Source organism: Gossypium raimondii, chromosome 1 (genome assembly GCF_025698545.1).
Source record: "Gossypium raimondii isolate GPD5lz chromosome 1, ASM2569854v1, whole genome shotgun sequence".
Lineage (NCBI taxonomy): Eukaryota > Viridiplantae > Streptophyta > Magnoliopsida > Malvales > Malvaceae > Gossypium > Gossypium raimondii.
In genome coordinates this window covers 10009974-10080801 of record NC_068565.1, presented here as the reverse complement: position 1 = coordinate 10080801, position 70828 = coordinate 10009974, and the positions used below count along the sequence as shown (strand labels likewise).

Sequence of the window (70828 nt, the reverse complement as noted above, 5' to 3'; positions counted from 1 at the left end):
AAGAAACAAATTGTTGAAAAGGAAAAAGAAGGGTTTTATAAAATTTCTTGCCCAAATGATGCGTTTTAGCGAAATAAATGATATCCTAGCACCCTTCAATATTGAAACGACACATGGTTAAACAAGACATTCTAGGCTAAGCATCATTATTAGTACTGTTTCCTAAGCATCACTGTCAAGTCCCGAATTATATGCTTATGAATATACTTTCTATCCTCCCAAGAAGCTTATGCAACACATTTCAAATTTTCTAACGATCCACATGCCAAAAGTTTATTCTTCTAAAAACATATGAAAACAACTAGACGTTTGGGCGTGAACCATCCGCTCTAGTAGTAATTAAGATTACTCAATACTATATCATGCTACCAACAAAAATTATGAAATAAAAGCTAAAAGAAGAGACACAAAAGAGAAGAAAATCATATGTATTTCATTAAAGTTTGAATAATGTACAAAAGAGAAATTACAAACAACTATACAAAGAAAAATTTTATAAAAGCTTATTCAACAATGAGACCCTTTCTCTTATTATGAGAGGTATTTAAATCTGAATGATATTTTTCTTTATTGCGAGAAATATTGGGATCGAGGTTATCATCACTAGAAAAACTAAAGACATTATTGCTTGCAACATTATTCGTAGTTGTTTTTTCGGATGGTCTTGCTTGAGTTTCAACGTCTTCAGATAAAGAAAGAATTATAATTAAAACACCCCATAATAAACTAACCTCTTGAAATGATTTTGGAACTTCTCCCATTCAAGCCCGTAGGGGTAGTAAACGTCAAAATCAAAGTGATAATCCTCCCAGAGCATGTTAAAAAAGAGTTGAAAGTTTATCCTAATAAGATTCAACAGCCTAAAAGCTACTTGCATAGCAACAAGTACCTCTTGCACAACAATAATAGGAACAACCCCTTCCACCATATCCGCGACTTTCTTAGTCTCCATCTATTTCTCTATCTCCTACCTTTAGCAAGTCCTTTCCTCTCTAAAAGATTAAGTTCGCCTATTTAGCCTCCCAACGACATTACTGAGGCTGGATTCCAAGTAACAAATCATTCTACCTCGCTCATGGATTTATGCAATGAACTTTTCTCTTTCTACCATTACTCCCTCTCGTTTTAAGACACAGCCTCTGTGAATGTGTGACTTGAGAAAGCACGTGTATGACCTTCTAGTTGGACGATAATAGATCTTGAAGTTTGAACCAAAGCTCACACTAAACATCTAACAAGTAAAACCTTAGGCAAAGATGGACGCCAAAAGGAAATGTTGAAACCTGTAGACCTTGTGAAAGCTCTCCTCTCAAATAGTGCTTTATTTAGTTTCTTCTTTTCGGAACCCTTAGTACTTTCCCTAAGCTTTTTTGAGCTTGATAAAAGGATGTTACCTGCACAACACAACTAATAAAAAGGTTAGTTATGAAAAAAGTTATCTGAAAGTTCATTACCAAAACTATAATTGTCAGAAGAAAGAGGTTCTAAAGCTTCCAAATGTCTAAAGCTTCCAAATGACAATTATCTCAAAGTCGATGAATGGTTTTGCCAGTACTCGAAAGTACCGTCTAGTTGCGATCGTGTAGATGACTGAATTTGGTAATTTAGCAAATGAGTTCCAAAGTCACTCATAGCAAGCATTTAGCAATCCCAGATTTGGCATAGAAAGGGAAAGCATGTGACACTAAGGGAATTTCCCTATTACTTCGAAAGTAATTCGTTATATCTTTGGAGGTGAACCCGAGAACACCCTATTCTCCAAGACAATACTTGAAGAAACTTCTGAAAGTAATTTCAAGGATAACCAACAATATCCCTTTTTGATTCATCATTTTTACTTACAAGAACCCATGCGTACATCTTGTAAACGTAGACGATAATAACATTTTTCAATAGGAACATTCACTCGATGGGAAAATCAAATCTTCTTTAGAAGTTCATCTCTACAAGGATATATTTGTTATAGTTAACACACATGGTCACCTCATCATTGTAGAACATATCTCCATTTGGGGAGTCATTGTCCGAGGTCAAACTCAAATAACCTAGGAAATTTCTCCTCATTCAACTCCAGCATGAAGTGCATATACCAGAATATCCGCTCATAAGGATATATGCCCTTCTTACGATACATGATAAATAACCCAACAAGTAGCCACAAAGAAAGACCTATTAGTTGCATTGATATCACGTTAAAATACTACAAAACATCCTAGATGAAAGCCAAGAAGGGTAAAGTAAAGCCTACCTCTAGAAGAAACAGTGGACGGTAGAACCCAAGCCTCCCACTAGTTGAATCTGGGTCAAACACATCACTTAGATGATATGACTATCCCAGGATGCTAAATTCATATTTATGATGCTTTGCAAGCAACCTGCGACACATTAATAGGTTCTCCATCTCCTAATAGGTTTTAGAGAAATGATAGCTAAGACTAAACAACAAACTCATCATTCCTCCTTTTAACCTTGGTTGCAGTAGTTCTGTCAGACTTGGCTATGGTTGTGTTTTGATTCTTCGTCGCCTTTTTCGGTAGGGTATGACATGTACGACCACCACCTCTATTTTTATTCTTACTAGATTGTTTATCTTTCTTATCCATTTTTTCTAGCAAAAATATAAAAAATAACTTCGAGAATAGCAAAGAAGAAGAACCACAAGACAAACTGAAACAAACAAACTTTTAAAATGAAGAAATTATTGTAAAAAATCATTAAAAGTAAGAAAACTGTCAACAATAGTTGCAAAAATTTCCAAAGAAAAAATAGGCAAAGTAACTTTAACAAAGAAAACTCGAAGAATACATAGACCTGTTTCCCAAAACACATCATTTTGAAGGACAAACGACATCCAATAGCAACTCACCACCTGTTCCAAAAAGTTGTTCATCATTATCATGACTCCTTAAAAATGCAGTCCGCAAAGTACATTTATGATAGAATGTTAAAGGTTTTCATACAACAATTCACCATTAAACAATGCCACTATCCAAAACAAGCTGTTGAAGAGAAAAGACTAAGCAGATCAAGATGCCTCGAGGAAGACCACTTTGTAACTCTCCTCTCAACTCAAATGGGGGGAATATTGTTATACCTTCACCCACATGAGGACACATAACAAGCCAAAAGGACACCCAAATAGTAAGCTAGTTACCAATAAATCGAAAGGTCGTCATTAAGCTTCTCACTTGAAATGGCCATCCAGATAATCGTGAATCATCCGACATCCGAGTACTTAAGCTTTCATTGGGAACATGAAGTTGTTGGTCACTAAACACCACGTGGGCTCAACTACCCCATACCATCAAGTTAGAACGAATGACCAGATATGTCTCATCATAAGCATCCTCGTCCCATCAAAGACACCCACCCCATGTGTTCCTTAACAATTGCTAGATGGCAAGTCTAACATTTTTAACATCACTTCACACGAGACCCTCGCCTATAAATACCTTTAGAACGATGAAGAAAGGATTGACTTTTAAAGACACCAATCCTATATTCTACTAACTTACCTTTAGCTCTCGGACTTCATACTCTATTCTTCACTTTTTATAACCTTCAGGCTCTTTGCATCGACTAGGTAAACCGACCTTCACAGCTACTGCCACTCTCTCATTTGTACCTCTTTCTTGTTGTATCAATGTATCAATAGGGGCAAATCTCAAAAGTATACATGAATTTTGTTTTAATGTGTAACTTGATGCATTAACTTTGATTTGTTACAATTATACACATGAAACTTTGATTTTGACCTAAATTTCTACGTGAAACATTAATTTAAATTCAATTACACATTTTCGAAGAAATAAATTCGTTAATTTCTTTTTATATTGGATAAAAATAATTATTTATGTATGTGATATATAAACATAAAATTACACTATATCGATGATTGTGTTAATAGTTTGTGAGAATAAAATCAAATCAAAATTTTATGTATAAAATTACACAAAATCAAAGTTTTATATAAAATTACACATCAACCAAGATCAATGTGTAGTTTTGAAATTTATCCCAAAATAATCCATAACTAAACAATCAAAATGTGATATTTAGCATAAAATTAAAATATTTTAGTTCATTTATAATTTTCAAATGACATGATCTAATTTTAATAATCTTTAGCAATTGTGACTTGGTATGTTTGTTAAAAAGTTTGTTGATATATCTTTATTATGACATATTCGATATCTTGCACATTAGCTAATTTATTATTTATGTATGATATGTTTTTGGGTAATCGATTTTAGGGATTGAATCAAAACTAATTTATAATCATCAAATTCATGCCTTGAAGGAGTCAATTATTAGGTGGAATGAGACCATTTTCAAAATTTATTTAAAACATATATAAAAGAAAAGTAAACAATTAAATAAATAAATCTAAGTAATAATAGAAGCCTCTATTTTGGGGAAAGAATAATAGGAATGATAGATAAGCAACAAAAAATCAGTGTTCCTCTATGTTTTAATACCTAAAAGTTAGGAATCATCAGTAATTTCATTTCACCAAACACATAAAAGATGAAATGCTTTAGCATAATTTTTATGAATTTTGGTTTCATGATGTGAGTTCAATGAAATTTTTATGAAATTTTGATACAATTGAGTTATAGTCATAAAACTTTTAATTTATACTAGTATAGTTTGTTTATGCTTCACGTCGTGTTGATTATTTGTTTATATCAAATTATAGAGTGAACTTTTGAAAATTAAAATGTACTTCAAGCAAGGTTTTTGAAACTGGACCGGTGATCTAACCAGTCAGGCCACTAGTTCGTATGGTTCAATTCAATAAACCATTAAAAAACTATTTAAAAAAAACCAATTCAATCGGTTTTTTAGCTTGGTTCAATTGGTCCATATTGGTTTGCAGGTCAATTGCTTTGATGTCTCTCTCTGAATTGATACCCCAACCGATTCAAAAAATCATGACTCTAAGTCTCTACACTTTGTACATTTGGAAATTAGTCATTCTACTTTTATTTTCAAGAATTTAATCCCTCTACTTTTTGGATTTATGAATCTGCTTTCAAATTCTATATAATCACGTAACATTTTAATTGAAAAGTTAACGATATTTACTATTTTAACTAATTAATTACATTATAAAAATACTAAACTAATTATAACATTATACAAATATGAAAACCAACTTATGTTTGAAATTAAAGTATAATGATTAGATATCAAGTTTAAGCATATTAGAAAGACCAAAATTGAAAAGTAATCACTTTTATGTGTTAAAATTAAAGTATAAAGATTAAATCTCAAATTTAAGCACATTAGAATGATCAAAATTGAAAATTAACTACTTCTATAAAATATAAAAGAAAAATGTATTGTGGGTGTGTGCCATATGTTAGCATAGGAAAATCTCTTGGACCTTACTTTAATATATAGGTATAGATTACTTTACTATATAAGTATAGATAAGTTGTAATGTTTTGTTTGTTAAATGAATAAATATAAGTAAGATCAAATCACGGGAACCCAAAGAAGGTTAGAGCTTTGGCATTTTTAGTTAAATGAAGAAAATTACTTTTGGGGTCTCTATGAAACTAATATTTTAATTTCAACCATCCCTTATCAAATGAAAAAAATCATTTTTATTCCTCTTAGGATTAATAATTTTAAAATTTTAACTCTTTAGTTAATTTGAAAATCTGTCTTTTAATCTCTCTAAAAATTAATAATTCAACTTAAATGTTTTTAATACAAAATTCTTGATTTCATTTGTCAAATTGTTTTAACCTCCTTAAAACTAAATGAAATCAATGGTAAAATAATATACAAGAATTTAGGAGAATTCTTATTTTAAGAGTAAATATACCCCCAGTAAGGGAAGAAGAGAGATAAAAGCAGTATCTTTTTTTATTTTTTATTTTCTAGAAAAAACCATATTCATTAATAAATCAAAAGCTAGAAAAATCAAACAAGGATAAAATAAATGGAGCACCTAAATACAAGCCATAACACTTACCTAATACACCAAGTCCTGACTTACCTAATACACCCAAATCCTAACTCCCCACGTTATCATCCAAAATAATCAATTTCTTAGCATTAACAATATTAGCAATAACAAACAGACAAACAATACAATTAATGTAGTTCGCTTTCAATAAATCTTCCTTTACCAAGACATGAGCAACCTTATTAGCGTATCTACGAATCCAGTGCAATAAATAAGATTCAAAATCCAAGGCAATAGAAATACAATCCTTTAATAACAAACCTAAATCCAAGACATCCACTCCATTAAGATGAAAAGCTTGCCAAAGCTTTCGATTGTTAGTCTCCATTACAATATTGTCTAAATGCAAAGGCTTGAGCTAGGAAAGGGCCTCCCGTACCACAAGAATTTCTGACCGAAAAGGATCAAGAGTGCTTTTCATGAAACTAGAAATACACCACACCAAATCACCTGAATCATTTTGCACAACTACCGCCGATCCCATACTCTCACTATCGGCAAGGATGGAACCGTCAACATTACATTTAATCTTTCACATACCCGGTCTTCGCCAACGAATGTTTCCCATCTCTATCAAAGTAAGCATGGTAGCCTAAAAGTTTTGAACCAACCTCGCTCCCAACCAATATTGCATAAATTCATCCACAGGCTGGACAAGTTGGTATTTTGTCATAATATTTTGTTTCCAAACCACCATATTCCTGATATGCCAAATATCCTATAACATTCCTAAAACACGTCTCCTTCGATTATCTTGTTGATAAAAAAAAGTCCTATGAATAAGCCCATCAATTAACAAAACACTTGGTACTAAACTAAGTTAATGCCACACAACAAATGCAAAAAGATTGTATAAAGAGATGGTCTAAATCCTCATTAGCTTGACGGCATCATTGGCAAAGAGGGTCAATATTCACCCCATGAGTCAAAGTTGACTAATAGAATGCACAAAACCACGTAATAATCTCCATAAAAATTCTTTAATCTTTGACGGAAGAACCTCATTCCAAAGGGATTGCCAAGGACCATTCACATGAAAATCTATAATGTTGGTAAACAAACAAAGAGCCACTTGATAACCCGACTAAACAAAATAATGGCCATTAGAATTAAAGTGCCACATAAAAACATCCTCCGTTGGGAACCAACTCAAAGGAATATGTAGAATCCGCTCAGCGTCATATTGCATAAACAACTATTCCACCATCTCCTCATCCCATGATCCCTCAATAGGTAGAAAGAAATCACAAACTTACATATTATCACATTTCTCAAGAGGAGCAGTGTCAACAAAAAAATTTAAATTCATCATTAAGCTAAGGATCGTGAAAGACACTAATAACATTACCGTTTCCAATTCACCTTCTAGTACCTTTGAGAATCACTACCTTAGCCTTATGAAAACTCTTCCAAATAAAAGAGAGAGATGTGCCCTCCATTGAATCAAGAAACCTACCTGTTGAGAAATATTTAGCTTTGAAAATCCTGCACGTAAGAGACTCAAGCATAGTTAGGAATCTTCATCATTGCTTAGCAAGCTACGCCAGATTAAAACAATATAGATTACAGAATCCTATCCCCCAAATTTCTTCAAAACACATAGCTTGTCTTATGACGCCTAATGAACTCTCCTCTGCCATTCACCAGACCCCCACCAAAACGAGTTCATCATTTTCTACAGACTGTCGCTGTAACAACTTGATTTTCAGTGGTGTCAAAGAGAGTGGTTCGAGGCCACTAAATTCATTAAGTAAGTTAGTACATATTATTATTTAATATTTACGAGTCAAATATGGTTTTAAAAAGCATTTTGAATGGGTAATTTATGTTTTATAATGTATTATTAGGTTCGAGTGGTAAAATCCTAGGTCAAGTGGTTTTAGAAAGTGAGGTATCAGGACCTCGTTTCTATAAACCTTACTGTAAATATTTTTATAAATATTTATGGAGTGGCATTAAGGTGGATTAAAGTTTTGTTGAAAAATTTTAACGTTTCGATAGTTAATTAATTAAAACGACTAAATTGTAAAAGATGTAAAATTTAATCACTATTTGACTAAATGGGTAATTAATAAAGGAAAAGGGACTTAAATGGTAATTAAACCATAGTCAAAGTTTCCAAGCGGTGGTGTCATGATTGATTCCACTAGCTTTTAGATTAATTGTTCTTTTAGTCCTAATAAGTTTGGGATTAAATTGTAAATAAGTTTATTTAGTTAGAATTTAATTAAATTGAAGGACCAATTGTGAAATTAAACCTTCCTTTGATGGTATTTATGCCATATATTTATGTGATGGAAAAATATGGGCATAGATTTGGTGTTTTAAATTAATTATTAACTAAGGGTAATATGGTAATTTGATGAATTAAATTAAAATAAGTAAAATAAAAAGGAAGAAATATATTTTGGTACTTATCATCTTCTCCAAACCACCAAAACACCATGGCAAGAAGAAATAAGGTTCGTCCATGCTTTAATTCATGCATAGTAAGCCATCTTTCACCCATTTCTTTTAATTTTTTATCTTTTTGAGATCAATGCAACTAGGTCCAACTTACCTATACCTTCAATTTTGAAACTGTTAAAGATTTGGGATGTTGCCATTGAAGAATATATATGATTTTTTATGCTAAATGATGAATTTGAGATATTAGTTGTTATTTAAAAGTATTTTGTAAAGTGATTTTGATGAATTTTTCGATTAGGGACTAAATTATTAAAATAATATAAATACAAGGTTTTGTTGTGAAATTATTACAAAAATGGGCTGTATCGATTGCCATGAATATTTCGATTGCTTGGATTTGTATTAAAAACGGTTAATTTGCATGTTTTTTGCTCAGGTACTAAATTGAATAAAAGTAAAACTTTAGGGGCAATTTTGTAAAAATGTAAAAAATGATAAAATTGCATGAAATGAATTGTTTTATTGTATAAATTAATATATTGAATGAAATTATTAATTTAGATCAGGATCAGGTGGAAAATCGAGAAAAATAGAAAATTACCAAAATGCCCCTGAATCTTAATTTTTCAGCAATTTAGCCAGGTAAGTTCGTGTAACTAATTTGTATATTTATATGATTGATTTTGAATATTATATGTGTGAATTGTATAAATTGTCATATATGAAAATCAATCACATATTCGATAATGATTGACAAGTATAAAGTCCTTGTTGAACAAATGAAATTTTGATGGATACAAGGTTCTTGAATTGGTTGTGATCCTGCATGTGTTGCGGACACATCACAGCTTGAAAGAGTGTCCCGTTATTAGCTCTCATGAGCTTCCATTACATGGTTCTTGCGAGCTTCCCGTTACATGGCTCACATGAGCTTCCCGTTATATGGCTCGGAAGAGCTTCCCGTTAATGTGCTTGTACGAGCATTCCTGTATATGAATTGACAAAAAATATATGAATTGACAGATTAGAATTTTGTACACTTCATGTGTATTACCCGTGTATCCATCAATATTTTAATTGGTTCAACGGGCAAAATTTTGATATGAAACGATATGAGTACGAAATGAATTATTACCCGTATATGCCTGAAATACATGAAACTAATATTACATGACATGTTTAAATATGAGGTAGAAGATACATGTGTATAAAACTTGTCGATGACTAAGTACATTAGTAATTATGAACTATTACCGGATATATATACTGAAATACATGGAAATGATAGTACATGGTATATTGATATAAAGAAATGAATATGTTTATGAAGAAACAGTAAGAAAATGATATGCATCATGGTATGTACATATGTGTATATCTTTTAGATGTTGATACAAGGAAATTCTGTAAATTGAGACGAGTAATAAACTCAAGTGTGACATGTTGTGAAAATAAGTTTATCAATGTTGAAGTTATATGGAATATGTGTAAGTACGCTAACAAGTGTTGTTGTTGATGCTTAGGAAAGTGTCAAGCTATTAGTTGAATGGTAATATGTTTATTTACATGATGCGTTGAAATGGTAAGTACTCAAGAGAAAATATGCAAGTGCTCATAAAAGAGTGGTAAGGTTTAAATTGTGCAATTTCTTATGAAACGACTTATCATGGGATTAATTCGAGAAAGACTATGTTTAAATGCACTATCTTGTAGCTATGATTGAATATTATACTTATGACTTGTGTGTTATACACATGGAATGAGTGTGAAAAGTAAAGAAATGCAAAAGGAGATAAAGAAATTTAGAAGAGTTTAAAGTTGTTTAAAATCCTACTATGCTAGGATAACATGTAAAAGTGATATTGTGGATTTATTCATCTTGTGAGTCAATGAATATAGCTTTATGGGTATTACGGTATCATTATTGGATTATTCACAATATGAATAAATTTCATATTTTAAATGAAGTGATGTGATTAAAGTTTATACAAACTTACTAAGCATTTATTGATTACGAATTTGTTTTTCTTTACTTTTCAGATTATCGGAAGCTCTGTTGGGTTCGAAGCTTGTCGGAGCAATATATCACACTATCCACTGGCTCTGTCGGTACTTTTGAATATTTTGATTATGATTATAATGGCATGTATAGGTTATTTTGGCTAATCTTGGCTTATATATATGTTTTGTTGATATTAGCCACTCATTTGACTTGTGTTTTGGCACATTTTGGTTTGTGCATATTTGCATTATGTGGTTGATGTGTAATTTGGTTTATGGATGTTTAGTGAAAGGTAAAGTGTTAGCTAAATGTGTATTTATATATACGTCTTTTGGTATACAATGAACTGGTCATGAATCAGTACATTGATATGTAAGGTATACATAACTAAATATGTTAGTATTTGAAATACATTTTGGTATCAAATGGTAAGTTTTGTTAGTTAAGTAACTTGGTCTGAAGTAATGTAAACTAGCTTGGTAAACCTTGGGTACAAATTATGCATATAAGTTAGTTATATATATGAATATATTGAATACATGAACATACATGTTATAATATGTCATTTGAGGTGCTTAAACGAATGTTAGATCTATGTAAAGATATTATATATTTAAGGCATGATTCTAGCTTATTTCGAATGGCTTGTTGTTGTGTAAAAATGTTGGATTAGGTTGAAGACAAGCTGGGTGAGAAATGTGGCTTGGAAATGGCCTATTTTCATCCACACGGGCAGAGATATGGGCATGTGTCTCAGCCGTGTGTGACACATGGTCATGTGACATGGCCGTGTGTCCCCTGTATTTTTAAAATAGAGCAAAACAGAATGCTCACACGACTTAGCCCACAGGCGTGTGGCTTGGACGTGTAACCCCTGCACCTTAATAATACAAGTCAATATGCTAACACGGCCTAGCTCACGAGCGTGTGGCATGGCCGTGTGACCTAGGATAGGGAGCTCACATGTTTGGACACGGGTTGGGACAAGATCGTGTGTCCCTATTTCGAATGTCCACACGGCCTTAGAGACGGGCATGTCTCTTGACCGTGTGAGACACATGGCCCGGCCACACGGGCGTGTATCCCCTGCACCTTTGAAAAATTTAAGTGTTTACCGAAAAAATTTTTGAATGCCCGATTAAGTCCCGACTTGTTTCTAGTGTATATTTTGGGCCTTGAGAGCTCGTATAAGAGACTTTAAGCTTGATTTTGATTTATTTCTGATATGAATGCTAAATGAAATGAAATGTCTGTTAATTGATCTGTAAATTCTGGTAATACTCCGTAACCTTGTTCTGACGCCAAATACAAGTTAGAGGTGTTACGGTCGCAAGTTTTGAAAGGAAGCAAAAAAACACTTATAGTATACACCGGATGTAACATCCCATATTCGACCCAATTTTCGAGTCTGAGCTACATTCTGCCATATTCGTTGCCAGTGCAACTACAATTAATTTAGATATGTATACATATCACTTTTTAAATAACTTACTTAAGAGCATATAATAACACCATTAGTTAAATTCAATTAAATACTATTTTGATACTCAAGTTCATACAAACAAAAAGATATACTAACAGTGACTTAACTAGATAGGTAACTAGATAGGTACATGCCAAACTATTCAAAAACATAAGTACACCAACGTTGCTGAGCCCGAGATTTTATCTGGATGCTGAAACCGAAATTCAGAATCTTGAATATATCCTAACTGGAAGCTCGCTTCACACGTCATCAACTCTCGCCTTCCTTTTCCCTTTTGATGATCCATGCAAGGATGAGAGATAATCAAATGTTACAAGCTCCAAAAATGGCTTCCCTTGTTCTTTTCTTTAGTAATTTCGGTGGAGAAAGTAGAAATAAGATGATGAAAGCTTTTTGTTTTATTAATAATAACATATAATAATTATAATATACTTTTATGCCATCAAAAGCCACTAGCCGCCTACCATCATAGCAAATGGCCAAATTACCATTTTAAGCCTTGCTTAATATTATTTAAGCCTTTTAGTCAATTGAATTAATAAAAAATAACTTTGCGGTTTTTACGATTTAGTCTTTATACCCTAATTAACCATCCAATCACTAAAATTTTCGGATCAGTATTCAATTCACCTATATAACAACTCTGTAAATATTTTTATTAAATATTTAGGGTTTAGAGTTTAGGGTTTAGCGAGGTCCCAATACCTCATTTTCCAAAACTACTAACTTTAAGGTCGAACCACTTGTATTTTACCTAATTGTCCAATTAGTAAAGTTATCATATCAAAATTCAATATAACACTAATATTGAATATTAATATTTAATATTTACGGGCTGAAACGTAGGAATTGAGGTCCCAAAACCACTATTTTCGGCACCACTGAAAACTAGGTTGTTACAATTCACCCTCCTTAAGAAATTTCGTCCTCGAAATTTACCAGGAAAGAGGTGGGGTGCATGGATTTCATTTTCGAATTGAATTAGTTCATTTCCTATATTTCCTTATCGTCCCTCAAACTTGTTTAATTTTATCGTATGGCATTTCACATTGCATCGATATTGATATATCACAATTTATGTTCGGATCATCAAGTCATGATATTGATCCAATTCAAATTTCAATTTCATTATAAGTTCAATTTACATTATATTAATCTCAATTCTTCATCAATTTACTATTTCAATACAATACTAAACATATTTCAACTCAATTTAACACTGAGTACTACATATCAATTAAATCGTACTACCTTCTATTTATCACATAGGTAATTATCCTACCATTCAAATCACAAGCAATATTTCATCAATTAGTATACATTTCACATACATATATGTTGAACTCCATGCCAACATTTTAAATAATTCTGAGTCTATAACCTCCCTCGTATTCAAGTAGCCCCTAGGGCTCGTTCTCAGCCCAAATCGCAAGATGTCATATTTCAAATTTCCATTAGTTTCATTTCATCACCATTTGGCCATTTTATGTATATATATTTTAATCATATTAACCAAACTCAAACTCGGTATAGGTACATGGATCCGTCACCCCGAGTTGGCCGATAATGATGACTTTACTTAATATTTACCATCCCAGGTTACCCGGTAACGATGACCTGTCACCATGGGTTGCCTGACAACGATGGCTTTACTTAGTATTCAGATCTCATAATATTTCATATATATATAATTACCATCTATCACAATATGTTTCAAGTCAATTCATACTAACTATCTAATGCCAATCAAATTTAAAATTTCTACTTTATTCAATTCAATCTGATTCTCAATGTTCAGTACTCATAATCACAATTCAATTTATACGTTAATTATAAATCATCTTGATCCAAAACCATGCGAACAACATAAATTCATAAACAAGTGATTTTGTCTTAAATCATAAAAAAATATGTACTGAATTCCCATGCTAATGATTCACCAATAATGATTCCTCAACCTCTAGTTGCAGGGAGAGGTCTCTGAATAGTAGTAGGAACATTCTTATTATCTTTCGGGCAAACTCGAGCTAAATGCTTTAGGAATCCGTACCAGTGATACGCTCATATTTTCTTCCAGCATTCACTTCTTACAAACAGTTATTACTACTAATTTCTGCTCCACAACATAACCCAACTCATAAGATATTTTCAAATATAAGACAAAATAATTAACAATCAGCATCCAATCTCGACTTAGACTCGAATCAACTTTGGCATATACCTCTAAGCTAAATTTCTAAGCTTGATTTAGTCTGAGAATCGGCTAAACTTATAACTATGATACTACTTGATGTAACACCCCATACCCGAGCTGATCATCGAGTCCGAGATTGTAGCCTCATGCCAAACTATTCAAAAATGTAAATAAACCAACATTGTTGAGTCTGAGATTTTCTCTGGATGCTGAAACCAAAATTCAGGATCTTGAATATATCCTAACCAAAAGCTCATTTCATCCATCGTTGACTCTCGTATTCCCCTTTCCCTTTTGACGATCCATGAAAGGACGAGAGATGGCCAAATGTTACAAGCTTCAAAAGTGGCTTCCCTTGTTCTTTTCTTTGGTAATTTCAGTGGAGAAGGTAGAAATAAGATGATGGAAGCTTTTTGTTTTATTAATAATAACATATAATAATTATAATAAAATTTTATGCCATAAAAAGCCACTAGCTACCCACCATCATAGAAAATGGCCAAATTGCCATTTTAAGCTTTGCTTAAATATTATTTAGGCCTTTGAGTCAATTGAATTAATAAAATTTTTTTTTACAATTTAGTCTTTATACCCTAATTAACCATCCAATTACTAAAATTTTCAAATTAGTATTCAATTTACCTATATAAAAACTCCGTAAATATTATGAAAATGAGGTCCCGATATCTCATTTTCTAAAACCACTAACTTTAGGGTCGAACCACTTGTACTTTAACTAACTGTCCAATTAGTAAAGTTATCAGATCAAAATTTAATATAACACTAATATTGACTCGTAAATATTATATTTAATATTTACGGACTCACATGTCAGAATTGAGGTCCCGAAACCACTATTTTTGACACCACTGAAAACCAAGTCGTTACATTGGAATAGCTTGAGCTACAATTTTAATCACCATGTCCTTTCCAGCTCTAGAAAGCAACATGTTCGTCCAACTCTAAATATGCTTAGTCAAGCATTCCTTAATAAAAGCAAAAACCTACTTTTTCTTTGGACCAATTACAGATGGAAGACCCAAATACCTTTTGTGATTAAGTAGTGTAGCAACTCCAAGAGCAGTGGAAATGGTATGTTGTACTTGTTGTTTAGTGTTAGCAAAAAATTATACTAGATTTAGTGAAATCAATGGCTTGCCCAGAAACTTCTTCATATTGAATTAAGAGCTAGTTTAACATTGCTTCTAAGAAGCACTTTTGGGGTAAAAAGCACTTTTGTGATAAAAGTATGGCTAAACAAGATGTTTTTGGGATTTTTAAAAGTGTTTTTAGGATAAAAAATGCTTTGCAAAAGCACTTTTTTAGCCAAAAGCTTTTTGGCCCATAAGTACTTTTGAGAAGTAATGTTAAACTAAGCCTAAGACATTTTTCACCACTTTAGTAGAACTCACTATCCCGAAAGAAAAGAAAACCAACATCAACCAAATGCAAATGGAAGATCGTCAGGCTACCCCAACAGACAGAAAATCCATGCAAAGCCCCACTCAACTCAACCTTACGTAACAAATAACTAAGGCCTTTAGTACATAAGATAAACAAATACGAGAAAAGCGAATCCTCTTGACGAAAACCTTTATGAGGAATGACAGGCCCAAGCTCACTGCCATTAAAAGAAACAACATAATTGACTAAAGAAATATAGAGCATAATCCAATTCACCTAACGAGGATGAAAGTCCATTCTCTCCATAATAAATCTAAAAAAAAGACTAGTCCACCCTGTCATAAGATTTACTTTTATCAATTTTCAATGCTACTTCTCTCATAGAGCCTCGACTTTTATTCTTCATATGATGAATAAGCTCAAACACAACCATCACATTATCCGTTATAAGCCCTCGGTACAAAAGCAGATTGTGACTGAAAATAAGATTGGGTAAGATAAGCTTCATTCGATTTGCCAACACTTTTGCCACTAACTTATACACCACATTACATAAAACAATTGGTCTGAGGTACTTTATAGAAGAAGGCTTCTGCGTCTTAGGAATCAAAATAATAGTCGCATCATTAGCATTAACTAAAAATTGTTATTAATGACCCTTATTAACATGAAATTTCCTAAATCTTTTATTATTATTAAAACTAAATATCATTATTTGGAAACTTAAAATGGTAAAAGATCAAAAGGAAAATTTAATATGGTAGGGCAATTTCTTTTCTTTTCATTTAAAAAATTGAATCCCAACGACTTAAAAAGGTATAATATATTTAATAATACTCAACTATCCTTTTGAAAGAAAATGTAAATCTAAATAAGCAAAATATTAGGGTTTTCGATAACATGTCCTACTAAACCCTATAACCAAACACCCCCTTTTTCTTTTGCCTTTTTTTGTCATTAATGAGCCAAAAAAGAGTAAACTACACCTAAAGTTATTAAGTTATTAGTAAGTTTATGTTTTTTAGTCATTCAACTTCAAAAAGTTATAAAATTGTCACTAAACTATTCTAAAATTTTCATTTAAGTCGCTGAACTATTTGAAAGTTTTTATTTAAGTCAATGGATTGTTAAGTTTTTTTTTAAATCCAGCTAGCGAGCTCCAAGCTACGATTCAATGATCGATACAGTGGATTAGTACCCATCGACAAGTAGACAAACATACCTTAGATCCAAGTCAATTTGATAATCAACGTTTGAGATTAGTGAAAAAAGTTGTTTGAATTTTGGTTTACAGGATCATGACGTTCAAAGTTATTTCATGAAAAAAAACTAAACTATAGAAGAGAAGAGAAGGGAATGGGAGCTTTCGATTGGTACAGGCGGGGTGAACAGAGAAGGTCATACAGCAACATTTTAATAGTCCAATGACTTAAATAAAAAACTTTCGAATAGTTCAAGGACATTTTGTAACTTTTTAAAGTCAAATGAACAAAACGTAAATTTACTAATAGTTTAGTCACCTTAAATATAATTTACCTAAAAAGAAAAAAAAGTCTCCTAGGGATAGAAATGGAGCTTTCTCTCTCTCTCTCTTTTTCTTCTCGCTTTTTTAAGGGGATAGAGATAATATGACAACAATTTGAGTATAATTTTCCTATATTAAAAATTTTCACTTTTTTTTAATTAATTACATTTATATATTTATTGATATATTCCCATTAGCACAGAGTACAAAACGTTCTATAAAATAACACCCCCTTTATTAGCCCATTAGCATAAGCAATATTTAGGTTGTTGAAGAACCTTTTTGGTGGTGGGGTGGTGAGGTCTTATGAAAACCAATATCATGAAAATCTATTAACTATATTTTATACCCAAAGGCTCAAACATTTTGTTTTGTTGTTTGATCCTTTTTCAAGGTATCAAAGAAAACTCAAAATATTGTCAATCTTTGAGACTTTTCACTTGGGGATGCCTTGAACATTAGTCATTGCTTTAATATGCCACCAATTTAATATAGATTTTCTTTACTGGATTGTCAGCAAATCTTGACTCTTCTTGAAACTATATTACAAGATAACTTAAAAAAGACTTGGTTTAATTTGACAATTGCTACCCCCACCCCCTTTTGGCCCTTTCAATTACTGTTACATGACTTATTTTTTCTTGCTGTAGTTCAATTAAGCCCTTGTCTTTGACTTTTATAACCTTGTGCCTTGTCAAACACACATGCACCCCATACTTTTCCAATTAAATATAGGGCAAAAAGAAAAGTACAAATTAGACAAAATTTAGAACATTTTGGATGCTTTTTCTGCATATTATATATAATCCTTTGTCACAGACAATAAACTATTGTTGGACAATGAAATGTTTTGAGCTTTCAACATATGCACTCGACTACTTAGGGTAGGTTTGGATGGATGATTGGGTGCGGTGCGGTGCGGTGCGTTTAGTTTACTTTTTGGCTCACGCTACAGTATCGCTACAGTATTTAATCTCACCGCCACCGCTGTTTTTACACTAACCGCAGGTAAATGCACCGCCCATCCAAACTCACCCTTAACCATATTATCATTCAGTTTGACAATTCTAGGTTTCAGGTCTTGTGCCAATTTCAGTTTTATTTTTTAATTAATGACTAGAGAAGTTTAAGTGCCTAAGCAAACACACACTCAAGCCAGATCTATTTTGATAAGAGAAGATGATAAAAAGGAGAAGCTCATCCTATTTGTAGCGAGAAAGCCACATCACCTATAGAAACTTTTTTCCAAACATTACATGATCATTGTGTTTATCCTTCATCAACATATCTCTCAAGTCGCATTGGACTCACATAGAGCACCACAACTGACATTAGTCTATATAAACTCTCTCTACTAATTTTTGATCACTCCAAGACACCATTATAATCCAACATTCTGTCAACTAATCAAAGAATCTTCGAGTCAATATTTTTATGTGAACTGAGTTCAACCCTACCTACAAATTAACTGATCCTTGATAAGAGAGTGAAATGTGGTTTCTTCTCAATTTGGGTGAAAATATTTTGTTCATAATTGCTTTGGGACCTAAAAGATATGGAAGCTGAAAATAGGAATTAACTTGTACCTTACAACAAAGAAGAAATTAAAGGGGAGACCAGGGAAAAAAACCAACCATCACCCTATGGATAAACTGAAGCAAGTTTAGGTAAACTTTTAATAAATTTGTAAACTACAACAAACTTGAATGTGAAATTTCATTTGTCCCACAACTAAAATCATTTCAATCAGTTTCCCACTGACACTAAAAGTTTGATATATGAAATACCATCAAACTGTTGAAGCCAGTGCAAGTGGAAGGTGAGCTTTTGGGCAATATCTAAAAGGCTGCTATGCTATGCAAGCAATATGACCTGACAACAAGCTTAATTCATTTATAAAATAAAACCCTTTGCAGGAAACTCTTATATTCATTGAGATTGAGAAAAGTGACCATTTGGGTATATGATTGGAATTAACATTTGAGAGACATGAAACATTGTTGTGGGTTGTGACCAATCCTGTGTGATTTGCTAGTTTCTTTGTTGAATGGTATAATTTTAAATTATTTGTTAATGAACATTTTCCGCTTTTAACACTCCCCAAAGTTAAAAATCTAATTCAAGTCATTTTAATTTTCACATTCACAAGTTTTAAAATTTATCTTGATACCCATCGTACAAGAGAAAGTCCATAAATGCTCTTCCAAGTAACAAAAGGTCCCCATAGGTCTCAAAACATTTATGACACCCTAAAACTTTTGGTTTTTTTACTTTGAAAGATGATGGCATTGAATTGGAGAGATTCCAAGAGAAGAGAAGTCAGATTCATAGGGCCCTGCCCTGACTGTAGAATTATGATATTGAGTAGAGCTTTTATATTGGTTTGTTGACTGGTAGCTGTCAGACAACAGAGGGTAATGTTGAATGGTGAATGGTGATGGATACTTTCTAACATTTTGGATTGGGAATCCTATGTTTGAATGTGGGGTGCTTCAAATGGGCTTCTAATTTATAATTGTGAGCACAGCTTTCATGGACTAGGCTCCTGACCCAACTAAAAGTTCAAGTTCAATTTAGTGAAAGATTTTGATTTTCATTGCTAAACATGATTTCTATTTGGGATGACAGACTTGATTTTACACTAATCCTTATTTATCTATCTATATAATTATATTTATTATAACCATAAATAAAGAGGACTAAAATTTGTAGTTGAGTTTTATGCCATTTCTGATAATAAAATTATCCAAATGAAGATTGTTTAGCATATTATTAAGTATATTGTTGTTCAATTGAGAGATAAGAGAAAAGTATTTTTTATTAAAATATGTTAATTGTTATGGTTTAAGGGAAAAAAAGACAAAATTAATAAGGAAAGATAAAATTGTTATGAAAATAATATTTTATATAGAATGTAATAAAGATCGATTGAGCTTTAGTTTAGTTGACCTATTATTATTGTAGCAATTAAAACGATGAAGATTTTAGTAATACGCTTTCTTTCATTTTAAGGATTGGGAAAGGTTTTATAGATAGAAATAGGACTTTTTAAAAAAATTTAACATAATAGACAAAATGCTAATCTTCTAAACTTATGAAATATTTATCCTGGAAATTTTAATTATTATTTTTTTGAAATTTTGTGTCAAATAAGTATCTCACATGAGTTTTAACTCATACAAATCAATATATTATTTTTTATACAATGTCTACGATTACTTATAATCTTTTCTCAATTTTTAAATAGGAGGATAAATATGTCTTAGTGCGATTGAACTCACACCCTTTTATACTAACAACAATACCGATACTAATCGAGTTAAGTTTAGATGAACAATATTATTTTGATTATGATACTGAAATTACTTTTATATGGTCAAACCTTAGTACTATGGTTAATATCATAAGGCAAATTTTTTAGTCCAAACATTATAAATGTGAGTATAAAATATAAGATTAGTACTAGTAAGTAATCTTAAATTTGGTGAACTAAAATACACTAATTTTTTTATTTATACTAATAAATAATTACGGTTAAAAATTATTTTTTTTAAAAAATATTTCATTTTTCTTTCTTTTTTTGTTCTCAATGGCGTCGAGTTCTAATTTGATTTATGCCCTGAATTTACTCATTGCCTGTAAAGTTTCATAAATTCAAGGATTCTAGGAGGTAAACGACGTCGTATGCAGATAAGCAAAACTAAGTATCCGGGGATAGCTGCAAGCACGGATTCAAAGTGAAAAAAGAAATCCTTCATTTTGCAGGAAAAAAAATGGCTGATTTGGATTCTTCAAGCTCTTCCTCTGAAGATATTGAAACAAACTCTGATCCTAATTCTTCAAAAGCTATAATCCCCAATCCTCTCAATTCCAATTCTAATTCACCTGCCGTATGCCTCCTCCAATTCGCAGGAGACTCCACCGCCGGTGCCTTCATGGGCTCCATCTTCGGCTACGGTATTATTTTCTATCTTTCATAAATTTCCCTCTCTCTCTTTTTGTGGGTTTTTCTTGTGTTAATTTCGGTAAAGAAGAAAACTTTTGGAAGTTTTTATTTGAATTTCTTGGTTTTAATTGTTAGTCTGGTGTTACCGGGATTCTTTGCTATATTATAATATGAGTTGAAACTTGAAAATTCGTAGAACAATGTGCATTATGGAATAATAGCAATAGTTGAGTGGATGATGGTATTGATGACTTGGAATTCTTTAAGCTTGAATGTTACCTTTAAGAGATGGGGCTTTTGATATTAGGGAATTAGGATCCCATGCTCTCTATCAGATTCTAGGTTGCATAAAGTGTATGCTCAATGCCCTGATTTTTATTCTTTCTATGGTACTTCAAGGTTAGGCCTTAACCTTTTGGGTTCTTAAATAACATTCTCGTGTTTCTCATTTGTCTCTCTGCATTTGTTTCAGGTTCGGGATTGATTAAAAAGAAAGGTTTTAAAGGATCCTTTGTGGAGGCTGGATCTTATGCCAAGGTTATGAGAATTAAGTGATTAACTTGTAGCTTTTCCCCATTTGACTGAACAAATCTCTAACTTCTCTTATATAATTTTCCTTTTATAGACATTTGCAGTTTTGTCAGGCGTACATAGTTTGGTCGTTTGCTTCTTGAAGAGGTTGCGGGGAAAAGATGATGGTATACCTTGCGAAAATAAGTGTAAATACTGCCTGTTTTTTGTGCTTGATGAGTTGATATACGGTAATGTTATCTTTCTCTGCAGTTATTAATGCTGGGGTAGCTGGATGTTGCACTGGGCTTGCTCTAAGTTTCCCAGGTATAAGAATCTTAAGGTTCAACTAGTTGCTGTAAAATACAGGTCTCAGTTTGAGCCTTATTTTAACTTGAAATGATTATGCAGGTGCACCCCAGGCACTTATACAGAGCTGTCTCACATTTGGGGCATTCTCATTTATCGTTGAAGGGCTTAACAAGCAGCAGCCAGCATTGGCACATTCATTTTCTGTGAGAAACAAGAGCGGGCACTACGAGGGGCCTCATCCTATAGCGCTCCCTCTTTCGCTCCCTATTCCAGATGAGCTGAAAGGAGCTTTTTCTTCTTTCTGCAAGTCCTTAAGTAAACCAAATGAAGGCAAGTTTTCTACTGGTAACTGATCGGAAGGGGCCATTCATCATTGTTAATTGTCTGTTATATGTAGATTGTTGATTGTTGCGACTGTTGGAGTTACAATATAAGAATGTAGAATCAAAATTATCTGAGAGCTAGGAAATGGGAAATTGTTTTTTGTCCTATGTTGCATATCCATTTCTAATGCCTGATTTTGGATCAAAATAAAGAATATTTGATTGAAGATCAATGTCTCTCCAAACTCCTGAAAAACTTGGATGACTTATCTTTTAGGTTCCAGTGAAGGGTTGATCCACTTGCTTAAGTAGATTATAGATCAAGCTTTGTGTTTGTAGCAGGTTCTTTCCTACTTCAAAGAAAATTTTTGATATAACACATAATTTTATAAGCTTAACATTGTAAAATAAATGTTGAATAACCCCTATACACACATATATACACGATGAAAAAGTAGCACTTGACAATATATGCATATGTATATTTTCTTATAATAATTCTATTATCTAATTATACAAAACTATACTGTGATTCTCTTAGGTCTAAAAATTTTATTCACCGTTTGATGTTTGAGAAACTATACCCAAAATTATTAAGCAACCATTTTTATTGGTCTGATACCCTTTGGGATCCGTTCGCAATTCGCTTAAATTTAAAGTTGAGCTTGTTCGGACTTCTAAATGGGAAATAAAATTCTCTGGGCATTGTTTTTGTCCATTCACAATATTTGAACTTGAGATCTTACTTCGATTCATTGTTTGTAAGTATTAAACAGCTGTTGAATAGTTGAAGAAACATCGAACTGCTTGCATACCTCGATTCATCGAATAATGTTGTTAAATAATTTTTTTTTGAAATAATGTTGGTAAATATTAGACAGCCATTGAATAGTTGAAGAGACATCCAAGAGAACTAATTGAACTTTCAATTAAACATATGCAATCAAAGGCAGATTCTGATCAAAATATGTAATATAGGAAAACCCCGAAAATCAAGTTGTAAAAAACTTTCCAAATCCTCCTTCATTTCTAAGTTCTCCATCCATTTTTATTAATATCATCAAATAAAAGGTAAAAGAAACAAACAAAAACAAAAATTCTTACCCCTCCAAACAATTAAATTTTAGCAAACTCATTTGACATAAAAACTTATCTGCCTTTTTCCGTCTTCTATTCTATCAATGGCTGAACAACCAATCGGCATGGTAATCATCATTTACTTCTTCATTGAATTTCTTTTTCCTGTTAAACATTTTTATTAACAAGGGCTCACAGTTTCGTCGTAGACTTGTATTTTGCAATTGGATACTGATATTCCAGGATGGCACTTGGCAATGATAAAACTTTTCAAGTCTATTCAAGGTTCTCTGTCTCTTTTTTCTTCTTTCTGTAATAATTAATTAAGATTTGATTTTTATTATTTTGGGGTGTAATTATTTTTATCAGATGTATCGTACTCCATTGATACACAAACAAAGTTTGCATATGTTTCTGGGGAAATTGACAAAGAGCTTCTGCTAAAGTTGCTAGCAAAAGCCAAAACGCATGCTTTTACTCATCAAATCAACTATGGGATCAATCTTCCAAAACACACATCAGAACCCACAATGGTAACTAAACTATAAATTTCTTAATAATTTCCTTTTCTTGATTCACTGAAAGTATATTCCTGCAGACGTGTGTTTTGCTAGTGGATACTGATATTCCTGTTTGGCACAAAACAATGTGTCTTTTATTCAAGCCAATGCAAGGTGTGTGTTTCATTTAATTTCTTATTTTCCTTTTTATGCTGAATTAATTTTGGGGTATTTGTAATTTTTATCAGGTGTAACATTCACCATCAACGCATTTACAAGGCAGGTTTATATTTCTGGAAAAATAAGCCCTGTGTTACAGTTGAAGTTGCTAGCAAAAGCTGAAGCAAACGGAGCTCGACTTTGCTGGTTATATTATGGATGTGAACATGATCCATGTAAACAATCTGTGGCTAAGGATGAGACCAGCGGCAATCTAGCTCTTAGCTCCAAACCCAAAAATTCTTTTTGCTGTTTGATGTAATATAATCTTTGGTTTGTTCTTTAAGTAGTTAGTATTGAAGTTTTTCTCCCATTTTTAATGGAGGAAAACATAGTATTTTCTTTTTTATGGTTTTGTTTTGTTCTAAGGCTGCTTACATAATTTTCTGTTTGGAAGCAGCTAAAACAATTATCAGTTATCTAATGTTTTTCAAATGTCTTTTTTCCCCATTGATCTTATGAATAAATAAATCATTCAGAAAATTAGTTTAGTTTTCTTTGTGTTAATGATTATTTGCTATGCAAATTGAGTTACTATATGTATATATATATATATATATATATATATAAAACAAGCAAAATCTTGAATTTCAATGCTTATTCAAAACTTGCGGAAAAAAAAAGAAAGACTTTAACAAGGCTGTGGCTATCGCTACGACGAAAAAAAAAAATTATAGGCTTAAAAACTTATTTCGCTCTAATTTTACCAAAAATAAAAACATTTACTCTCATCTATTTACTTTGATTAAGTACACATGGACTGCCACGATATCAGGTCAGCAAAATTAAATAGCAAGCTATCCAATTATTTGTTGCACTGATTCCGAGATTTTAGATGTCAAAAAACATAATTGTATTATGTCGTGGGATTATTAAGAAGTAACTGGTCTGATTTCTAAAATATTGATGTAAAATCTTTTTTATCAAATAATAGAGTAAATTTCTCCAAAATCCCTCCTACATTTAATTATGCTACTTAATTTTCTTAACATTATTAATCCACATTTTAAATTTATCCAAAATACACCCACAAAATCATTTATATGTTAAATGGTAAGGTATCCAATTACTTATCCAAAAAAAAAAACCCACAAAATCACGTGTATGTTAAATGGTAAAATATCCAATGATTCCGAAATTTTAGATGCTAAAAAATATATTTGTATTAAGTCATGGGATTAAATACTAATCGGTTTGATTTTTAAAATATTGATGTAAAATTTTGTTCATGAAATAAAGGAGTAAATTTCTCCAAAATTCCAACTTGATATCCTTTGCTAAATTTAATTAGGCTACTTAATTTTGTTCACATTATTAAATTTATCCAAAAAACACCCACAAAATCAATTATTTATGTCAATGATTCCGATGCGAAAAACATAATTATATTATATAATGGGATTAAGCAATAGCCGGTTTGATTTGATGTAAAATCTTGTTTATCAAATAATGGAGTAAGTTTCTCCAAAATCCCTCCTTGATATCTTTTGCTACATTTAATTAGGCTACTTAATTTTCTTAACATTATTAATTCACATTCTTAAATTTATCCAAATTAAATCTGGTTCTCCTTTTGGCTCATTTCATTTATCTTTGTTTTCCATTGCCTGTCAAGAACTCTGTCATTAGCTTTTTTAGCCAAACGAAGAACATTCTCAGTTATGGATTACCCAACTGAAGACATGGTTTGCTCCAAAACTTTGTGATCATAATTTCTCTCAATAGATTTGCACATTTCTCTTCAAATACTCACAAATGTTTGTGTTTTGTGGGTTCTGTTTTTTCTGATCAGAACTGTGTTCTAAGATTCGATACCCGGTTCCTTGGATGGCGTGTGATGCTTGTCAGAGTCTTGGACAGCATTGATGGTGCTTCATTTTCTATTTCTCTGCTACATCGTTAATTTCTTGAGGAACAAGTCACTTTATCATGCTTACTTTCTGTTCTGGTTTGTTTTCTTTAGGTATCACTTATAAAATAGATGGAGAAAAGGGAATTGTCCAAATAACAGGAAGAATAAACCCTAGACAATTGATGAAGACGCTCGCGGAAGTAGGGTTACACGCAGATTTCTCTCGGGTGAGATCCCAATTTGGAGAGACGAATATTCCTTCGAGACATTGTTATGATTACCGGTACTATGGTGGCTATGGATATAATCCCTATGTAAAACCAGAGTATTATTATGGCTATCCTCCTCTTCAGCAAAGAAACTGGCACCCCATATATGAAAACTACCCACGTTACTTGCATTATAATCAGAATCAACCTGTCTATGAGCCACAGGCTGAATACTTCCCGCAGCCGCCACCGCAACCAGACGGCTTTCGTAATGGTGACCCCGAGTGGTGCGCCATAATGTGAAAGACATTAGTTATTTGACCTAATGTTCTTTTGTTGGAAACCTTAATGATTTTAGTAAACAATAACTTGTCCAAGTTTTTTTATGCAATGGACATTCATATGTAGCTGTTAGGTTATTTAGACATTTGATCTTTGTCTGTTTTTTTCCCTTTTAACATTTGATGCTTTGTTTATTAGCTTGATAAATATTTTACATAATGATCATATCATGAGATCATCTTGATTGGAAATGGAACCATGTATGCATAAAATCAGCCAACTACAAGCTTAGCCTCTTATTTTTCCATTCATTCTCATAATTCATTGTAGAATTCTGAAAAACATGGACAGCTTCACAAATCAATGTAAGATTAGTTCATACATATCTAAGGAATTCATATCTTGCTTACTCGTGAAACTCGTTCAAGTTAGTATTCTATTTGTTCCAGATTCTGAAAACTTCAATTTTCTGAATCTCACAATGAATGGCAGCACACAATACCTATATCAATCCGCTTCAAAACATCTTAAGGGACTTGTTTACGTGCGCTTCTCGCTTCTGTTCCATGCTTTTGTTCATCCAAAAATGGCAGATCATAAAACTCTGCCAAGTACGCTAAAGCATCAGAATTAGTGTTACAGATCTTCCACAAAGACGAAACCTCTCCCTTAGAGACGGTACCCCAATCCTCACAATCATCAAGAAAATCTAAGAGCTTTGCATAGAATGAGTCATAGTTCATTACAATGAAGGGAACCGGAAGCTCTGATCCAATCCTTTCAAGCTGAATCAATGCCAGTATCTCAAACATCTCATCAAGAGTACCAACACCACCTGGGAGAGCAACTACTGCTGTCTTATCAGAGCTCGAACTCCTGACCGCAGCATCAACCAACCCATGCTTTCTAGCAGAGAAAAACCTGCAGTTATTTCGATGATTGTTCAGATGCATAGATTTAGAATGGTGTCTGTAAGCCTTTAGAAACACTAATTTTCACCTGCAAGTAAGATATGTTTCTGAGGGCAGGTACGGATGAAATTTTGAGGTCGTCCATTCTCCAGCTTCCTTACCTATCTTAAACCCACCGACCGCCTTTCCTGCTTCCTGAGCACCCTTAATAGCAGCATCCATGAGGCCAGGACCAGCCCCAGTCCATGTGGTACAGTCCAAAAGGTTAGCTATCTGCCATGCAGTAAAAACTAGTCTCATGAAAAGAATCAAAACAAGCCACTAGGGGAAATCGGTCCAAAGTGTACAGACTTTTGCTAAATGCATTTAAAGAGAGAAAAGCTCTATAAATTAACTTGCCTCCCTAGCCAGTTCCAGTGTTTGTGCGTAATGTGGATGGCCAGGTCCCATCCTTGAAGAACCCAAGTACACAACTCCTCTCCCAAGTCTGTGTATGAGTTCATAGCATTGCTCTATCTCTTTCCTAACCTTTCAAACGAGAAAAGAACATAGCAAATAAGCTTCTCACTTTACACAAAACCTAACAAAATAATATCCCTAAATTATATTGTACCAGAACAAGGAGATGGCATCCATAAACTAAATTGAAATTAAACATCCATGAAAAAATGGCAGCAATTCAACTTTGTATCTCCAAGACAATTCCCATTACTTTGGTGCATTGCACACTCAAATTATCAGCAGAGCATGTTCAAAGAAGCCAAAAATATAACCAACATAGATATTTGCTCAGAGATTTTACTTTAATAACATAAAATCAAGTCTAATTCTATAAAGCAACACTTAGGATCAAAATCCATGGCTATCCAATATAATCAGCATTCTCCAGGCTATAACATGAGTCATAAATCAACACAAAAATTAAGTTTTTAGTAAGAATAAAAGTGAATCCCAAAGGAGATTGAAAAGTTTGAGCAGAGGTGGAGATTAGGATTACCTCATTGGGGCTTGTTCTTTCTTCAAAGTCCACAAATTCACTCTTGCAAAGTGAAACTCTTCCAAATTTTTTATAAGCCCTGAAATTTTTAGCCAAGTTGAAGCCAACAACAAACCTCTCTTTCAAAGTGAAAGACTGAAACCTGACATTCCAGTGATGAGAATCTCTCACAGAAACAAAAGAACCCAATGAACCCAACAGCGCAAACCCCATCAAAATACCCTCCAAATGTATCCAAGACTAAGTTTTTGCATACACTGATGGATTCAAGGAAGTGGGTTATGAGTTATAACAACAGAAAAGGGAATGGAAGGAATCAAATTGTTATCTTAAAATTTGCAAGTTGTAAGGGAGCTTTGGAGAGAGAAGGAATAATTTATCCCAAATTGCTTCGGTTGTTGCTTCCATTGTTGAGCAAAGTTGGGAGCTCTAGTTGTTTTGTTTCCAATCCGATAGAAACAAAATGTTTATACAACTTTAAGGTTAAATTACACGCAAGTCACTCTAAAATACGATTTATCCTATTTTAGTCACTTTCATTTTATTTTTAATTTAATTAGCTCATTTGAAAGACTGACACGTGATTTTTTTTTGTTAGACTTTTCCTAACTCTAACAAGCCTTCCCTCTTAATTCTGATGTGTTTGTGAGGCAGTCCGCTATGAGCTAAACTAGACCAGGTGGCCCGACCCGAAAGCCCGTTCAAAATATGAGAGGTTTTATTAAAAATATAGGCTCGAAAAATAGGATTGGACAAAAAATAAGATCTGTTTAAAAAATAGGCCGGGCCTCAGGTAAGGTATTTTTGGCTTAAGCCCAGCCCGGCCCAAATTCACTAAATGAAAAAAAAATTTGCTTTTTTTTTTGTTTTTGAATGTTATTTTCTTATTGTTTCCTCTCTATTTTGCTACCATTTTACTATTATGTTGCTACTATTTTATTGTTATTATTTAGATATTGAATAAAACTTATTTTATTGTTAATTTTGTTATTATTTTAAAGGCATTTGTTAATTTTGTTATTATTTTAGAGGAATTTACTTGTTAAGTTGCATTTATATTAGTGTTATTTAAGTCTACATATTTTTTTAAATTTATTTTCAATTTGTTGGGAAATATTTATTTTGATGTTTTTAGTATTTTTGATGTAATATATATATATTTAAAAATTATATAAAAATAATATAAAAATTTAATATGGGTAGACCAGGTCGGGCCCGAGTTTTAGTATTTTTATCCAGGTCGAGTTTGAATAAAATTTTAGGCCCATTTTTTGAGCCGAGCCTAATAAATGGGCTTGAATTTTTAGTTGAGCCCGGCCCAAACCCCGACCCAGCCCATGAGTACCTCTAACATAAACAAACACCCACTATTTTTGGGTTTCATTCCTTCATTAATTTTATTAAATCTCCATTTTCTTTGTGGATATGTTACAGGTTTTACTTTCAATGCGCCTTCTCGGGATCAGATCTGAAGTATTACTTCTATCTGGTAAGCAAATTGTTGCTTTTGATCATGGCTTTTATCACTACATTGATTACAGGTGATTATGGGGCTGGTGACATCTGGATGCGCGGCGGTGGGATATATCGGTAGATATGGAGAAGAATCAGTGTAACCATGTGGGGACGTTTTGCAATCAAATGATGATATCCATGGTGTTATCTTACTTGGCCTTCTTGTTCCTACTTTGCTCTTTGTGTTGCGTCTGGCAACAAAGTCATGTACCAGTATGAATCACCATGTAAGGAAGGCAAGTCACCAGTGGTTGGTTGGTTGCGCCCTTCAAGATTAGAAATTACAGTGTTCCTAGGGATATTATATGTTTTATATATAGTTGTAACAGTATAGGCAGAGATGACCAACCTTACATGTTTTACTGCTTATTTCAGATTAGGTGTTGATGGCGGGAGTTGGATTGAAGTCCCATTTTTTAAAAATTGTTTTAAGTTTAGGCTCGTTTTTGGATAATTCAACCCTTTAAAATTTCAATTATTATTCAAAATTAATAACATATTGAAAATATACTTTTTATTATTTAAATTGAATTCAAGTTTGATTGAGCCAATATGAGAATTGAGTCGACAGTTTTAACTTATTCTTATAACTGATGGAACAAATTTTAAACAATATGCTGGTTAATAGTTTTAAAGTAAGTTTGGATATGAGGTGCATTTAGTTGTGATTAGAGTAAAAACAGCGATAACGGTGAGATTAGATACTATAGCATGAGATAAAAAGTAAGCTAAATACATTACGCTGCACCCCACTATCCATCCAATCTCATTCTTAATTTACATAAGTTTTAAGGTTTGACCTATTTATATATCCTTTCTTTGATAGCCTATAAATATAAATTGAGAAAGAAAAATAGAAGAATAGAGAAGGATTGTTGGAGTTTGGAAAAAAAAATCGTCATGTTGTAATTATTATTTAATGGGTTAATGTGTTACATTAGCAATCTGTTAATAAATAATATATAATTTAATGGGAGTGACTAGTTTAAACAATCATTTTATTTAGGGTGACTAAATTTTAAAAATAAATTAAAATTATTAAAATAGAATAAACCCTATTTTAAAGTCAAGATTTATTTTACCCAAATTTCAAATATAACATCCAATAATGGTTGGGCTTTCTAAGGGATAAAATCATGAATGCAAACATTTTATTGGGCCAAGAAAGCATTAATCTAATTTACCCATGATTACTTTTTACCCTAACAATAACCCAACCTAAAATAGGACATTATGGTAATTAAACAAAAACTAGGGTTTTTGTGTATATGCGGGCTCTAACTTCCGCCTGTCACTGCTTCTGAATCCTAGCTTCTTTTTTCTTCACAGATTTGCTTCAACCCCCTCCCGCTCTTCCCCCTGCTAAAAGGCTTGAGCTTTCAGCCAAAATGGGTATTTCTCAAATTCATATGATTTTTGTTCATTAATATCTTCTAAATGATCTAGTTTTCTGCTTGATTTTCTTGCTTAATGGTGTTCAATTTAAAATTTTCTGATAGGTATTTCTCGTGATTCGATGCACAAGAGGCGTGCCACTGGTGGCAAAAAGAAGGCTTGGAGGAAGAAGAGAAAGTAATCTGCAAAACCCTTCTTTTTCCTGTTTCTTATTAATCCTTTGATAACCTTTTCTTTATCATTTTTTGATCTGGTTGGTTGCTTAGAAAGTTGATTTAGGATTATTGAAAAAAATCAGTTTTTGTTCTTGAAATTTACTTGAACTGATATTCCATTTTAGGCCTTTCGTTTTAGATTTAGCTTCATTTTATTGTCAGATGAGGATTTTGGAGAAATTTTATTGAGCTTTATCGGGGTTTATTTTCTTTGGGTAAATTATTTAAGTTGCTCACCATTTCATTATCGTAAACTATGCTATTGGAGGCTAGAGATCTAATCCACTTCATCTATTATACTATTGGGTTGTTTGACTTGGTTTTCAATCTTAGTTTGTCCTACCTTATTGATGGTTTGTTTTTTATAAGGTATGAGCTTGGAAGGCAACCAGCAAACACAAAGTTGTCAAGCAACAAGACAGTCAGGAGGATTAGGGTTCGTGGTGGAAATGTGAAGTGGCGCGCTCTGAGGCTCGACACTGGAAACTACTCATGGGGAAGTGAGGCTGTGACTCGTAAAACCAGAATATTGGATGTGGTCTACAATGCATCTAACAATGAGCTTGTTCGTACTCAAACTTTGGTGAAGAGTGCTATTGTTCAAGTTGATGCTGCTCCATTCAAGCAATGGTATCTCCAGCACTATGGTGTCGACCTTGGTCGCAAGAAGAAAACACTTGCAGCAGCTACCAAGAAAGATGGAGAGGTAGGAGGAATTTTTTTAAATATTCTTTTACACCTGGATGTTATTGCTTCAATAATAGATTAGTTCCGTTGTTGTTGAGTTAATTGTTTTTGTAAGTGTTAGTTATTTTGCTATGTCTTTCTTTAATATTTCGGTGTCAGTTACAAAGTTCACTTGACCGTAATCTGAGGGCATTGAATCTTACAATGTTTTGCTTCATTTTGTATATAGGAAGGTGAAACTGTTGCTGAGGAGGCGAAGAAGAGCAACCATGTCTTAAGGAAGTTGGAAAAGCGTCAGCAGAACCGCAAGCTCGACCCACATATTGAGGATCAATTCAGTAGTGGTCGTTTACTGGCTTGTATCTCTTCACGGCCTGGTCAGTGCGGCCGTGCTGACGGGTATGTAACTTTTACCATTGTAATGCACAATTGCTTTGTTAAAGGAATTATTTATAGACAGCTGATAAATTCCTTTCACTAATCTCTTGGAGGATAAGTAGGACAGGACAAGTGACAATAACACTATTATACCACTTATTCTAATGTGTGAAATGGGTTTTACAGGTATATCTTGGAAGGCAAAGAACTGGAGTTCTACATGAAGAAGATCCAGAGAAGGAAGGGAAAGGGAGCTGCCTAAAGTTTTGTTACTTGAGATTTCATATTTCAGATCAAATGTCCCTTTTCTTAACCTTTCTTTCACCATTTTCAGGAGATTTTGAGATTGTGATAGTGGTTACACTTTTAGTATGAATTTTCAAGTAGTGAAGTTGTGTCTTAATTCAACAGTATTATCATATACCTTGAGCTGCATGTTTTTTTGTACTTGGAATTTAGTTGATATTTAACTTAATATAAATGGCAACCTGTTTTGGGATTTTGTATTATCATATAGGATGATTTTAGTTGATGGTTAAAGCTTGATTAGCTCTTAACTCGACATAATTCAAACAAGGAACACAAAAGTTGCAGACATGGAGTGGATAAATATTTACATATAATCATGATGAAGAAATGGATAAGCTGCGTTTCGGCAAAAGTACCTAAATCGCTTTATTATACCTTGCTTTGCATTTGGATGTTAGATGAGGGAGCAAACAGTTTTTTTGTTAAATTTGTACAGTTAAATGTTTGATTTGGTGTTTATATACAATATATGATAATAAATTCAGTTTTGAATCTTTATACATTTATTCAATTTAACTCATTAGAAAAGATTAAAAAGTTGGAAAAATTAAGCATATAAGTCAGTTTTAAAAATTATTTAGGGTTTTAGATTTTTTTTAATTTAGTGAAATAGGCCTTTTGGTAAGATGTGGATGTCATTCCAAAAGCGTGCTTATAGGGCGTGATTTTACATGTAGCACCCAATGCGATTTATTTAAATTAAAAATCAAAAATATATATATATGTTATCTGTTCGATCGCCTAAGAAAATCAGGGATGTTGATTTTCTAACTATTGCGACCAATAGCTATTGAAAAAAATTCCCCAACAATTAAAAAATTTTCCTATATATACACTCTATACTTTCAATTTTTCATTTAGTCTTTATTCATCTATTCTCTCAACTCATTCTCAATTCTTTTATTTTTAATTTTCTATCCTAATCTCTCAATTTTCTAACCTAATCGTTTGTAATTTCTTAGGTTTTATTCGATTTTCATCATTTTAAAAATGTCGCCTTTAATTTGTTTAGATTACAAACACATTTTCGATGTCCAATTTTATTTTAATTAATATCATTATTAAGTTGTTAATATATATTTTTATGTTTATATAATCAAGACGGACATTGGATTATCAAAACATATATACACAATTTAACTGTGAGAGTAACGCGTGTTATTGAAAAGTACTTGGAAGATGCGGGATTCTTAAATGTGTCACGCATGCTCAGCGAGGCTAAATTGGAGCCTGCACTTATCAATGCTTTGCTGGAAAGATGGAGACCCTAGACAAACATATTCCATCTTTCATGCGATGAGTGTACAATTACACTCGAGGATGAGACATTACAACTTGGTCTATTGTTGATGTGTCCATCGTTTTGGGGTAGTGCGTGTTGCTGATTGGGGCGCAATTTGCCACCAACTATTAGTAATGTGTCAGAAGAGTTTAGTAGTAAACAAATAGATACGAAGCGGTTAGAAGATAATTTCTCACATCTCGACAACTCTTCTAATGCGGTTAAAAGACAACAATTCGTTCGAGCATTCATACTGAGGTTTGATCGGGAGTCTTCTAATGCCAAATAAATCTCAAAATCTGGTACATTTAATGTGGCTCCATGTTATACATCTTTATTGTAGCAACATCTTTGGAGGAAAACTCCATTCCAACTTGTAAATTGTCAAAATTTGTAGAACTCACATGACTCAGTCTTCTATGAGGAAGTTCTGGAAATCCTAACCCGTTTTCAGCATCAATGTCGACAATAAGCATGTAGGGTGGAGGTTCATACGTCGTAAAATCTGATTGGGTTCCTCCAGCATTGTTTGAACCATCACTATCAGAATCACTCCCTTTTGGTTTAGTAGCAATGGTTTCTGATTTAGAAAATATGCAATTTCCGAACCATTTGGCCTGGACTCCTAGATTGGATCATTATCTATTTCAACTTCGTTATCAACCCAGTTGCAATTTCATGTCCAAGATTGGATGTCCCTTTGCCAGTGCAAGTTGTAGGGAGAACATCATCCGTTCTCATCAACCCTACGTTAAAACCAATATTACTTACGAATTGTCCACCTGTGTAACTTCATGGCATACTCGCATAAGTGCTTCAAGCATAGATCAACAATGTTTCGAAGTTGAAGTCAAAAACATTCATAGAACGTCGTGTCAAGGTCTCCATGTTCAGGTTACCAACTAAACTCGACTACACACCAAACTTGAAATCGATGGTTGAAACCGAGGAATGTCTTCCCATCGATAATTTTGGCATTCCCTAATACGAGCTTTGTAACAACGCTATGAAACCACCACACAACTGTGTGGTTGGACTTTCTACTTCCTATTCCCGAAACAAATTAACTGGAACTGTTGTCAAACTCGGATCACCTTCCTCTAAATCGAAAAATTGGGCATATAACTCTAATATGTCATTTCCAATTGAGCAATGCGTATCAAATATTAACTTGACATCCATGTTGCCTTTGAGCTCAAATGTATCATATCTATGAGGGTTCATTGACGTTAGATATCTATATTTCAAGCTCTAAATTCTCTTTCGGCTTGAAGTCGAGATTTTTCTTCTAATTCTTGACAGAAGCTCATTTAATTTGATGCTCCGTTTGAAAGCCAATTTTGTAGATTGGGCTGATACAAAAACGACCTCAATTTTAGTGTCACAAATTTGACCATCGTAATAAATAATGGCTCTAATTCGTCTACTCATATTTGCCAAAAAAAACTTGTTTCACATGTTCAATATAAAATTGAAACAAAAACATTATACATAAAAATAAATACTCATTAACCAAATTCAAGGAACGACACCAAAGTTACTTGAATTAATTTACTTTGTTGAGTCGATTTTTGAACTTCAGATTTTTAACATCAACAATCTTCTCCTTAACATTCAAATCTTTTGATCAAAATTTAACTATAAAAACCTCTTCATATCAATCTTCATTTTATAGGAAACTCTATCACCAAATATGAAACAAATTTGAAAATGTTGGAAAATATCGGACATGACAAGTCAAAAAAACACTTCTAACAAGAAACATTTTTTCTGAAAAGTTTTTAAGATAGTATTCCATCTGCCACGGAAAAAATGGGGCGTAAATTTTATCCTGAGATTATTGGGTTTTCAGAAAACTTTATCTCAAGATTCTCGACTTTTTAGAATTCAATCTAGTCGTTAATTTTTTTTTAGCTCACTTTCATCCTCTCTCTTGCCATGTCACCCAAGTTTCCTCCTCCTACCATGCCATCTAAAAATGCTTCCTACAAAGAGCATTTTTATCACTTATCCCAAAATCGGCCTATTTACTTAAATTTCAAATGAAACAACGAAAAACCCTAAATATTTTTTTAAGTGACACATATGCCTAATTTTGCTTCAAAAAGGTCTTAATAACAAATTTTAAAAAATTAATTAAACCCTTTTAAAATTTAAAAATTATTAAAAAAAACCATACAAATTATAAACGCAATTTATAAAAAGAAGTTACAAAATTTTATATAAAATTTTATTTAAAAATAACAATACCGACCCAATAAAAGGTAGGGATCATTTTAGAAAAAATCTTATAACTATTATATTTTAATAGTTTGATATTGTTATTTTTAATAAAGTTTTTTATAATTTTATAATTTTTATAAATCTTGTTTATAATTTTATGGTTTTAATAACTTTAAAATTTTAAAAGGCTTAATTAATTTTTAAAAATTTGTTATTAAGATTTTTTCACCCTTTAGTTTGGTTAGTTTTAAAATTTTTAATTTATTTTAATAAAAGATTAGGGATCAAATTGAATAAATATATATAGGTTGAGGATTAAACTCATTACCGTATCTTATATATAATCATCAAATTTTGATGAAGAAGCTGTTTTGCTTATTTATCTAAGGTACAAGAGTTAATTTATCTTCTTTTTTTCAATAAATGAATTAAAATATAATCAAAGGGATTTTGTGATACTTTTACGGAGGCTTCTCAAGTATCCTCTTTTTGATCTTTTTGCGACATATCTCGAGTGTAGAGTTTAATTCAATTGACGAGTTGAACATCTAGAGACGTATTCGCAACACCCATATACGAGTCCGAGCAACATAATGCTACGTATAAGATCTTAGCTAAGAAATCCAGAATTTCATCCTGAATTCATTGCAAGATACATCAGGAGTGTTATAATACAATAATCTTCAATATCCCATCTCATTCACAGATTAAGATGTTAGAAAACAAATAATGTGTAATGTTACATTTCAAAGATGACCTATCAGACCCAAAAATTTTCCATCTACCAACAGATGAACAATGCCGAAATCAATTACCAACCGGAATGGTTTCACCGTCTCCTTTCTGCTGTTCCTATAGAACATTCTTTTCAGTTAACTTGGCTATGAAAACAGTCTGTTGAAAGGAAAACAATCTCTTCTATGTTTCTTCCCTAAGTGCTGGATTGGAAATAAAATCTGGAAAAAAGAATAATTTCTTAGCACCCGAGACTCCTCATTATCTTGTTAAGCCGATCGATGACAACTCCTGGATTGGCATACGATCCATCAAGGTTAATGGCATGATATTCCAATCCTTTCCATTGGGCGATCAATTGAAAGTGAGGCCGTCTGAAAAAGCTGCTAATAATTTCGAGAATCACGGTGTTCGGCGTTGCAGACACTATATGTGTTAGACCAGCACCATGAGCACCGATAATAACCGAAGCATCCTGAATGGCTCTGACCTGTTCCTTCATGGACATGTGCGCAAATAACCCGTTGACAAGGTTTACTTTGCATTCCTGATGATCAGATGCCCATTTCTGTAGTGAATCAAACACTTCTTGTTCATTGCTTAGTCTTGATTCAACTTTACCTCGATGGCGTGGATGGGCTAAATAATCTTCTCGACGGACAAAGAGGATGTTATAATGACCCGAGACTGTCTTATCAGAATGATGTCTGTTTACAGGAAATCCAAAAGAGTCTCTGATCATTTCTCCAAACTCAGATAACCGAGCAGTTTTTTTGTCATCGGGGCTTTGCCATAGATCATGTGCAGAAGCACCTTGACAATCTATGTCTTCGCTAAGCCCTTTAAACAATGCAGTCTCGTATCCTAATGGTGATAAAACAGCATGGCGGAAACAGACCGGACCACTAAAGTTTTTCGCATATCTAAGGCTTGAAAACAATGCTTTCCATGTTTCTTCTAATTGTGTCTACAAATAGTCAGCCAAGAAAAGAAGAAAAAAAAAAGATCAGCCATTGTAGGATAATAAAGCCTTTAATAGACACAAATAGTTAAACTAAACAGATGTTCAAAATATCCTAAAATGTGACTTCTTGTTGCAAGCATAATGAAAACGATGATAGCCGATGTCATGCTACACCCTCGGGGGACAACTTAAAAGGAAAAGCTCTACACAAGGAGTATCAAAGCAGGGCAGTGGCTATCATGTAATAGAAACTCTACAATCATAGCAAACAGAAGATTCCTCATAGTCGAGAGTCGAGAAATTAAACAGTGAGCATAGGTTACGGTTTATGTATATGAATAGTATTCGTATCTTGGGATTCATCCTTTTATTGGGAATTCAGGTGGACTATGGCTATCTAACCTCCTGTAAGATAGGTTTCTATACATGGTTCATTATTCACTAACCGAACATTCCTCTCTATTCCTATCTATAACTACCCATTCCATTCGGACAAGAAAGGATAATATGAATTAAAAGAAGCCGATAACATGGTAACAAAAGAATGATAGTATTCTAAAGTGAAGAAATATGACATTAATAGAAACCGAACCTCACAATGACCATCCACAAAGACCAAATGCGGCCGATTCGGCAAACCAGTAACCCTAGAGGACACATAAGCGCTGTACCAATCCGTCACAGTGTGGAAAAGGTTTGCATACTCGAATCTTGTTATCAGAAGTGTAGGCTCCTCTACCCACTGAAATCAAAGCTTCCCATATCAGAATCCAAAGAGAAACAAAACCAAGAACCAGCAATCGGATTAGTAGCTAATGAACAAATCAACTACTCTGCCAAACCAAACTAGTATCTACTTACAAATTAAATCAAAGTTCTACTTCCTAACCAACTTATTTCAAACCAAAGTTGCAAAATTCAGTTCATGTATATGCCGGTAAACTCGCAACCGGTGGCATTGAAATGCTGCCAATTAATCTAAAAATCCCCAGACATTAGAACAAAGGAAAACAGATAATAGTTAAAACTACTAAAACCAGACAAGACAAGCTAATTTTCCCCCTAGAACAGGCACAAACAGAATAGCCTAAACATGTGTTTTGACATACAGACTTGCATTAAGTCATATTCCATATGTGCACCAAACATTAGTTTACTTTGAGAGCCTCCATTAACAGCCAGAAATATTAATTTCATCAAGATCGAAGAACAGAAATCAAAGGGAATCTAACCTCTTGGCAAGTGAAATCAGTTTCACCCACAACAACAATTGACCTCACCAATTCCCTCATAGTATGTTTCATAACATTCCCAACAGGCAAGAACTCGTTCAAAAACTCCTCCCCGACAAGCTTCTTGGTCTTTGACCTGGATCCTCTTCCTTCAGCTTCGACCTCAAAAGCTCCATCTTCAAACTCAGGCATCTCTTCATCTTCAGTTCTACCAATAACATCCTCCAGCTTTTCACCTCCTCTCGACATCTTAATCTTACCGGGATCCATCCTTATCTTCCCACCTTCACAAATCGAACTCCTTAAAGTCCACGAGTAATGGCACCTGAACCAGCTTGACCCGGATCTCACGGCGGCTTTTGCCGGCAAAACATTGGCTGACTTTGTGAACCCAGTCCCAAAATAAGCTTCACATGACTTCGAAGGTACGTTTGAGGTCAAAGACCAAGGGAGATAGGATGGGATGATCGGCCAGGGCTTTGAGAGATGAGGTCCACGGTGTGGGATTATAGCGGGGAAACCCTCAGCGGTGGTGTCACGGCGGTTGTCGTGGTGGTGGTGGCTGGAGGAGAAGTAAAGGTAAAGTGTGATGGAATTTAAAGCAAAGAGAGCTAAGAGGATCTTGAAAAGAGTTGCGTGTTTCTTGTTCATGTCTGAGAAATTAAGGAATTGAGTTTCGATGACTTCCGTTTGACAACAAAACAGATTTCTTTGCTTTGCAAGAGTTGTGTTTTTTATCCGACATGTTTCGGTAGTTTCTTCTGTTATTATTGTCAATGTTTAATGTGAAAACCAAAATTTTAAAGTAAAAAAATTAAGTTGGGTAATTTTATTTAGATACACTTGTTTTGTTCTTTAACTTCTATCTTTATTTATTTATTTATTTATTGTATTCAAATTCTATTCAATAATTATCCAAATCATCTATTAGTTTAAGTAAAAATAAAGTAATTACAGTCTCAATACTCCATAAATCCATCAAAATTATTAACAAAGGCACTCCAAAACTGCTCTTCATATACGGCACAAAACAACCTATTTATATAGACCTCTTCAAGTGGCCAATCAACAATATTTTGATAGGCTTTAAACTCCTATTTAAAACTTGAAATTATCCTCAAACAAATGTTTTCATAAATCCTTCTTTCAATTGCTCTAAACCTCTCTTGAATAAATATGATATTTGTTTGTAAAAAATAACATTTTAATAATAAAGTTTTTATGTTTATCTAGTCAAGCAATTCGATTAAAAGTCTTAACCCATACTTCTAATTTTGTTAAATATATCATATTCAAATAAATTCAAGTTTTGTTAAAACAAATTCCTTATAAGGGTACAACAACAGCTTCCTCAACACGAAGAAAGAAAAAGTTGTGTTTATTCTTCTTAAAGTTGTACTTATTGAGTTGTCGAAATATTGAAAACTAAAAATAAAGGAAATGAGAAATAGCCTTAAATTAACTATAGTTTGGCCTAAGTCTGGCTAGTGCCTACCTTTACAGATAATTAGCAATTTTAATGTGCAGCAGTTTGAACCTAGCTGCTGTATTTAATTTCTCAGTATTTGAATAGCTGCCTGTTTTTAGTTATCACATTATCAACGTTTTCATTGTATTTTGTTTTTTAAACTAAAAGCAGAATATATATATATATATAGTTAATATGAAATTTGAATGTGTTAAAAAAAAGTCACTACCTTTTTTATATTATGGGCGAAGCTCCTGATAATCAAAGCTGCCCTTGTTTGACTGCCGACTATGAATTCTAATTTCTAAGGAAACAAGGTTGTTTTATTTTATTCATTCGTTCGATAAATGGAATCATAGAGAAAAAAATACTAAACACTTGTTGTAGATAGTGAAGGATAATCTTTATCAATACAACAAAGGCTTTAGCCTCAACTCAAGTACGACGTATCTGGAGTGATTGTTAACACTTAATACGATAAGAAAATCAGTCCCGAATAGTCCAAAGCAACGTGCAAAAATCGAAAAAAGAATTAAGCATTCACCAAACTAGAGAGGACGATAACAAAATCATTCCTAAAATCACTTATAAAACTAAGATTACATGTATAAGCAAGACTAAAAAAGTGCTATAAGAACAGACAATCTTTTAAAACTGAAGACTTATTAAACAATGGAAAAACAAACAAAAAACATATAAAACTTAAGATAACACGAGTCCAAATCGACACTTGAAATCATTTATTATTTTAAAATACTCTAAAAACATAAACAAATTAAGAAGTTGATGAAGAGCCACCCACTTTCTAAGAAAAACTACTGGTGGCCGATGGAGTTTTAGCAACGACAAGCACCGTCATCTATCCATCACAACTTGTGAAAGACAACAAGGATACCCACAAAATAGATTTGCAAATTGAAAAAGAGAGAAGACATGTGTAGTGAATGAGAAGAAGAAAGAAATAAAGGGTTGATAGGAGAGGAAAAAGGCGGACGATAGCCAGCCCGGTGACTAGTACCGCTGCTAAGCAAAACAAAATATAAGAAACAAATGGCCTAGAGAAAAAAAAGTTGTTTTATTTTAAAATTTTAGAAAAAAAATATTAGGCTCAATAAATAAGATTAAATAAAAAAATTAAATTCATTTAAAATATAAATCACATTTAGGTTTCAAAATTCAAGACTTAAGTCCAATTGGCTCATTCTCTATTTATGTAACATAAAAATCTAAGGAGAGATCAACCTACACCGTAAATTTAAGTAGTTTTATACACTTTCGTAATTATTTATATTATTAATATTTTAATGATCCAACCGTTGGATATATTAATATTGTACTTGTCATCCATGTAAATTTTTGAATTGATCTACATGAATAAATAGTTAGAAGTTTTAAATTTACATCAAATTTGGCGTGCATGATCTATATAAATAGGCCATAAAATATAACACTTGAATCGTTAAAATATTAATAATATAAATAATTACAAAATATATAATATTACTTTAGTTTTTATCCCGTGTAAGTAAATCCTCCCAAAATAAAATATATAATATAATAATGCTAACATTTAAAATAAGATATTATTGTCTATATCTAAAATCGTAATAAAAGGAAAAGAAACATATATTAAATTATTAAATCTTAATTTTAAAAATGTTTTTTTGTAAAATAAAAATAAAAGAAATATGGGTTAATTTTAAGAAACTTGATTTAAAATCAAAGTAAAGTGAAGCAAGATAAAGTTGAAGGAAAAAGAAGGTTGATAGAGGCGAATTGGAATCATTAACACCTCGACTAACAGCTAAGGCTACTGGATTTTTTACAGTGTATGATAAGAGATGTTGGAAAATCCCAAGGCTACACTGGATGTAGGATGATAAAATAAGTGCTTCAAATTGAGTAGATTATTGAAATTTCCTTGACTAAGCATAATCTATAATGTACATATTTAGATTATTAAGATATCAATGATTCTTTTTTGTTTAATTCCCCCATACTCTTTGCCAAAATGAACCAATTGGTTCTTAGACAAAATAAAAAACAAGAATCAGAAATCCAGGGTAAGACCAGATTCAGATCTCCAGTGCCTGGCTTTCTCGAATCCGTTCGTGTAATTCTCGAAATCGTTGATCGTCCGATCGATCTCTTCTTGAGTGTTCATCACAAAAGGTCCAAATTGCACCAAAGGTTCACACAATGGTTCACCTCCTACTAAAATAAACCTCAGCAATTTAGAGGACTTGTTCCATGCCTCTAACCCATCCCCGGATCCTAATAGCAGCAGATGGTGCGCATTCACCGGGGACGATTTCGACCGGCCAAAGATACCCTCACCTTCCAAGACATAAACAAAGGCGTTCCACGATTCCGGTATTGGCTGTTGAAGGTGAGCTCCCGGTTCGAGAGTGAAGTCCAAGTACATTGTTGGGGTTCTAGTATAAACTGCTGACTTAGTTCCTAAAGCCTCACCAGCTATAACTCTAACTTTGATCCCATCTTTTGTAGCTTCTGCAATGTCCTTACTTGATATTTCTTGATACCTTGGCTCAATCCTATAGAATAAATAAATAAATGAACATAAAGATTAAACCAGAGGACTTTTTGACAGCATGTGTAACGTAGTGGAACAAGCATTAAGCCATTTTTCATGATTAAAGATTCTTTTCTTTTTTTTTTCAAAAATGGGGCTCAAACATTTCAAAAAGGCTGACCATATCCACCATTAGCAAAGCTATGATACTGAATTCGATACCTCTTTGACATCAAAGCCTTAAGTTGAACGAATAAAACTTAAAACTTAAAACTTACATCTTATATTTGGACGAGAGATTGATCCATAACTGTAGACCCTTTTGGGTTCCTTGTGCTGCAGGCATCTCTGAGTGCACAATGCCTCTCCCAGCAGTCATCCATTGTAGATCACCAGCTCCAATGGTCCCTTTGTGTCCATCAAAGTCTTCATGCTTAACTGCCCCCTATTATATATATATCAACCATTTGTAATGCCTCTTTTAAGGAAAGTTTTTATACAAGTTATAAACCTTATTAAATATGTCTAATTCTATCCAAATTTGACATATACAAACAAATAAAGCAATCGCTTTATACCCAAGTTCTTGATTAAAAATAAAATATAAATTCTGTACCTGTAACATGTAGGTCACAGTCTCAAATCCTGTTAACAAAAAAACAGAGGATATAAGGATAAAAAACAGAGTCCACATTCTTGAGAGAGAAAAAAATCAAATAGAAGGAGAAGAATCAAACCTCTGTGTGGATGATCAGGAAATCCAGCAGGTGCTGTCACTGCAATATTCAAAACCAAAACCTTTTAATATGTACATATACAAATACATACACACACACACATATATATATAGCAGAGGAAACACATTTCTATGAAAAAACAGAGAGACTAACCTGAGAATTCATCCAAAACAAGGAAAGGATCAAAGTATCTCAACTCAAACCTGCAAAAAAACAAAAGATACCTTTTAATCTAAACATCTCAAATTCATCAAACTTTCATTCATTTTAATGGAAAAAATTCCTTCATTGCTTACCGGCCTATGCTTCTTCTCACTACTGCACCAACTCCTTCAGGTTGGGGCCTAGCCAAAAACTTCCTCACCACCAATCTTGACTCATTCAAACCAACACATGAACCCTCTTTCTCAGGCATTTTCCTTTCTTTCTTGTTGTCTGTTTGTTTTCAGCTAAGAGTTTTGAAAGCTTGTTTTGGCTTAGTTACAAGTTTGTGAAGGAAAAGGTGAAGAATTCGAATGAATATATAAAGGGAAACTTTGATAGTGAAATCAAGATTGTTAACAGTAAAGTATTTTGGAAGGTCAAAGGGGAAGTGTTGTAGGCCAAATAAGACCCACATGGGCCATGGAACTTTCCTTGAGCTTAAGGGGAACTTGGGTGTTTTTTTTTTTTTTTGTTTGAACGAAAAACGTCAGCATAGCGTGGCCATGAAGTGGGATGATGCCAATTTTGATCACATCCATTAGATGATAGACACGTGTCGAATAAGGGTCATATGATGGTATGAGTTGGACCAATGATTATCGTAAGTGGGGTCCATCTATGAATAATAAGGAGGCAGGGGAGAGGGCATAGATTTTGGTGGACAAAATGAAAGTATTGGTCCACAAATATGATAGGGGGGATATTCTCTTCCATATTCATTTGTTATTTTTATATTTTAAAATTTTAAAATTAAATTAAACGAAATAAACATTAGATTTTGTCTATTACCGCCCAAGTCAGCATGTGGTGGTATTTTAGGGGAGTGGCTGTTCTTTGCCTTATTCCCCTGCGAAAAAGGGAGTCAGTTGGACCCAATTTATATCTTCTTCAATTTTCAAAACCCTTAAACATTAGGTTTGGTATTTTTCGGTACAATGAATTCCTTTTCTTTTTCCCTTCCAAAACAAGCTTTGGTATGTGAGTTGGATTATAGGTTTTATGATCATAATTTCTTTTTCTAAAAATACTCTCTAGGAATTTATTGCATTATAAATTCCCCTTTTCTTTATTCATTTTTGATCTTTTAGTCTCATAATGTTGTTGTACCCAGCTTGCAAACATAAATTTCTTTTGCTCTATATCAAACTAAAAATTTGCACCAATTGGGTGGAATTATGGCAAATGTTTTCCTAAAATATCTTTTACTTTTTAAAAAATTAAATAAATGAAATTTTCACTAGAATAGTTGTAGGTTTATTTTACCATAAATAACAACCTTATCGCGCATCTCTGCATATAATGAAAGACAACCAATTTTGATTCCTACAACAAAAGCATTCAAGTTTTATTATAAACTGACAAATTTGACTTTTAACCTTTGCATATTTTGTTAAAATAGTCTTAATTGTATTTTGAGTTTTTTTTGCCATCGATCTTTGTTTTTTTCAATCTATTTTTCCTAATGATTTAATGAAAGCACCATTAAAAGAAAATTAACGAGGATGATGTAGAATATTTTTATTGAGATATAATTTATTACTTAGATAACCCAATAAGATAATTATATGTAAAAATAATAAAATAAATAATACATAAATTAAAAATAACTCTTAATTTAAATAAAATAAACATAATTATCTAAAAAAAATTAACTTGGTAGAAAATCTTCTCAGTAGACAAACGTATGAAAAATTAAAACCTTTTGAAAGAAAAGAAACTTTGAAACCTTAAATTTATTCATTAAATCTGTTAGAAAAAGCAAATTGAAAAAAAAAAGATTGATGGCCAAAAAAGGCTCAAAAATACAATTAGAGCCATTTTGACAAAACATTCAAACGTTAGTGGCCAAATTTATCATTAAACCTAAACAAAATTACAATAGCAATAGATAAGTGTTGAGTTTTTGAAAATAAAATTACTAAAAAGGACAATCATGATCTTTAAACATATATCGTAAAATGAATATAGAAAATTTAAAAGAAAAACACACAAATACCTTATTATTAAATAAACTTAAAATTGTTGTATTTATTTTTATATCAACTTGAATATTTTTTGTTATCGATTAGCCAAAATATCTAGCTAATCACATCAAGATTCAACATGGAAGTCCATCAAAAATTCAAATGAGGCAAATCACAATTTTAAATTTCAATGAAAAAGTAGGCAACTTCGAATAATGTTTTTTTGTTCACTCTTTTTGGACCCAAGAAAAAGGAAATTCTAAAGCAAGGAATATGGTTTATGTAAATTTAGATTCCTTATTACTAAAATTGATGATCCAAATTAAGTCCCACACGGCATAAAAATAATTAGATTCTAATTTGGGGTATACTTTCTCCCACGCGTCCATACCACAATCACTTTATGGGAAATGAATCATAATACAATGAAATATATCTGTTAATTTTATTTACGTGGTTGTTATAAAAAAAAGTTAAAATAATTCTTTTAAAATATTTTAAAATTAAAATTTTAAAACATCATTTTAAATAATTTTAATTAATAGTATTAATGGATTAATAAAGAATAGCATAAGCCTAGCAAGCACCAAATCATCTTTTATTTACAGTACATGAAGTGAGATTATACTATACCTTAAATCTTTCTTGGTTACGATGAAGATTTGGTAGTTGCATATCCACTTCATATTATAGTTTAAATATTTAAATATTTAAACATAAAAGTTTTAAAATTTTATTTTATTTGAAGCGATTGGGAACATGTATAAAAATATTTTTAATTAATATGATTTCAAATAGAAAATTCTTGTTTAAATTTTATTTAATATCAACGGAATGAATAGTTTAAAGTTTAGAGAAATTTTATTATTGATGGAGCAAATATTTTTTTGAATTTTCGGAAAATTTTATATTTTTCATATTATTTTATTTTAAATAGTTTTTTATTGAAAATATTTTTAAAATATTTTTTAGTAATTGTTTATGTACTTTTAAAAGTAAAGACCAGATTGAAAAACAATTATAAACATTGAGGTTTAAAAGTATTATTATACTTTTTTTATAACGTTAAAATTTAATCACACTTGAAGATATACTGCTTCCTCTAGAAAATTGTAACTGGCAAAACTTTAAATAGTTTTTTTTTCTTTTTGTGAGAACTTTGAATCATCTTTAATAATCAACATACTTTTTTGTAACAGCCAGATGTAACATATGCAATAAATTTTCAAAATTAATTATTTTGGAAAATAAGAAAATGATTGATTGTGCTTTTTTTTAAATGTATATAATTTTTGGGAATTATATTATATACTTTCTAGAAGGAAAGAATTGTTAATAAAAGATGTATTGTTGGGCCTGTAAATAAAAATTAATTATTAATGGGAATTATAAAAATACTTTTTAAAAAAATCACTATTACAATTTGATTAAATTGTTATATTCTTGATGCCCTCTTTTAATTTATGCTTAATATTATCTTGTTTCAAATGAGAATTTAATTTATATATTAAATATTTATTTTAATTATAAAATGTTGCGGTGATTGCTTATCTCATCCCTTAATTATATGGTTATGGGTTTGATTCCTAATGATAAAGCTAAAAAAAATTTTGGGACCGAAATTAAGTTGTATGCTTTTATAAGAATTAAAATATAATTTCATTATTTTAATAATTTTATATTTATAATTTTTGGGATCGAAATTAAGTTGTATGATTTTAATTGATTTTATTAGATAAAACGAAAAATATATATTTCTTTTTGGGTTATTTTAGGGTTCACTGCCCCACCCCAAAAAAGCATCAAAACCATCTAATTAATGAAAATTAAATGCTAAATTAGTTGCATGATCATGATGAACCATGAAAATTAAGTTGATATTTAATGATAATTGTTCTCATAGTGGTGAACCATGGACTTGGTGGGAGAGGGTCCAATAGGATTTTGGTACTTTGTGGAGCTTACAGTTTGGGAGGTGGGATTTTTATTTTGTCATAATGATTGATTGGATTCTCTAATTTTATAAAAATATTATTTTAGCTTTTTGTTTAATTTTTTTAATCTTTAATTTTATTTATTTATTGCAAATTACTCAGAATTAGATGAAAAAGTTAATATTTTTAATTTTGTTGATGTGGCGTACAAACATTAATTTTTTTAAAAATTATTAAATTTATTTAAAATTTATAAAAATATTTTTAGAATTTTTAAAAATTTAAAAATTAATTAAATGCTAATATGTTATCCGTATAGCTATCCATGTATATGCCACGTTAGCAAAATTAACAAAAATTAAAATTTTCATACATTTTGTGGTGATTTGACAAAAAAATACAAGTTCAAAAGGGCGAAAAAATTGAATGAATGGCTAAAATGAATTTTTCTATAAAGTTGGAGGACAAACAAAATCATTATGCTTTTTATTTTGTGGCCTTTTAGTCATAGGTTCAAAAGTGTAATGACATCATTAACACAAAAGCATGACAGAATTTGGGTTTATTATTGATATTATTATAAATTGGACAAGTAGAGAAATAAAAAAGAAAAAGAAAAAGAAATGAAAAGTCAAGTCAGAACCTTAATACAAGGAAGCAGTTAATTATAGTTGTAAAGTTTAACAAGTAAATTGTCTGTAAGCCAACATAACAACGTGTAAGACTTTCTAACAATAGATTTTCTAAACACCTAAATAACGACACCATGTTTCGCTATGATGCTTTATGATTACAAAACGATGATGATGTTATTATTTCATTTATACTCTACTCACCATTTTAAATTTTGCTAATCGAAAAATATTTAAACTTGAAAAATTCGAACTCAAAAGAATCCGAATTTAAAAATCTAAATCTGAGAAAGAAATTGACTAAATCTAAAATTACAAATATTTTAATTTTGAATTTAATAATTCATTTTATTTTTATATGATGACAACTCAATTCATATTTGTCTTAAAAAACATAAATTATATATATATATATAATAGAGTTATTTTATATAAAATAATTAAATTGTTAATTGTATGTAAAATTTATTATTATATAATATGTATTTGAATTGACCAAGATATCTTTTATTATCTATTATTATATTATATTGACACCAACAAATGTTGTATGAAGTGGTAAGACACATTGCAAAGTTTGAATCTTGGAAACAATATTTTTGAAAGGGGCAACCGCATATCTTCGAAAGGGTTAATCTTTATGGACTGTAAAATGGACGTGGAGGAAACCTTAATTATACCAAAAAAAATATTATATTATATTGATTAATTGAATAACTTTTTTTATTAAATTTATAAACTTAATACTTATATTCTAAAATATTTATTCTAAAACTCAAATATATTATACTAAGTCCAAACTCAAACAATATATTTATTATTATCCAAAGAAAAAATTATTTATACCCCAAATCTCAGGTACAAAATGAAATGAAATTAAACCCAATACTCAAATACAATTTATAAAAGTTAAAACCCAATTCAAAATTTAATTTAATAAAAATAATATTTTTATTAAAATGTTAATTTTTAATAATAATTTATATATTACTAGTTATAGACAATGTATTATAATATAACAAATTATACGTAACTATTGATACTATATCTTTAAGTATAATCTATAATATAATAATAGTATATCATCTATTATAGTTAGTTGTTAAAACCAACTTAATCAATCAAATCGAGCTAATTCAAGTAAATCATATGGTAAATTCAATTTTGATTTTGGACCAATTAATAGTCATATATATGCATTAATAGTTTAAAAGATATTATTACATTATATAATGTTATATCACATAGTATAATAGTAAAAATAATATATTAATTATTAATTATTATTATTTATTATTATATTGGTTGAAATATGTTCTAAATCACTATTCTCTCCGTATATTTGAAAATTAATCCTTTTACTATATTATATAATGCTATATTATATCATATCATAATAATGTAGCGACGTAAAAATTTTAGCACGGGCGCTAGTCGAAGTAATTATTAAAATTTTAAAAATAGAATCTCGATTTTATTTGAAAAAGGAGTCGCCACCGATCTTTTTTCTAGGTGTGATCGGACACCTAACAAATTCTCTTTTTTTTAAAAGAAAAATTATTTTTCAAATTTTTCTAAAAAAGAGGTAATTTTAGGTCTACATGAAAATTCAGAGAAAATTAGAGTTCGGGAATTGGTTACGTGTGAGGAAGGTATTAGCACCCTCGCGATGCCCAAAATTGGTATCTCGTTAAACGCGTGTTGTCTTAATTTTCAAAAATACGAGTTCAATTTAATATTTAATCGTGATCCGATTAAAACACGAGAATTTTGAAACGCAACCTTTTTTTTTTGAAAACACGAAATTTTTTAAAACAACAGAATTTTAGAAACATGATTTTTTTTTAAACACGAAAATTTTGAAACACGAGAATTTTTTTTTTGAAAACACTAATTTTCTTTTTGAAGCACGAAAAATTTTAAAACACAAATTTTTGAAAACACGGAAATTTTTAAAACACGGGAATTTTTGAAAACATGAAAATTTTTGAAACACCGGAACTTTTGAAAACACAAAGATTTTTGAAACATAGGAATTTTTTGAAAACACGAATAATTTTGAAAAATGGAATTTTTTTTAAAACACGGAAATTTTTTGAAAACATGAAAAATTTAAAAAAACGGATTCTTTTTTATTTTTATTTTTTTAAAACACGAATATTTTTGAAACCACGAAGATTTTTTTACACAAATTTTTCGATTTTTTATTAAGTACGTATCGTATTTAACACGAACCGGTGATATTCACTCAACATAGCAATGGAATCAACGAATTAGTGTCAAATCGATTCGTTGCCTTATTTTTGAAAACACGAATATTTTTTGAAACACGAGAAAATTTTTTTGAAGACACGAAAATTTCGAAACACGGGAATTTTTTTCGAAAACACAAATTTTTTTGAATATTTTCGATTTTTAAAAGGGCGTATCGAGTTTAACGCAAACCGGTGATATTCATCCAACATAGCGATGAAATCAACGATTTTATGTTAAATCGATTCGTTGCCTTATTTATTAAAATTATTTAAAATAAAATAAAATTAAAATTGGATTAAATTAAAAATATAAATAAAAATATAAAAATGTATAAAGTACTAATAATATTAAAACGAAATAGCATAAAATACGAGCATTAAATTAAAAGTGAAATAAACAAAATTATCGAAAAGATCCCGAAACACGAGCTTCGTCGAACAGGTTACCCAAATTGAACCTTTTTTCTTTTTTTTTTTCTTTCTCTTCTTTTCTTTTTTTCTGGCCTACCTCTTTTGGGCCTGATGGGCCGTTGGTCAGGCCTAGCCTGCTGGTGGGCCTGGGGGCCTGCTGGGCAGCTGCTGGACTGGGCCTAGGCTGGTGCACAAATGGGCCTGCTGGGCTGCCCAAAAATGGCCTGCTTTCTTCTTCTTCTTTTTTTCTATTTTGTTTTTTTTTTCTGGGCTGCTCTCTAGGCCTGGGCGCTAATGGGCTGCTGGCTGCTGCGGGTCGGGTTCTCGGGTCGGCCGGGTCGGGTCAGGTCGGCCCGATTAAAAAAATTATTCTTTTTTTTTCCTTCTTTCTTCTTCCCCTTTTCTTCTTTCTTTCTTCTTTCTTTTTCTTCTTTTTTCTTCCTTTCCTTCTTTCCCGATCAGCCCCCGACGGTGCTCCTCCCAGCCCGATGCGACGGTCGGCGGCGGCGGAGGAGCTCTCCTCTCCCCTCTTTTCTTTCTTTGCTCTTTTTTCTTTGCTGTTTTTTTTTTATTTTTTATTTTTGTGTCTTTGCTTTACTTTTTATTTGTTGGCTCTCTTTGTCTTTGATAGGTAGGAGGACAACGACGGCTGGTGGTGAGGGACGGCGGTGTGGGGCTTGTTTGCTGCTGTTTTTGATTTTTTTTTCTCAAAATTTGATTTTTTTTTTTGCTTCCTTGCTTGGCTCCAAATTTTGGGGGTTTAAAACCTCTTTTAAATTGTTGATTTTTCTTCTCCTTTTTCGCAGTTTGCAGGTGGCTAGGGAGGGGTAGGCCGGCCGCCGCCGTTGCAGGCGCAAGTTGTGCTGGTTGCTGTCAGAAGGACCAAAACGTGAACTCAGTAAAAGTTTTGGGACTAAAACGTAATTTCAATAAATTTTAGGGGTCAAAATATAATTTTGAGAAAGTTTAGGGGTTAAAAAGTAATTTATAAAAGTTTAGGGGTTGAAATGTAATTTTAAGAAAGTTTAAGGGTCAAAATATGATTTTAAAAAAGTTTAGGGGTGAAAATACAATTTTTTTAAAACACGAAATTATTCCAGGACAAAATTCAGTGATTACATATAATATATTAATAGTTTATATATATGCATTAATGATTAAATATTATAATATTATGTAATACATCTTTTATTATAATCTATTGTTAGTACAAATTTCCGGTGAGGAAAATCTCGAACACACGAACGAAACTCGAACAGAAAAAGAAGAAATAGGACAAGCCTCAAAGGCGTGTATCAAACCACTATCTTTAAAGTTATATCCGCCCTCACCTATCTTCGGTGTGCAAAAGAGTTTCAAGCAAATTAACCTCGATGGTACAATAAAGTCAATGACTATTTGCATTTTGCACTGACGAGAATAGTCCACTAAGCACTGAGCAATGAATAACAAGAAACTCAATTTCTACAAAGAATTTCTGCAGTAACTCTTTATAGAATAATCTAATAATATTAGAAAATGAAGAATGATAGAAATAACTTTTAGAACTTGTTGGTGTGATTTCCAAACGAAATCTCATTTTTATTTATAGAAATTTTCATATCTCTTCATAGAGACATCTTTCAATAGGTGTCTTTCAAAATAATAATGTCTTTAAAAATATATAATTATTCATTTAATATTATAACTATTCAAATAACATTGTTTGAATAGTTATAATTCTTTTCAAAAATCAAATGATATAACTTTTGACCAATGACCAAAAGATTTATCTTTTAATTAATTACACCCATTCATTTATAGTTATTGGAACACTATAAATATTTGAAAATGTTTTAACAACCTCCTCTCATTTTCAAAATATTTTAGATGTTGATATTCTTGGAAATCAATTTGCATAAATGAAGGTGTCTTACGATTGAACCTTCACTTAGTGAAAATATGTTAAAGTTAATCGAAATTGCATGGTAGACTAAGGTTTGAACCAACTATTCCATTTGATTAACTGAATACATCTCACACAATGATTTCAACATTGGTCAATGCATAATATATAGGGACACTATAATGGTCATGTGTCTGTGTCCTCTTTTCATGAGTGTTGTCAAAGCCAAGCCCTTGAGCTCCTAGAAGCGGCCACATTTCCACTCATATAGGTAGATCCCATCAAGAGTGTTCCCATAATTATAACACTCTAACATATTTATGTTATGGGTCCATTAAAAGTACATTACTTATCTTTCCCTTATCATTACAAGTACCTAACACTTTAATCCTAGGATGGATTTATTTATGGTGCTAATAGTCACATACTAATGATGTACTTTGTTTCATTGAACTCAAGACTTGACGTTATACTAAGAGTTGAGTCGAGTTTCCATCATTGGTGACTTTAATTAATGGGCTTGAGTCCTATCCCTTTTGAGGTTTTTTTTACTGCATCTCTAGCAAGACTTTTTGTCAAAGGATCCGCCAAATTTTTACTTGACCTCACATAATTAATAGTGACCACTCCATCAAAGACTAATTGTCGGACTAGCTATGTCTTAATCCAATGTGCCTAGACTTTCCATTATATAATTGGTTATATGCCTTTGCTAGAATAGCCTCACTATCACAACAGATAGAAATAGGTGAAATTGGCTTAATCATTCTGCTTCTTTAGATGTAGCGGCAAATGCAATAAATTCTGCTGCCATGGTGGAATCAGTAATACATGTTTGTTTCTTGGAACCCTAAGAAATGACTCATTCACCAAGAATAAAGATCCATCCACTAGTAGATGCATGATCTTCCAAACTTGTAATCCAACTAGCATCCGAATACCCTGCTAAAATTAAAGAATATCCATTATAACACAATCCATAGTTAATAGTTTTCTTTAAGTACCTAAGTACTCTATTCAAAGCTTACCAATGCAAACTACTTGGATTACTTGTGTACCTACTCAATTTCCCAGTAGCATGTGCAATATCTAGTCTTGTACAAGTCATTATGTACATAAGACAACCAATTAGACTTGCATATTTCAATTGATCAATTTTCCTACCAGCATTAGATACTAATTTTATTTGAGGATCCATGGGTGTAGATGCTAGTATACAAATGAAAAGATCAAACTTTTTAAGCACATTTTCAATGTAATTTGATTGTGATAAAACTATAGTGCTTTCCTTTCGGATTATTTTAATCCTAAAAATAACATCTGCTACACCCATATCCCTCATAGCAAAGTTGTTTAACAAGAATTTCTTTGTGTTTTCTATTTGTTTCAAATCCATGCAAAAAATAGCATGTCATCTACATATAAACAAATTATGATACCTTTTCCATTTTCAAATTTCCTATATATGCAGTTATCGAATTCATTTATTTTATATCCATTAGCTAAAACAAAATTGTCAAACTTTTGGTGCCATTGCTTTAGTGCTTGTTTAAGTCCGTATGGAGATTTAACAAGCTTACATACCTTATGCTCCTGTCCTGGAACAACAAATCATTTTGGTTGTTCCATGTATACTTCCACTTCCAGTTCACCATTTATAAATGCAGTTTTAACATCCATTTGGTGAACAACCAAATTATATATTGAAGTAAGTGATATTAAGTGTCTAATTGTACCAATTCTTGCTATTGGAGCATAGGTATCAAAGTAATCAATACCTTATTTTTGTGTAAAATCTTTGGTTACCAACCTTGCTTTAAATTTATCAATGGTTCCATTGACATTCATTTTCCTTTTGAAGATTCATTTACAACTTATTGGGTTGGAACTCAGTGGAAGATCAACTAAGATCCAAGTTTGATTTCCCATTATTGAATCCATCTCATCAGTTATTGTTTTTCAAAAAGCAGAGTCTTGAGATTTCATTGCTTCTTCAAATGTAATAAGATCAGATTCTGTATTATAACAATAAGGTATCTTATTGCATATACTTTCAGCTTTTCCCTCTACAAAAAACATAATGAAATCTGGTCCAAAATCTTTGACCTTTTTAATCTTTTTACTTCTTCTTAATTCTTGACAAGATTCATCATTATTATCAATTTATTCCAATGGAATCTCATTCTCATTTGAAGAATGAAATAATTGTTGTGGTTGTAATTGTCTTGAAATAGAATTAAATCTATTTTCATAAAAAAAATAACATCTCTTGATTCAATAACAGTTTTAATTGAAATTGAATAATTTGGTTCAATTACCATGAACCTATATGCCTTGCTATTACGTGCATATCCTATAAATATGCATTCAATTCCTCTTTCATCTAACTTTTTTACGTTAAGGTGTTGGAACTTTAACAATAGTTCTGCAACCCCAAACCTTCAAATAATTAAGGCTTGGTTTCCTTTTCTTCCATTGTTCATAGAGGGTTATTTTAGTTTCCTTATTAGGATCTCTATTCAATATATGACAAGCTGTTAGAACAATTTCTCCCTAAAAATCTTGTTTAAGACCTGAATATGATAATATTGAATTTACCATTTTAGTCAAGACTCTATTTTTCATTTCAGCTACACCATTTTGTTCTGGTGTTTAAGGGGCTGAAACTTGATGGATAATCCTAGTGGATTCAAAATAACTTGGATTATAGCATTCTCCACCTCTATCCAATCTTAAACACTTGATAAATGATTCACACTGAAGTTCAACTTTAGATTTATAAACTTTAAATTTATCAAGTGCTTTATCTTTTGAATGCAATAAATATATATATAGCAATATCTAGAACAATCATCAATAAAAGTAACAAAATATTTCTTTCCACCTAATGTAAGAGTATTATGTATGTCACATAAATCACTATGTATCAAAACAATCAACTTTGTTTTCCTTTTGACCTTAGGGAAATGGTTTCTTGTAATTTTAGTTAACATACATGTATTGCATTTTCAATATTATTAAAAATAGGAATTAAATCTAACTTATACATGTCATTCAAATTTCTATAATTCAAATGACCTTATCTATAATGCCATAAACAAGAAGATTCGACCATATAAATAGAAATAGTATTTTTATTCTTATTAATAATTTTGAGTTTGAACATGTTCTCATACATATATCATTTTCCTACAAAAATTCCTCCCTTAGACAAAATAAACTTATCTACCTCAAAAACAAGTTTGAAACCAAACTTATTCAACAGATTTTCAGACACAAAATTCTTCCTAACTTCCGGTATATAAAGTACATCATTCAAGGTTAAAACATTTCTAGAAGTGAATTGTAGTTCAATAGACCCTTTGTCTTTGATTGTTGAGGTGGAAGAATTTTCCATGTACAAAACATTGTAATTTTCACATTGCGTGAACTTTGTGAACATGCTTTTGTCTTTGCACACATTCTTGGTTGCTCCGGTATCAATTCACTATGCATTATCATCTTGTGCCATATTAATTTTAGATATCAGTGCAACGAACTTTTCGTTATTATTAGTCTTAGAAGATGATTTCTTTTTTAAAAATTGACATTCATTCTTGAAATGTCTCGGCTTACCACAACGATAGCATATGCCATTTTGTTTCTTTTTGAACTTAGGTGATCTATCAGTTTGTTTGAACTTTCTCTTGAATGGTTTAGTAGTCTATACTTCCTCTGTAACATGCACTTTAGCATTTTCAGAATTTAGGTTTTGGCCTTGCTTTCAATATTCTTCTTCAATATGAAGATGATTTGCCAAAGCCTCAAGATATATTTCCTCTTTCTTATGTTTTAGACTTCTTTTAAAGTCTTTCCAAGATGGAGGGAATATGTCTATTATGAAGGATACAACAATCATTTCATCCATTTTCATATCACATTGCTTAAATTGATTTAGCATTTTTTTCAATATCATGAAGTTATTCCATAATAGAACGACCATAAACCATTTGATAACTATTGAAACGACTAACAATAAATTTCTTACTTGTAGCATCGTTGGTATCTTGTCTCTAATTTGTCCCATAATTTCTTAGTGGTGACCTCGTTTTGGTAGGTGTTGAACAAACCTTCGATTAACCATTCAATATGTGGCCTATGCACATGTAGTTAACATTGTCCCATTTTTGCCTTTCTCAGGTTGCAGCAACAGATTCGTTTTCATTCTCTTTTGGTCTTGTATCCAAAACATAGGCAATCTTCAAAGTTGTTAATAAGAAATGCATCTTTTTCTGCCATCGCCGAAAATTACCACCATCAAAACGATCAAGTTTGACAAAGTTGGAAGCCAACTCCCTTAGTGTTCAACTTTTATGTGTTGTGGTAGTCATCATGAATGATATAACCTTAAAATTGTTAGTACAAATCTCCGATGAGGAAAATCTCGAACACACGAACGGAACTCGAACAGAAAAAGAAGAAATAGGACAAGGCTCAAAGGCGTATATCAAATCACTATCTTTAAGGTTATATTCACCCCCACCTATCTTCGGTGTGCACAAGAGTTTCAAGCAAATTAACCTCGATGATACAATAAAGCAAATGAATATTTGCGTTTTACACTGACGAGAATAGTCCACTAAGCACTGAGCAATGAATAACAAGAAACTCAATTTCTACACAGAATTTATACAATAACTCCTTATAGAACAATCTAATAATATTAAAAAATTAGGAAGGATATAAATAACTTTTAGAACTTGTTGGTGTGATTTTCAAATGAAATCTCATTCCTATTTATAGGAATTTTCATATCTATTCATAGAAACATCTTTCAATAGGTGTCTTTTGAATAATAATGTCCTTAAAAAATATAATTATTCATTTAATATTATAATTCAAATAATATTATTTTTCCTAATTATTTTTAATGTTTATGATTTTTAAAGAATTTTTTTATATTTTAAACCCATTGAAAAGAAAATTGATGACCTAATTAATTCAACCCTCGATCGAATTCTTAAAACATTGATTTGTATAGAGCATGGATTTTAGTTGAAAGGATACTGAATCTAATTTTTCTTCCCAACAGTTTTAAGATGTTTTCTTTTTTGTCAATAAAGGAACACTTATTAATTAAATAGTTCGATACATAGGAAAGCTAACTATGTACATCCACAAGAGGAGGAAGAAAATATGAGAGGTCAAAATAAACAACCTAGTTACAAGTTGAACTCCTAGTTTCGTACAAAATACTAGAAATGGTATTGCTTCCTCTTGGTAGATATGAAGTAGACTACTGCACTAGAAGTTGCTCAACAAAGTCGTATAGTCATAAATAAGATTTTTGATGGAACTCACAATAACGACCACATCAAGCTCGACAACGATACAATAAATGTGCAAACTTTTAGCAAGTTGAAGTCCATCCTAAGACCCCCATAGTTCGACTATTATATTAGAAGAGATCCCAATAAATCTATGATAACAAGTGTGATATCCAATTTTGGGCCCGCGCCCTCATAAATAGAAAGCAAAATAAATACAAACAATAACAGCCCAAAAAACATTGGGTCCAAAGCCCATTTACCCTAGCCCAATTACAGAGTAGCCCAAGGGAGAAACCCTAAGCAGTTAGCAGCAGACAGCGCCGCATGCCCCACGTTCAGCAACCTCCACATCGCTCACGTTCAGCCCTTCACGCATGCACCTGCAAACCACGAATAGCATTAAGAGGATATACACAGCAAAAAATGGTAAAAAAAGGGGGGATTATTTTCTTATTATTTTTATTATTGTTTTGGGGATATAAAGAGTTGATTGTAAAACCGATTGGGGGAGAAAACAACATTGTATTGACAGATTGAAGAAACACAATAGAAAAAAACAGTTTTGAAGGTGACGATTTTGGTTCTTCTTTTTTCCAGTTTCCTTATTTGTTTTTCTTTTTCTTTTTCCTTGTTTCTAAAGGCAAATAAGAATAAAGAAAGAAAGGAGTACTTACCGTGGGTCTGATCTCCTCAGACCGCCATCTGCGGTGGAGCTGTGGTGGCGACATGGCTACGGCGGCTGGGGCTGAGTTAAGGAAAAACACTAGCAGAGAATTTTTCTTTCCCCCCTCTGTTTTGAAGAAAATGAAATGAAATGTTTTACTAAAAGAAATTTTTGGCTTTAATATTATAGGCAAAACGGTGTTGTATTGATGTAACCCAACAGCCCAAGTGATTTGAACTTTTTTCTTAAGATCCGCGTTCTTTGTTTCAAATGGGAAATTTTCGCAATTAGTCCCATGGTTTTTATAGCTTGTCAAAATTAATTTTTCAATTTCTTTTAAATTGTACTGCACATTTTATTTTTGTTTTAATTTAATCCGTGCTGCTGAGCAGCGTTTTGGAAGAAGGGATTAATTTCCCTTTTGGTCCTCCACTATTAATTGCGTGTTCTATTTGGTCCATTCATATTTTATTTATTTCAAATTTGCCCCGAATTTCTGTTTTAAGTTTAAATTAGTTTTTTTTTTTGGTTATTAGTGCTATTAAATATTTTAATTTCAATTGAATTACCATTATTTATTATTATTATTATTATTATTACTATTATTTATTATATTTTATTACTGTCATTATTATACCTGCATATGTACACGCATATGTAGGTTAATATATATATATGTAAATATTTTTTTAAATGTTTTAAATACATATGTATACTTTATATATTTTATTATTATTTTATTTTCATAGTTTTATATATATATACACGTATATCCATTTATATTTTATAATATTCATACATTTTCTATATTTTATAATTTATACATATATGTACATATATTTTTTATAATGTATATATATTCATACATTATTCAAAACTATTATAAGCATTTTTTTATATATACTTATATATCCATGTTTTCATAATTTACTAATATATTATGTTTATACATTTTATGTTTATTATTTCTAAAATGTATGTATATTTTATTATTGATTCATTTTCATGATTTTTGTATACATATATATATATGCATTAACGTTTTATCATGTTTTTAAAGAAAATATATTTCGGTTTCGTCAAAGCATTAAAATCATTATATTTTAGAAATTTTTAAAATATTTGGCATTCATGATTCTCGAGAAAGATCGTGTCCTAACTTACTGGATTGTGATCATTTTTTCGATGAATTTAGAAAGCCAAGTATTTATTTTGCAATAAATTCACAATTTTCAAATAAAAGCTTATTCTCGGGAATCCAAAAATGTTGGGTCCTAACTTACTGGTCATGACATTTTATCTTCTCGAAATAAGAATTTTTAAAATCAAAAGATAAACTTGATTTTTGAAGATTTAAAAATATTGTGCCCTAATTCACTGGGTGTGATGTTTTATTTCTTTGAAATTAGGATGTCTTATTTTTAATTCATTCGAGTTAAAAGTTTGCTTTTAAAATCTTTTCAAATTTTCGACACTAAGACATTAAATAATCAATTTGGTACCGATTTTGGGCGTTACGAGGGTGCTAATCCTTCCTTGTGCGTAACTGACTCCCGAACCTATTTTCTCAAATTTCGTAGACCAAAATTATTTTTAAGGTGAGCCGATCAACCTCAATCAAGGATAGGTGGCGACTCCAATTTTTGTTTTTTAAAGTCTACAACTAAATTTTTGTTTTCAAAAAAATAGTTTCGACAACAAGCAATCCAATGATTATTATGATCCCTAACGATGGCTCCTGAGCCAGTATGTGTATCCAGAAAAAAAAGGGCATTAGCCAAAGGGAAGGATCAAGTACTGCTAAGATGTGTGGACGCAGTGGAAGCTAGAAAAATTCTAGAAGAAATCCATGAGGATATCTATAGAACACATGCAAATGGTTTCACAATGGCCAGGCAGATCATGAGATTTGGGTATTATTGGTCTACTTTGGAAAGGGATTGCATCAGCTATGCTAAGAAGTGCCATAGATGCCAAATTTATGGCGATAAAATGCATGCACCTCCTTCACCTCTTCATGTTATGACTTCTCCATGGCCTTTCTCTATGTGGGGTATGGACGTCATTGGACCAATATCGCCAAAGGCTTCTAACGTGCATCGCTTCATCTTTGTGGTTGTTGACTACTTTACCAAATGGGTGGAAGCTGCATCATATGCAAATGTTACTAAGTCAGCAGTTAGCCGATTCTTGAAAAAGGAAATCATATGTCGATATGGAATGTCTGAGAGGATCATATCTGATAATGCGTTGAATTTGAACAATAGTGCAATAGCAGAGGTCTGTAGTCAATTCGGGATCAGACATCATAACTCGTCGCCATACTGCCCAAAGATGAATGGTACAGTAGAAGCAGCCAATAAGAATATCAAGAAAATTGTGGGAAAGATGACCGAGACTTACAAAGATTGGCATGAGAAATTACCGTTCGCTCTCTTTGCTTATAGAACGTCTGTCAGGACTTCGACTGGGGCAACACCTTTCTCTTTGGTTTATGGGATGGAAGCAGTTCTACCTATTGAGATAGAAATTCCTTCTCTTCGGGTATTATCTGAGATGAAATTGGATGAGGCAGAATGTGTTCAATCTTGTTATGATCAATTGAATTTAATAGAAGAAAAAAGACTAAAGGCTGTTCGGCATGGTCAGATGTATCAAAAGCGGATGATGCGAGCCTAAAACAAAAAAGTTCGTCCCAGAGAATTTAATAATGGGGAACTGGTGTTGAAGAAGATCCTTCCTATACAAAAGAATTTTAGAGGGAAATGGATGCCAAATTGGGAAGGTCCATATGTTGTAAAGAAAACCTTTTCAAGGGGAGCTTTGATTTTGAGTGAGATGGATGGCAAAGATTTGCCAAACCCTGTAAATTCAGATTCAGTTAAGAAATACTTTTCTTAAAAAAAAGAGAGGAAAGGAGAGGCCAATGTGAAAACCCGTAAAGGGCACTTTGAGACCAAAGGGGATTTGAGTTGAAAACCAGGAAAATGACGGCTCAAATGCTGATCAGGTGACGCATTCGGTGATCTTGCAATGATTGAATCAATAGGAAAGGGGATGCAACATCTTGGGGCATCGACAGAGTACTGTAGATCTTCTAAGCACATGTCGGATTCAGAGTGGTCTTCAGGAAGTTTGCGCAGAGAAGTTCAAACTGCGATATCTGGGGCACCTAGTCTTCTCAGTATTTATATCTTGGAATACTTTATTCCTTTTCAAGATTCATGTTTCCAATCCATTTCTCTTTTATTCTTACTGTTCTTTATAACCTATTTATCTTGAGTTTTATTTTCAATGAATTTCATCTTGTCCATTTCGATACTCTTGTTCAAGCATTTTTCATTGGGACGATGGGATAATAATACTTTTATAAAGGAAATTTTTCATATTACTTTGGAAGTTTCTAAATAATACGGGAACCTGAAACAAGATTATTGTTTAGAGCTCACCAAGTTTAAAGGTTGGAAATCTGAGAAGGAAGAGTCTAAATTAAAACATTCTCTTTGGATTTTGTTGTTAAAAACATTGTTCGAACAAAATGACAGGATGGGGTGTTGTAGACAAAGCTTCATTGAACAAGCAAGCAATGATCACCTTGCAATAAGAAGAGGTTTCCTTGGAGAAAGAAATTCTTCATTTGTGCATAGGCATTTGGTATGACACCTTGAGAACGGTATAAAGGACCAAAGTGCTTCACCTTGCGATAAAAAAAGATTGAAAGACCAGATTTTTCTACCCTTGGGTTACAGAGGGAGAAAGATGGTACAAATTTTTCGTCCAAGGGATTGAACTTTGAAGTTCACAATGGGGGAAATCTGATTAAGCGTTTCTTTGGAGATGCGAGCCAAGCAAAAATGCATTGTAGCACATCAGCGATAAAGCCTTAATAAACTTTGAATAATGACAACCTAAGCGGGATCATTCTCGAAAAAAATAATATTCCACATTCATTCAAATATCATTCATACACGTCTAGTTAGGAGCATTTGATTCATTTTGATTATGACATCTTAATCATTATGCATAATTAGGTTCATAAGTTGAATTATACAGGTCATGTTCCTTAGAGAACAAACCGATGAAACTTCAGCCTTGCCTCCCTAAGTTTGCAGCGAAGCAGACTGAAAGTAGCAGATCATGCCTTCCTGTACTGACAGCGAAGCAAATCAAAGATACCAGCCTTATCTCCCTGAGCAGTAGTGGAGTAGGTTGAAAATGGCAGATATGGCCTTCCTGTACTTACAGCGAACCTTATCTCCCTGGGCAGTAGTGGAGTAGGTTGAAAATAATAGATCTTGCCTTCCTGTACTGGCAGTGAAACAGATCGAAGACACTAGTCTTATCGCCTTGACATTGCAGTTAAAAAGATTGAAGCCACAACGGCGGATCTTATTTTCCTGGCGTCGCAGCAGAGCAGATTGAAGCCACAACGGCGGATCTTACTTCCCTGGCGGTGTAGTTGAACAGATTGAAGCTACGACGGCGGATCTGGTTTCCCTGAAATTGCAATTAAAAAGATTGAAGCCACAACGGCGGATCTTATTTTCCTGGCGTCGCAGCGGAGCAGATTGAAGCCACGACGGTGGATCTTATCTCCCTGGTGTTAAGGCTTGGATTAGCTAAAGTGGAGTGGATTGAAGCTGTGGGCAGCGAATCCTATCTCTTTAGCATTACAGTGAAAAAGATTGAAGCCACAACGACGGATCTTACTTCTCTGGCGGTGTAGTGGAACAGATTGAAGTCACGACGGCGAATCTTGTTTCCTCGACATTGCAGTTAAACAATTTGAAAAATCCTATATTCCTGAAGTTGTAGTGAAGCGGATTAAAATCACAGATCTTATCTCTCTGAAATTGCAGGGAACAGATCACAAATCACATATAGTCTTATCTCCCTAAAATTGTAGTGGAGCAGACTAAAGATAGCAAATTTTGTTCTTTTGAGAAGCTACAAGTAGGATGGAATGAGGTTACTTAAAGGAGAAGAGTGCCGAAGTCCAGCTTGACCGGGCAAAATTGGTCATCTTAAAGTCTTTGCTCTGTTTTCATTACATGATAACGAGCAAAGAGGGGCAGCTGTGATACCCAATTTTGGGCCCAGGCCCTCATAAATAGAAAGCAAAATAAATTCAAATAATAACAGCCAAAAAAACATTGGGTCCAAAGCCCATTTACCCTTGCCCAATTACAGAGTAGCCCAAGGGAGAAACCCTAAGCAGTTAGCAGCAGACAGCACCGCATGCCCCATGTTCAGCAACCTCCACATCGCTCACGTTCAGCCCTTCACGCACGCACCTGCAAACCACGAATAGCATTAAGAGGATATACACAGCAAAAAATGGTAAAAAAAAGGGGATTATTTTTTATTTTATTGTTGTTGTTGTTGTTGTTGTTGTTGTTGTTGTTGTTGTTTTGGGGATATAAAGAGTTGATTGTAAAACCGATTGGGGGGGGAAACAACATTGTATTGACAGATTGAAGAAACACAACAGAAAAAACAGTTTTGAAGGTGACGATTTTGGTTCTTCTTTTTTCCAGTTTCCTTATTTGTTTTTCTTTTTATTTTTCCTTGTTTCTAAAGGCAAATAAGAATAAAGAAAGAAAGGAGTACTTACCGTGGGTCCAATCTCCTCAGACCGCCATCTGCGGTGGAGCTGTAGTGGCGACATGGTCATGCGGTACTGGTGAAATGAGTTAATGAAAAACACTAGCAGAGAATTTTCTTTCCCCCCTCTGTTTTGAAGAAAATGAAATGAAATGTTTTACTAAAAGAAATTTTTGGCTTTAATATTATAGGCAAAACGGTGTTGTATTGATGTAACCCAACAGCCCAAGTGATTTGAACTTTTTTCTTAAGATCCGCGTTCTTTGTTTCAAATGGGAAATTTTCGCAATTAGTCCCATGGTTTTTATAGCTTGTCAAAATTAATTTTTCAATTTCTTTTAAATTGTATTGCACATTTTATTTTCGTTTCAATTTAATCCGTACTGCTGAGCAGTGTTTTGGAAGAAGGGATTAATTTCCCTTTTGGTCCTCCACTGTTAATTGCGTGTTCTATTTGGTCCATTCGTATTTTATTTATTTCAAATTTGCCCCGAATTTCTGTTTTAAGTTTAAATTAGTTTTTTTTTTGTTATTAGTGCTATTAAATATTTTAATTTCAATTGAATTACCATTATTTATTATTATTATTATTATTATTATATTATTTATTATATTTTATTACTGTCATTATTATACCTGCATATGTACACGCATATGTAGGTTAATATATATGTATGTAAATATTTTTTTAAATGTTTTTAAATACATATGTATACTTTATATATTTTATTATTATTTTATTTTCATAGTTTTATATATATATACACGTATATCCATTTATATTTTATAATATTCATACATTTTCTATATTTTATAATTTATACATATATGTACATATATTTTTTATAATGTATATATATTCATACATTATTCAAAACTATTATAAGCATTTTTTATATATACTTATATATCCATGTTTTCATAATTTACTAATATATTATGTTTATACATTTTTATGTTTATTATTTCTAAAATGTATGTATATTTTATTATTGATTTATTTTCATGATTTTTGTATACATATATATATGCATTAACGTTTTATCATGTTTTTAAAGAAAATATATTTCGGTTTCGTCAAAGCATTAAAATCATTATATTTTAGAAATTTTTAAAATATTTGGCATTCATGATTCTCGAGAAAGATCGTGTCCTAACTTACTGGATTGTGATCATTTTTTCGATGAATTTAGAAAGCCAAGTATTTATTTTGCAATAAATTCACAATTTTCAAATAAAAGCTTATTCTCGGGAATCCAAAAATGTCGAGTCCTAACTTACTGGTCATGACATTTTATCTTCTCGAAATAAGAATTTTTAAAATCAAAAGATAAACTTGATTTTTGAAGATTTAAAAATATTGTGCCCTAATTCACTGGGTGTGATGTTTTATTTCTTTGAAATTAGGATGTCTTATTTTTAATTCATTTGAGTTAAAAGTTTGCTTTTAAAATCTTTTCAAATTTTCGACACTAAGACATTAAATAATCAATTTGGTACCGATTTTGGAAGTTACGAGGGTGCTAATCCTTCCTCGTATGAATCGACTCTGAACTGTTTTCTCAAATTTCGTAGACCAAAATTATTTTTAAGGTGAGCCGATCACACCTCAATCAAGGATCGGTGGCGACTCCAATTTTTATTTTTTAAAGTCGACAACTAAATTTTTGTTTTCAAAAAAATAGTTTCGACAACAAGCAATTCAATGATTATTATGATCCCTAACGATGGCTCCTGAGCCAGTATGTCCTGGGCTCATAAGTGAGGATCCATTATAGTATTTAGCAGGAGCGTAGATAAGAGGAGGTAGATGATCTTGACCCAAAAAATGATAAGTGTGATTTAATCCCTTTGAAACTTATGAAATTACAAGTTATTATAATGGTGAAACTGCATTTTAGTCTTCAAAAATTTATGATTCATCTTTGGCCTCAAAAGCTAGTTTTCTAACTTTTCCCCTAGGTTTTAGGATGTCAGTCTTAGACGTGGTGTCCTCAACCAAAGATTGTACCCTTTCCCAGAAACTTATGGAAGGAACTGCTTGTATCCTCAACTACATCCTCCATCAGATGTATGTCATCATCTTCCAGAAACCCTTGATTACTTTCAGTGTCAGAAACAGAGTTCATCTATTTATCCCCAAACCAAATCATGTTTCCATTCTGTGTATCAACTGCTATATCTCCCACGTCAATGGGATCGTCCTCTCGTAGCCTAAAGCCTAACTTTTTAAGTGGCTCTGCCACCCATCGCCAGTTGACTTGAATTTCCAGCCTCACTCCTAGCCTTGATTTTCTACGTTGCAACTTTATTTCGTCTATTTTGGTTTAAATATCCTCACACAGCAGCAGCAGCTTTAGAAATGTGCTAAATTTGGGTAATACTTGCATCCTAATTGTATGTTATGCCCTTTAGAAAACCCTCACACATATTTAATTTCTTTGATGATCTTTCTTTTTCTTTTTACCATTTTAATATTGTGTAAAAAATACATCAATCATTAACTGAATGATAAAAAAATTATTTCAGTCTTCAGCTAATACTAACTCTGAGTGTGATATAAGGCCACAATCAATACCACAACCTCTTGAATGAAATATATACCTTGTTATGATACTTACTGTTACTGACTCACAACCCAAATGGGTTCGGGTTAAACTCTACACGGTTCACACATCAAGTTCACCTATTGAGCTCGCACGACATTAAGAATTCGCAGGAGGGACACTTACACCCTCCCATGAGATCACACGTGAGATCGCACATGAGACTGTTCGCATGGCATTACATAAGGCAAACCCCCATCGTAGAAACACGTGTCAAATCTAGAGCAAAGTACGTATTAGCATGCATGAAAGCTACCTAAGATATCACATCAGTGAACAATAATCATATCATATAAATAGACAACCTTATCATCTAAAGAGGATAAAGAAAAACACTCAACATACCTACATAGAGAAATCAGGGTTTGCCGCCGTAGGAAGTCAAAATTAGTTGGGGGATTATATACCAATTTTACCATTTCCGTATCTACGAAACTTAACTGTAAAGTGAAATGATACATTACTTCTCACGTAAGACTTCCTCCAGTTATGTTATGATACAAAAATGCATGCATTAAACCTCATCATGCCACAAAAGTCATGAATACAGCTGGATTTATAGAATGTCAATTGGGGTTAACTTATACTGATGAAATACAATATATATACAGTATCTTGTAAAAGATCTGAGACCCTAAGGTTCCAACAATCTCGCAGTGAGCTTGTCCAGGACTGAGGGTTGAGTCAGTACAAGTTGTATCGAAAGGTAACCATGCAAGGAGTAAAGGTTTACTAAAAAAAGTTGGTGACATGGGATTTCCATCATTAAGATCAATGGCTATGATGATAAAATGAAGAATACGTAGCAGAGATGACGGAGATAAGGAGCCTTTGATCAGAGGCAAATAAGAGAAGCAAAAGGTTAAACTAGATAAGAGGGACTGTTGCGAGATGACCATTCACGCATCATGCACATTTAGCGAATCCTTCAAAATTGACGAAGTCGTCTAGACTGGTGAATCCTTTAAGCTTTGAAAACTCCCTATTGGCGAATTCATCAAATATTGACAAACCCTCTAAAGATTGACGAGCTCATTAACTTGACGAATTAAGAATGCAAACTAGAATCACAAAAAAGATGCGAGCTGTTTGGAGAAGAACCATGTAGCTATGAAGTAACTAGATTTGAAGAATGTTTTCCTTTCTTAGAAGATTTAGAAATTATTAGTATACCACATTTGTTATTTATTAGCATAAAATCTTTGTTATTTTCTTCTGTAGTCAGAAGCTTTTCTTGTTATAAATACCCCTGTTCTTCATTATTCAATATAGGGTGAAATATATAAAACTTTTGCAGACTGTTTTATTGCAAAATCTCTTGTTTACTCTTTGCAATTCTCTTTCTTATCGTCGCAATTCCAGAAGGCACTGATATGGAAGCTGTGGAGATTTAAGGGGATTATATATATATAAATATATATATATAGAGAGAGAGAGAGAGAGAGAGAGATCCATAAATAATTCATAGAAATGAATAATGGCAGAGATATCTTACACAAATCAAATAGGGAATGCATCCATTAAAGATATGTAGCTCTCAAGAATTGTGCTTTTAGAAAAAGGAAGACAATGAGAAGAATGAACATACCTACAAAATTATAAGGTAAAAGGAATTAACACTGCTGTTTGGAGGGGAGACAACTAAGAAAAACTGGTCTTTGCCGCGGGCACTGCACTCCTGCAGCAAAACCTTCAACCTACTCGATATCCAAGCAATAAGATTTATAAAAAATTGAGAGCAAGGCCGACTCTTATCAGATTTCAAAACAGTAATACATGGCAAGAAGCACAGCCATAAGTGGTACAATGATAGAGGCAGCAACTTTAGGCTGTCCGTTTGGTGCTGGGGCCGCTGCTACAGTGCCAGATGGAGTAGAAGTCGAGGTTGTTTTGGCAACGGGAGGCAAAGGAGGCTCGACAACATCTGACTCAGTCAGGTAGGGTTTTGGAGCTTCAGCTGGTGGCAAGTAATCAGTTGTGACTAGTGACAAAAGGCTGCCAGGCTGCACAGGACTCATGTAAGTGGGTGTCTTGTTGCCTCTCTTCAAGCATCGGTTTCCTACAAAAACATTATCACATCAATACCGGTCCATAACATATTCAGTTAGCCAGAAAGCAAAATGGCTGGTAGTTCATTATCATAAAATTTTGTAGTTTCCATTTCAAGAGGTAAGCACTTACTCCGGTATCTATCAGATGTCTTTGGGAAGTCTGTAATGACACCATTAATGCTGGCTCCCGCACAGAAGGAATTGATCTCAACAGTTGCATCAGAGAAGAAGTCCCATGCTTGAGATGTAAACTCATTACTGAAGGTTTGAACAAGTACAGAGAGATTAGCAGCTTGTAGCCTTGATACAACATCTGTCGCACCAGCGAGGAATGCTGAATTTTCAGGAAACACAGAGTCCTTGCTAATGACAACAGCACTAGCAAATCTCTTAATGTCATCAATTGTTGAACTTTGAGCACCGCCAATATCTTCGTCAATCTTGTAGACAAGCTGATAGTTGGTTTTACCCTTGAATTTCATTAAAACAGAGCTACTACTGGACTGTATCATAACTTTTTGAGTTGTTTGTTTATCGTAGCCAGCTTCGTTCAAGGCCTTAAGCACTGCATCAGTCACACCAAATCCCTGCTTTGCAAGGTAAGCAGCATTCTGAAAGGATAAACAAGTCAGAACTGTCAAAAATCTTCAGAAGAAAATGTTCGTGTTATGTTATCAAAGAAGAAACGGTTTGAAATACAAATATGCAGAATTCATGCCTAGCAGACAATAATCATTAGCAAAGATTGTAAGCAGCTATGAGTTTCAGAAGATGGGATATTTTCAATCATCAAAGAGAGAAAACAAGATTGGAGATTTTGTTACAAAATGTCAGAAAATATTTAGACAATTGCAACCCATATAACGGAAAAGATCATGAAGATGCCCTCTTCAGCATCTATACGAAGTTGGAAGATCATGAAGATACTATCCTCAGCAATGTACACTTATTTTCCTGGACCTTGTCACACTGGCTTTGTGAGCAAACCGGCCTTTTCCTCTACAGGCGTCCATCAAATGGTACCAACGTTGTGCAAAAGACTTGTATGGACAGGAGGTGTTGGGTTCAAACATGGGGAGACACACAATGACCAAACCTTATGCCCAAAAAGGACAATAACAGTATTGTGCATAGAACAAAGGGTAGCATAGTAGTAGAAAAGACTCCTATATGGAGGAAGTATTGGATTCGAACCTGGGGAGACACATCTTTGGGTGACAACTTTGAGGGGTTAGTGGACATCCAATGAGGATAACAATAGTTTTCTGCTCACAACCCAGAGAAATTAGAGTACCTTGTCGGTCAGCGGGCTATTCATGTCACAACCTGCTGACCACAAGGTACTCTCAGTTCCTTGAGTCGTATCAAACCAGTGTCGTGAGCACAATACCAGTATTGTTCTCTTTGGGTGTTCATTGGTCCCTCAAGTTTTGTTAAAGATGTGCTTCAAACCCAATACCTTTTACATATAGGAGTCTCTTCCTTGGGGAGGTGAGAC

At 32.5% G+C, this 70828-nt stretch overlaps 8 protein-coding genes and 1 long non-coding RNA gene across 9 annotated transcripts in view; 4 read left to right on the top strand and 5 right to left on the bottom strand.

Annotated features, from left to right (window-relative positions):
* Nucleotides 1-20651: 20651 nt before the first annotated feature.
* LOC105781391 (chloroplastic import inner membrane translocase subunit TIM22-2) lies at nucleotides 20652-22324 on the top strand. The gene is made up of 5 exons (XM_012605933.2): nucleotides 20652-20957; nucleotides 21419-21483; nucleotides 21572-21644; nucleotides 21730-21783; nucleotides 21868-22324. Exons 1-5 carry the CDS (start codon nucleotides 20774-20776, stop codon nucleotides 22119-22121), a joined length of 630 nt encoding a protein of 209 aa, XP_012461387.1. The 5' UTR covers nucleotides 20652-20773; the 3' UTR covers nucleotides 22122-22324.
* Nucleotides 22325-22462: 138 nt separating this feature from the next.
* Nucleotides 22463-24333, top strand: LOC128041344 (uncharacterized). The gene is made up of 4 exons (XM_052631552.1): nucleotides 22463-23453; nucleotides 23538-23701; nucleotides 23767-23842; nucleotides 23917-24333. The coding sequence occupies exons 1-4, from the start codon at nucleotides 23426-23428 to the stop codon at nucleotides 24147-24149; spliced, it is 501 nt and encodes a 166-aa protein (XP_052487512.1). The 5' UTR covers nucleotides 22463-23425; the 3' UTR covers nucleotides 24150-24333.
* A 1097-nt stretch (nucleotides 24334-25430) lies between these two features.
* On the top strand, nucleotides 25431-26382 carry LOC105781397 (uncharacterized). Its single transcript, XM_012605939.2, has 3 exons — nucleotides 25431-25572; nucleotides 25680-25755; nucleotides 25851-26382. The coding sequence occupies exons 1-3, from the start codon at nucleotides 25549-25551 to the stop codon at nucleotides 26249-26251; spliced, it is 501 nt and encodes a 166-aa protein (XP_012461393.2). The 5' UTR covers nucleotides 25431-25548; the 3' UTR covers nucleotides 26252-26382.
* A 111-nt stretch (nucleotides 26383-26493) lies between these two features.
* On the bottom strand, nucleotides 26494-28592 carry LOC105781378 (probable cytokinin riboside 5'-monophosphate phosphoribohydrolase LOGL3). Its single transcript, XM_052631545.1, has 4 exons — nucleotides 28139-28592; nucleotides 27537-27669; nucleotides 27230-27410; nucleotides 26494-27151 (listed from the first exon to the last, which is right to left on the bottom strand). The coding sequence occupies exons 1-4, from the start codon at nucleotides 28349-28351 to the stop codon at nucleotides 26758-26760; spliced, it is 921 nt and encodes a 306-aa protein (XP_052487505.1). The 5' UTR covers nucleotides 28352-28592; the 3' UTR covers nucleotides 26494-26757.
* Nucleotides 28593-30897: 2305 nt separating this feature from the next.
* On the top strand, nucleotides 30898-32837 carry LOC105781387 (40S ribosomal protein S8). Its single transcript, XM_012605930.2, has 5 exons — nucleotides 30898-31045; nucleotides 31153-31225; nucleotides 31633-31969; nucleotides 32180-32349; nucleotides 32515-32837. Exons 1-5 carry the CDS (start codon nucleotides 31042-31044, stop codon nucleotides 32588-32590), a joined length of 660 nt encoding a protein of 219 aa, XP_012461384.1. The 5' UTR covers nucleotides 30898-31041; the 3' UTR covers nucleotides 32591-32837.
* A 3920-nt stretch (nucleotides 32838-36757) lies between these two features.
* LOC105781371 (beta-1,2-xylosyltransferase) lies at nucleotides 36758-39811 on the bottom strand. The gene is made up of 3 exons (XM_012605912.2): nucleotides 39074-39811; nucleotides 38434-38583; nucleotides 36758-37844 (listed from the first exon to the last, which is right to left on the bottom strand). The coding sequence occupies exons 1-3, from the start codon at nucleotides 39722-39724 to the stop codon at nucleotides 37119-37121; spliced, it is 1527 nt and encodes a 508-aa protein (XP_012461366.1). The 5' UTR covers nucleotides 39725-39811; the 3' UTR covers nucleotides 36758-37118.
* Nucleotides 39812-42413: 2602 nt separating this feature from the next.
* Nucleotides 42414-44317, bottom strand: LOC105781365 (pirin-like protein). Its single transcript, XM_012605906.2, has 6 exons — nucleotides 44108-44317; nucleotides 43965-44014; nucleotides 43812-43850; nucleotides 43691-43719; nucleotides 43353-43519; nucleotides 42414-43096 (listed from the first exon to the last, which is right to left on the bottom strand). The coding sequence occupies exons 1-6, from the start codon at nucleotides 44224-44226 to the stop codon at nucleotides 42592-42594; spliced, it is 909 nt and encodes a 302-aa protein (XP_012461360.1). The 5' UTR covers nucleotides 44227-44317; the 3' UTR covers nucleotides 42414-42591.
* Nucleotides 44318-58386: 14069 nt separating this feature from the next.
* On the bottom strand, nucleotides 58387-59340 carry LOC105787204 (uncharacterized). The gene is made up of 2 exons (XR_001131475.2): nucleotides 59080-59340; nucleotides 58387-58785 (listed from the first exon to the last, which is right to left on the bottom strand). It is a non-coding gene; the product is annotated as an uncharacterized LOC105787204 (long non-coding RNA).
* Nucleotides 59341-68770: 9430 nt separating this feature from the next.
* Nucleotides 68771-70828, bottom strand: part of LOC105781358 (glycerophosphodiester phosphodiesterase GDPDL4) — a 7085-nt gene continuing 5027 nt past the window's right edge. Inside the window, exons 8-9 of the mRNA XM_012605901.2 lie at nucleotides 69461-69941; nucleotides 68771-69338 (exon numbers count right to left, since the gene is read on the bottom strand). Coding sequence (XP_012461355.1) covers nucleotides 69034-69338; nucleotides 69461-69941 — 786 coding nt within the window. The 3' untranslated portion in view covers nucleotides 68771-69033. The remainder of the gene's footprint in view (nucleotides 69339-69460; nucleotides 69942-70828) is intronic.

What these genes read in the sequence shown, in the direction of transcription:
- LOC105781387 (XM_012605930.2), top strand. An exon ending in GCTTGGAGGAAGAAGAGAAA is followed by an intron (nt 31,226 to 31,632) that starts GTAATCTGCAAA and finishes GTTTTTTATAAG; the next exon opens with GTATGAGCTTGGAAGGCAAC. An exon ending in CTACCAAGAAAGATGGAGAG is followed by an intron (nt 31,970 to 32,179) that starts GTAGGAGGAATT and finishes TTTTGTATATAG; the next exon opens with GAAGGTGAAACTGTTGCTGA.
- LOC105781371 (XM_012605912.2), bottom strand. Translation starts at nt 39,724, where the DNA reads ATGAACAAGAAACACGCAACTCTTTTCAAGATCCTCTTAGCTCTCTTT. An exon ending in CTGATTTCACTTGCCAAGAG is followed by an intron (nt 38,584 to 39,073) that starts GTTAGATTCCCT and finishes CTTTGATTTCAG; the next exon opens with TGGGTAGAGGAGCCTACACT. An exon ending in TTGTGGATGGTCATTGTGAG is followed by an intron (nt 37,845 to 38,433) that starts GTTCGGTTTCTA and finishes GACTATTTGTAG; the next exon opens with ACACAATTAGAAGAAACATG.
- LOC105781397 (XM_012605939.2), top strand. Translation starts at nt 25,549, where the DNA reads ATGGATTACCCAACTGAAGACATG. An exon ending in ATTACCCAACTGAAGACATG is followed by an intron (nt 25,573 to 25,679) that starts GTTTGCTCCAAA and finishes TTTTCTGATCAG; the next exon opens with AACTGTGTTCTAAGATTCGA. An exon ending in AGTCTTGGACAGCATTGATG is followed by an intron (nt 25,756 to 25,850) that starts GTGCTTCATTTT and finishes TGTTTTCTTTAG; the next exon opens with GTATCACTTATAAAATAGAT.
- LOC105781378 (XM_052631545.1), bottom strand. Translation starts at nt 28,351, where the DNA reads ATGGGGTTTGCGCTGTTGGGTTCATTGGGTTCTTTTGTTTCTGTGAGA. An exon ending in GGAACTGGCTAGGGAGGCAA is followed by an intron (nt 27,411 to 27,536) that starts GTTAATTTATAG and finishes CATGGCAGATAG; the next exon opens with CTAACCTTTTGGACTGTACC. An exon ending in GAAACATATCTTACTTGCAG is followed by an intron (nt 27,152 to 27,229) that starts GTGAAAATTAGT and finishes AAATAACTGCAG; the next exon opens with GTTTTTCTCTGCTAGAAAGC.
- LOC105781391 (XM_012605933.2), top strand. Translation starts at nt 20,774, where the DNA reads ATGGCTGATTTGGATTCTTCAAGCTCTTCCTCTGAAGATATTGAAACA. An exon ending in GTTGCGGGGAAAAGATGATG is followed by an intron (nt 21,645 to 21,729) that starts GTATACCTTGCG and finishes CTTTCTCTGCAG; the next exon opens with TTATTAATGCTGGGGTAGCT. An exon ending in GCTTGCTCTAAGTTTCCCAG is followed by an intron (nt 21,784 to 21,867) that starts GTATAAGAATCT and finishes ATGATTATGCAG; the next exon opens with GTGCACCCCAGGCACTTATA.
- LOC128041344 (XM_052631552.1), top strand. Translation starts at nt 23,426, where the DNA reads ATGATAAAACTTTTCAAGTCTATTCAAG. An exon ending in ACTTTTCAAGTCTATTCAAG is followed by an intron (nt 23,454 to 23,537) that starts GTTCTCTGTCTC and finishes TATTTTTATCAG; the next exon opens with ATGTATCGTACTCCATTGAT. An exon ending in ACACATCAGAACCCACAATG is followed by an intron (nt 23,702 to 23,766) that starts GTAACTAAACTA and finishes ATATTCCTGCAG; the next exon opens with ACGTGTGTTTTGCTAGTGGA.
- LOC105781365 (XM_012605906.2), bottom strand. Translation starts at nt 44,226, where the DNA reads ATGCCTGAGAAAGAGGGTTCATGTGTTGGTTTGAATGAGTCAAGATTG. An exon ending in GTGAGAAGAAGCATAGGCCG is followed by an intron (nt 44,015 to 44,107) that starts GTAAGCAATGAA and finishes GTTTTTTTGCAG; the next exon opens with GTTTGAGTTGAGATACTTTG. An exon ending in CTGTGACCTACATGTTACAG is followed by an intron (nt 43,520 to 43,690) that starts GTACAGAATTTA and finishes TATATATAATAG; the next exon opens with GGGGCAGTTAAGCATGAAGA.